Source organism: Zonotrichia leucophrys, chromosome 4, assembly GCF_028769735.1.
Source record: "Zonotrichia leucophrys gambelii isolate GWCS_2022_RI chromosome 4, RI_Zleu_2.0, whole genome shotgun sequence".
In the NCBI taxonomy this organism is placed as follows: Eukaryota; Metazoa; Chordata; class Aves; order Passeriformes; family Passerellidae; genus Zonotrichia; species Zonotrichia leucophrys.
Window position 1 is genome coordinate 27,973,574 of NC_088173.1, and position 57,803 is coordinate 28,031,376.

The 57,803-nt window shown below is 39.0% G+C and overlaps 1 protein-coding gene across 4 annotated transcripts; it reads left to right on the forward strand.

Annotated features, from left to right (window-relative positions):
* The first annotated feature begins 13,043 nt into the window (after positions 1 to 13,043).
* Positions 13,044 to 49,377, forward strand: SGMS2 (sphingomyelin synthase 2). 4 transcript variants are annotated; one of them, XM_064710930.1, is made up of 6 exons: positions 13,044 to 13,160; positions 38,865 to 39,499; positions 40,234 to 40,351; positions 42,058 to 42,211; positions 45,775 to 45,941; positions 46,914 to 49,377. In XM_064710930.1, exons 2-6 carry the CDS (start codon positions 39,045 to 39,047, stop codon positions 47,115 to 47,117), a joined length of 1,098 nt encoding a protein of 365 aa, XP_064567000.1. In that variant the 5' UTR covers positions 13,044 to 13,160; positions 38,865 to 39,044; the 3' UTR covers positions 47,118 to 49,377. The 4 variants fall into 4 exon arrangements, with proteins under 4 accessions (XP_064567000.1, XP_064567001.1, XP_064566999.1 ...); XM_064710931.1 differs by lacking the exon at positions 13,044 to 13,160 and adding an exon at positions 16,818 to 16,889; XM_064710929.1 differs by lacking the exon at positions 13,044 to 13,160 and adding an exon at positions 16,949 to 17,377.
* Positions 49,378 to 57,803: the final 8,426 nt, after the last annotated feature.

Below are 57,803 nucleotides of genomic sequence, written 5' to 3' on the forward strand. Positions count from 1 at the left end.
AATAAGATATTTTTTGGAATGTAATTCTCCTCCAAATACTGATCCTGCCTAAAAGCTTCTCAACTTGGTAACTGGTGCAGCCAAAACATTATTTGTGTGCGTACTGAACCACTTTAAAAACAGTCAAGAGAAATATTTTGTGTTGAAGAACACCAATGACAGCAGTCCAGATCGTAAGAGTCCCCTCTCAATACCAAAACTGAGTGGGTGCTACAGACTGTGAGGAAAAAATAAGGCTCAATTCAAAGTGAGAGACTGTTTGCTACTGTTCACTAATTTTAGTGCCAGATTATTTTAAATTGAAGCTCCACCTCATTGCCTCTTTCAGGACAAAGAAAATAAACTGCTTTTGACATGTTCTTCAGAAAACCCAGATCTGTCTGATAGGGTAAGTTTCATCTCATTTAACTTTGCTTGGGAAGATATCAGAACTAAGCTAGTTGCTTGCTCTTCTGCTATAGTTATAAGGAAGAGAATAGAAAATATTTATCTAAGCTGGTTTTAAATGGCATGTGTTAATTTCAGTCTTTTTACATTGGGTAGAGAAAGCCTTACAGTAAATACCAACATTTTCAAAAGCCAGACCAGGCAAGATGAATTTCATAGTCAGCAACTTGGCTGCATCTCTTTCATATGAAGAGTAACAAGTTTGGAACGCAGCTTTAATCCTTCAAGAGTAAACTGCATGAATGTCTGTCTGTATATATATAAATATTTAACAATAAATAACAAATATTTAATATATACATGTTTAGGAATTTATAGTGAAGAATATGTAGAACCAGGCAATACAAGGGAAGTTTGCAATAGGGCATTTAAGTCAAATTATAAACCATAACAATTTGAACAAGGTTTTTTCTGTTTTTATCTTGATAAATATGATCTATCTACAGGCAAGTTACATAGGAGTTGATGAAGTAACTGAAAAATGGGGGGCTTTGTATTGTAGTAATTAACATTAGTTTTATTAATCTCTTCCCTCCTTGCAGGTCTTTCCAGACATGCTTCACTAAAATGGAGGGTGAGTAAAACCAGCTGGGTTTGGTACAGCGTAGTGAACAGATAGCAAGCACTCAATGTCCAGCATCTCATCCATTCAACAGTTCATCAGTGCAGCTTTAACTGTAGTAACATGAACTGTATTATGTTAAAGCAGTAAGAGGGGGTTATGTTAGATCTGGAGCAATACATACCAGGAAAGTAAAAAAAAAAAACCAAAACAAACCACCAACAAAAGGGAACAGCACAGACTATGCTTGCAGATTCTAAACACTAAAAGACTCTCTGTAGCACAAATTGAAATCCTGAGAAGTTAATGCTGTTAAGACATCTTGAGAAAGACCTTTAAATTCATCTGGTTTTACAGCTTTACCATTGTCACAGAATAATAGTGTTTTACATGCAAGATTTTGTGATATATTTAACTTAATTCTAATCCAATGTTTTACATGCTGTAGAAAGTGAACAGAAAAAATTGCATATTGGTAACTAAGGTCACAAACCTTGTAGAGATATGGAGAGATAGCTGCAGAGTTTTAAAGTGAAACTCAAACTAGCTTCAAAGGAACTAGCTCAGCTACTGGAAACAGCGTAGCCATGGCAGCAAGCAGTTCATGTCAGCTGTAAAAGCTGCCTGTAAAGGTAGGTAAATATTTGGACAACTTGCTGGCACAGAGTTCTTGTGCTACAGCAGCTACATTACTTCAGCTATTTTATGTGCCACTCAGGATGACCTCAGCCTAAGGAGATGGCATAGTTATACCTGCTGGCAACTCAATGTCTTGCACAATGGGCTTGGAAGCACTCATGAAAAGAAAAACAAATTTAAAACTCTACTAGTTCTTTATGAGTATCTGTGTAAAAATCTCTTGGTCAAGAGAAATTAATAGATGCTTATTCCTAATCTCGAGCTGTCAGTGGCTTTTCCCTCCCCAGTACTCAAATATCCGCCATTACAGAGTAAGTGATAACAATTATCAGTGTATTCAAATAATATTACCACTTCTTGTATGTATATGTTTCCCATAAACTATTTTATATATTCATCTCATCATTCACATGAGCACTCCACAAACTTGGTTTTGTTTCTGCACTGTTAAATGAGGAGCCCAAGAAGACTGTTGACTTTGGCCAGTACTGTTTCAGAGTGCCCACTGAAAGCCAGATTCCATTTCTTTAAAAAATTGCAAGCATGAATAATTTCTTCAAGTTGTTCAATAGTACAGCCCCTGTTCAGGGGAATAGATGTGATAAGATACCTTTCAATATATGGTGTACCCTTCAATGAAGAGTGTTAATCTCAAGGCTTTAGGACTGGTTATTTATTATCCACATTGGTTTTGTTTCCTGCCCTGAAAGAACATAACAGGCTAGTTCTTCTGAGATAAAGGGATAGACCATTAAGGTGCCTTCTGAGGCCTCTCATCTAAACTTACTTTGCACCACTTCCTTTATATTCAGTGGCTGAGGGTGGTTTTTACCCTCAGTATCTGATACCTTCAGTATCACCCTCAGTGACTGAGATGCTACTAGCAACCGAATGATTGTTAGAAATCACTATAGCTAAGCCAGCTGACCTCACAATTCTACTGCCCTTAAAATAGATTTCACTAAAGGTATTTTTCTAGAGTTGAATTTGGTTTAGACATGAATAATTTAAAGAGGTCTTTTACAAGACACCACAAAAGATCAATTCAGATATAAACATACCCACTGCTGTATATGCCAGCTACTGCAAAATGCCCTAAGTGTTCCTTTTGCAGAACAAACTCCAAACATATATACCAATTCAATACAGATTGTTTTCTTTAAATCATACAAGCTATCCATTAATGAAATAGTTAATAGTGATTTCTTTTTTATTTTCTTCTAGTTAGAGTTAAATACAAGAAGAAAAGATTAAGTTGCTATACAGTGCTCTGCATAGGGGACAATAATGGCTATTCATTTTTCAGGGTTTATTTCTATTTTAAGTTTCTATAAATATGCTAATAGTTAAAAACTGTATTTTCATAATGAGATAGCAAGATTTTTCATACATACTTTGTCATATTTATGCTTTTATGTACTTATGCACAAGAGAAAATTGGACATGAGGAAATGCGGTTATTTAGACAGCCTAAACTTATTTGGCTCAAATGGCTTATTTGGTTACAAACAGGCAGCAAAGTGCATAGGAAGACCTTTGTCTGTGAATACTCATGTTCTACAAAGTACATAGATTAGTCTTTATACTGTTATGATTAGACTTCTAAAATTAATATTGATAGGAAAGATGATAGATGGCTCTGTCTAGAATTATTTGGATCTGAAATTCTACCTATGAGATTTAGGTTTCATAACTGAAGCAACTCACCTAAACAGAATCCAGGAGAATCTAGAATACAGTGATGCCCTAGTATTTAACCTGAAAATTTAATTGACATTAATATCTAACTGGAATCTAACTTACTGAGCTTTAAAAATGGGCAGAAACAAGTGTAAGTGGTTAGTTGCAGCTAACAGCAACATCTTAAGATAGATTATATTTACCATACACATTCATGTTTTTTACTGTGAAATCTCACAACCATTTTCTAGAACATGTATATGCAGTTTACCACCTATCACTACAAAATAATATCATAGTAAAGATTTGCCTTGTTCTAAAAATAGTGTGAAATATACATTTTTAACATGTTTTAAAGTTCAGAGAAAATAAATATATGACTAGCCCGGTTTTGACAATGGGTTGGATTGCATGACCTCTAGAGATGCCTTCTAACCTCTGCTACAATTTAAAGAGAACTGTGTGGCCTAAATTACCTTATGTTTCAATCACAGGGAAAGGTAGGAACACCTTAGACCAGAAAATTTATAAGAGAAAATGTATATTCCATACAAATTTATGTTTTTGTTTCCATGTGTACTATTTTAAAACCGGGTTTCCAGACTGACTGATTTAAAATATATTCTCTGATGTGTCTGTAGCTGAGCTGCTCTGTATTAATTCTAAAAAAAGCATTTCTCATGGAAAGCTTGACCCAGAGTTAATTTTAGAGGTGCTAGCAAATGCTGCTGTTATAAAGCCTCTTTTCCTGTTTATGGTAAGAATGATCTCCTCTTTTTCTCGTACTTATAATCTTGCCAAAAACAGAGGTCATTGGCAAGGTGAATCTCTGTTTTTTCAGTGCTGCTGTCAATGTAATTTTAGGAAATATCCCCAACTGCTGTACAAGTTTTCAGATGGAAAGAAATATTATTTTGATCCACATTTTTTTCCCATTGCTGGTATTGATGTTTGTACGTGGTATAAGGGATGTAAAGGTGGTTTTTAAATTTTTATTTGTTTATTTATAAACCATACAGGAGATACTGTTTAAAGTAGAGGTTCATGCATTTTCCCTTATAACAGTGAATTTCTGTAAACTGAGAAGGGGTTTTATAAAAACTGTAATAATTGCAACTAATACAAATGACTATCCATTAGGGTTTAGGATGATATGGCCCCTGTCTTAGCTGAACTAACATTAGCAGTGCTTAAAATACATGCAATATAATTGTATATTAAAAAAACAACCAACCTCTTTAGTATATACTTATGAAATAGCCTGGGAAGTAAAAAAAATGTATAAACTTTATCCTCCTAGTCAGAAATACAAGTACTTACAGTCCTTTTTTCCAGATCTTCACTTTTAGGTGACATTTCAAAAGTTATCAGATCAATGGGAAGAAAAAATTAGGGGATGGGTCACCCCCCCCCCCCAAATATGAATAGACTTATTTAACAGTTTCAAAATACAGTCACAACCCATCTAAATCTTTGATAGAGGAGGCTGGTCACAGTCCCTGGTAACTGGGCTGTCAAAACCCAGTGAAAATATATATAAACTATAATTAGAAGTAACTTGCCAGACATTGCAAAGCAGACATAGAAACAGAATTCCAGTCTTATATTTGAAAATCCTAAGACAAATACTAGATTTGCAGTGTTCCCTATCTTTTATGAAGATTGGGATTTTAGTGTTTGACAGGCTAAAAAAGTTTAGCATAACACTGTGGGCTTCTGTGGCCTTCTTTTCTGCTGTAATATTCTTGGAATAATATAACATAGTCATGTTAAAAGGATTACTCCAGCACTTTGTGATTCTGAAGTTTCTTCTTGTACTCCAAATACCAGAGGTGTGATCTGTCTCACAGTGCAAGCACACACACGGACACTCCCCCGGCTCAATATGTTTTAATTCTGAGCTTATTTCAAAATGTCAAGATTTATTTATTCTAGATGCACTAGATTTCCCACTGATAAAAAATAGTGTCATGTTTGCTTGTGGTATATAGATAATTGAGCTGCAGTCAGAAAACCTCATCCTCTTTCTGATATGCAGTTGAATGTTGGAGAAGTCAATACTGTACAATCCCATTTTTATCTAGTAACTAGGAAAATCATACATACTTTCCTTTCTACAAAAGCCTGGATGCCTAAAGATAAAAAACCTGAATATTTCATTGCTAATAAGAAATTATTAGAAAAATCAACTGAATATTCATTACATATCAATATTTGAGGAAAGATTGAAAACATTAAAATTATGTGAGACTTAGGTTAACACTTAAAGAAGACACCATTACAATATGTAAAAAAGAACCCCATATCTTCATTTTCTTACTGACTTAAGTGTTTAAGTTATTCAACAAAATCTTACATTTTTGTCACTCTGAGAGTTGTGTAAAGAAACGAAGGCAGGTCATACAAACTTTGAATGAAAGCGAGAATATACACCAAGCAACTCAGCCATTCAAAAACCTGCAGAGCACAGGGAAAGAATAGCAGAGGAGGATGATGAAAATAATAATGAACAGGGAAAATTATAGTAAATTTAGGCGGAGGAGAAGCAGTCACAATGTATATATATCCTTCAAGACTGAGCTTGTGCATTAATGACTGCCTTGGATTCTACCGTCAGACTTAAAGTTTTTTGTAATTGAACAGTCGGTGTGAAAATGAAGTATTTATAACTATTATTCTCATACTACAGCTTCTATTCTTGATTAAGAAAATTGAAGTAGTCATTTTAAACCCTGCAGAAGAAAAATTGTTGTTCTCAACCTTTTTGACATTGTCCCAAAATACAGGAGATATATGGGACTTTCTTCCATTTTATTTTGGAAACTCCCTCCTAGATCAACAAAGAGCTGGCAATTATGACCCACCACCTACTTGGTTGCTAAGGACTGAAATAAAATATGATTCTGTATTTCTTTTTTAAATGTTGGATTTCTCCTAAAAAAATTTAAGTACATAAGCATATTTCTGAATATTTTATAATATATAAATTTTGTGAGATTTCAAGAATATTATCAGTAACCTGCAGAACTTTATGGATTTGCATGGAATTTTTTATCCAGTACTTCCCTAAACAGTTTATTGATTTAGCAGACATTCAGTTAAAGTAGATAATAAGTTTGTCAGAAGAGAAGCCCTAGTGAAGGCCTAGAGCAGCCTTCCAATGCTCAGAAGAAAGTTACCAACCAAAAGTCTGATACCAGGCTCTACAGAGGGACAAGAAAAGAGAATGAGAAACAGCAATCAGAAATCAGGAAAGGGAGTTCCAGCTAGATACAAGGAAAATGGATTGGAGCAGGTTTCTCAGAGAGACTGTAGTCTCAGTGGTTTTCAAGACCCAACTGGACAAAGCTCTGGGCAGACAGGTCTGAACTGAGTGTTGATTCCCCTTTGAGGAGGAAGTTGAAAGGACAGAAAGCGAGATGTAACTCTGATAGTCTCAAGGATAATTTAGCTAAGTAAAACAAATGTATTTCCTTCAAGCCTCATTGGGCAGTCACAGTCAGCAGTATTTGCATTCATTCCTTCTGTGCCCTAGCCTTCCTGGCATTTTTTGAAGGATAGTAGCATAAAACCTTCACTGTCTACAGAAGTTATTGCCACAAATCCATTATAAGATGTAAAATGTAATTTACAAATGACCAGTAAATAATGCAAGTGTTTTAAGACAAATACACAGGAAACAAAAATTATCCCAGGAGCTGATGTCTGCATAAAGGACTGCATGAACATAAACCTGTAAGCATCAGCATGTGGACTGCTGTGATGTATAGGAAAAGAGTGGAATAGAAATGACTGACACTGGCCACTGGTGGGGTCCAGTTCTTCTGTTCCCAGGATGACCACTGTAAGTTAGATCATGACCTCTTAGCCAAGAGCTCTCTGGTTCAAAGCTGTTAATCCCCAGATTATTCCAGAGATATAAGGAATATAAGACACTTGTATTCCACTTTACATGCCAGATTTAATATTTTATGCTGCTGGAGATATCCTGTGCCTAATTTAAAAATCCATTTCCCTCTCTTTCTGTCTATAACCGGAGTCAGAATCACAAATAAGAATACATATATATATATATATATGTGTATATATATATATATATATATATATATATATATATATATATGTATATATATATATATAAGGGATCGTTTCTAGTTTGTCTTTCTACTTGTCTCCAAATGACAGCAAAATAATAACACCTTAAGATGTAAAGCAAGGCATTTCAAATTAAGTAGCAATGGGTTTTAAAAAGAGAATTTAAAAAAATCTCAGTACCTCTAAATACAGTGTTTAATCAACTTGTACAATCACTGCAGCATGAAATCTTCAGGAATCATTACACAGACTCCACTTAAAACTCTTGGGTGATGTGAAAATACATTTCCAGTGCTGTGGATTGTGCCATTCCCAGCTGACATGTGTCCCAGGCCCCAGCAGAAAAGGTAAAGAAACAGGTCCTGACTAGCTGGAGTCCCAGTGACCACAGTACTGTGTTTAGCCATGACTGCCTACTGTGGCATAGTTCTCTGTTGCAATATTTTTCTGGTATTCTCATTAGCCACTCCCTCAACATTTTTGTGAAGAAATGAACAAAGTTATAAAATAATATTTAGAAAATACAAGTATCAAGCAGAGTAGAAATAAGACATTTGGGTGAGAGTGCATACTGGATATTTGCAGAGCGGGTTTTTCTTGGTTTTGGTTTGTCGGTTTGTTGGTGTTTTTGCCTTAGAAGAGACCACAGGTACTGCAGGTTTTCCTGATGGGCTAGAAAAATGCTTGCTGGGAGTTATTTCTAAGAGGTGATCAACAAAGACTGCTTTTGGTTCAGGCAAACGTTCAAAAACTTCTTCTTTTCATTAATTACATTTGGTCAGTAACTGACTAGAGATGTTATTGTGAGGGCAGGGGCTGCCACCATTTTTTCATTGTTATTTAATCAGAAAGAAGTACTACTGTCCAGTCAGAGCATAATTCATGCTTTGCTTTTCTTCATACTCTGAAAGGAAGCTAAGGATCCTCATATTTCTGGTTTCAGTATAGTTCCTTCTTCAAAGCCTATTACGCTGTGGATTTTTAATGCTTTCATACTTTTTATGCCTATCCCTGAACTGGCACAATGCTAAATCAGCTTGGTGCATAATTAATCAGTATCAATTATATTCATACTAGGTACAAGATTCCCATCAACATCAGATTGCTGAATATACTTCCATTTCCAGCGTACTCGCTATTGCCTTTCCTAGTGTGTGCAAACTTGGAGACATCTATATTTACAACTCCTTATGATTTATTTATAAGTGCAGAACAAGAATATAGACTCTTAACAATGAAGACATCTCAGAGGTCTGCCATGTATAAACTTGAGCACCTAAAAGTCAAGACAGTGCTATTGTGTCTTCCATTGAGATCCTTCATGGAAAACAATCAGCCTCCTCATCTGTTCTGAGGTCTGCCCCTCTTCTCAAGCTAGGCACTTGAGAGGATGCTTCATCCTTTTTCTTATCAGATAGGAAGAACCCCTCTCCCTGTATTATAACTCACACCTGCATCCTCCTCCAAGTCAATTTAAAAACATGAATCAAAGGAAAAGACACTTTAGAACATGTTTTTACAACAGTAATGTACATTTGGCAGGAAATAACAATACCTGGATCCCTTGGCTTCATGCCTTCAGAAGCCATCTAATCATATCTGTCTGATGATACATAGAAACTGGCAGAAAGACTTAATGCTTTTCAGTCTAAGAAATCATCCATTAAACTACATTTTCTTGACCTTGGCCTTTGTGCTAAATCTCATGGCCACAACTTTCATAAGTGACACTAGGGCATTTTGCTTCCAAGTAAGAATAAGCACCAAATTACTTCTGAATACATTTCAAATACAGTGGAACAATAGTCTACATATCCTTTTTACAAAACTCATTTATCTTTTGGGTCCTGTGGAAAAGAAGACATGTTAACGTCTAACGTGCTAATACACAGCATGTCAAAAAAGCATGTCATATTTAAAATTCAGAATTGATATATGAGTCAGTTCTGTCTTTTCCTTCTTTACCATTGAGGTTCATGACTCATTCACTTACTTGAAGGATATCTGTCAGAATGTCTTTAGGCATTATTCAGAGTCAAACTTTATTCTACAGTCTACTGCAAAATAATAGCAAAATTTCTTTGACACTATTTTGTACACCTTCTGGTATTTTTCCTCAAGTTTCTTTAAACTCTTAGACAAATAGGCATGGGATTGTATTAAGGTCTTACATAATTAAGGAGGATCACAACTTATCCACAAGAAAAATGCGCCAAAAGCATCAATCTTTTGGTGTTAAGTGCATACTTCATTAAAATTTACTTGTTGGTTGCTGGTCTTTTTATTTAAAAGGAGAAAGTGCATCTCCTGTTATGCTAGGCAGGAAGTAAACAAAAGGAAATGTCCTCAAGTTGCACCAGAGGAGGTTTAGCTAAGATATTAGCAAAAGATTTTTCATGGAAAGGGTCATAAAGCATTGAAATAGACTTCCCAGGAAAGTAGTGGAGGCACCATCCCTGGAAGTGTTCCATAAATGTGTGGCTGTCATTCTTGAGGACATGGTTTAATGGTGAACAGGGATGGTTGGATTTTATGATCTCAGACGTCTTTTCCAACTTTAATGATTGTATTCTCCTTTGGAAGGGTAAGTTGATAAGCAGCTAGGACAGAAGAATGCTTTATGCCTTTCTGTCCTTTTCCCAGCTTTTACTGATTTTGCCCCTCTTGAAGCTTCTTGCATTGCCTGCTATCAGAGCCAGGACAGAAGATTAGACAGGAGGTTACCCTAGTACATTAGAGCTCCCCATGTGTTTCATACTGAATTTACATTCAGATGATAACAGCAGTCACTTTTTTATAAAGTAGGCCACCTGTCCATCATGCAATTGTGCCAGCTGCTTAGGTTTAAAAATAATTTTTGCGTAAAAAAAATTCCTCACACTAATAGAATCCTCAAATGTAAGATAATGATACAAAAATTATATTGTTCCCAAGCTTAAGTGGGGAGGGGTTAGTCTTAGCAGCTTTGTATTGCTCATTCATGTTCCAGTCTTACTTCCTTTTCCCTCGATTTTTTTCTCCTTTTCCAGGTGAATCAGATAAAATTCTCTGTCATAGAAAAAGCACACACATAGAGACAAATAGAGATCATCTGTTGATCTGTTCAGCCACTGTTCAGTTTATATTAAAATTAATGGGTTTCTGTTTTGCATTACTGGGGAAAAGCCCTATAAACTTTTTATTGAAGAGGATGTTGTCTAGTAGTCAGAGGTTTAGCCCAACTATTCTGTTTCAGAATATAGACCTGCTGCAAAAAAATCGCAATGGTGAGAAATTAAAAGAAAGTTATATGGGAAGATGGGATCAGAGGAGTTAGAGAGGAAAGCTATTCAGCAGCATGAAGACAAGATACAGCAGATAGGCTGAGTAGCAAAGAAAATGGGCTAATTCACCTGTCAGCTGACTTTGTGACAATTGTTACAGCGCAGCAGTCTTGTCTTATTTTTCATGCATTTAATTGCATATCCAGAAATCCTTATTATGTTACAGAAAAGCTTTAATAAGCTTTAGCTGCCTAGCATCATTCTTCTGATCTTCTAGTTGTTGCCAAAAGTGTTACCTTTTTTCTGAAGGAGACTGAGAGTATTTCCCATACTTCTGCTTGATGCAGCTTCATAGAATTGTAGAATGGTTTGGCTTGTAAGGGGATCTTGAAGATCGCTATGGGCAGGAACACTTTCAATTAGACCAGGTTGCTCAGAGCCCCATCCAGCCTGGTCTTGAACACCTCCAGGGATGGGGCATCCACAGCTTCCCTGGGCAGCCTGTTCCAGTGTTTCACCACCCTCACAGTAAAAATGATTTTTCCTAATATCTAAACTAAATGTAGTCTATTTCAATTTAAACCCATTCACCCTTGTCATTTCACTGCATGCACTTGTAAATAACCTTGCCTCATCTTTTTTGTAAGTTTCCTTCAAGTAATAGAAGGCAACAATTAGGTCACCCTCAAGCCTTCTCTTTTCCAGGCTGAAGAATCCCAGTTCTCTCAACCTTTCTTCAGTGGAGATGTGCTCCATTTCTCTGATGACTTGGTGGCCTTCTTTGGACTTGCTTCAACAGGTCCTTGTCCCTCCTGTGCTGGACACCCCAGAGCTGATGCAGTCCTGCAGGTGGGATCCCACCAGAGCAGAGCAGAGGGGCAGAATCCCCTCCCTGCCCTGCTGCCCACACTGCTCTGGATGCAGCCCAGGACAGGTTTGGCTCTCTGGGCTGTGAGTGCCCATGGCTGGGTCACGTCCATCCTGTCACCCACCAGCACCCCAAGCCCATCTCAGCAGGGCTGCTCTGATCTGCTCCTCCCCAGCCTGTGCTGGTACTGGGGGTTGCTCCAACCCAGGTGCAGCACCTTGCTCTTGGCCTTGTTATGCCTCATGAGATTCCCAGGGGCCCACTTCTGGAGCCTGTCTAGGTCCCTCTGGTTGGTATCCTGTCCTTCAGGTGTGTCAGCAGCATCACCAGCTTGGTATCATCTGCATCTAGTTTCCTAGAATCACCTTGCATACATATAGAGGTGATAAATTAGAATTTAATTTCATTGTTCCCCATCTCTCATTTCCCCCCTAGAGCTTCTGTCAAGTATTTCTGCCAAAGCCTTGCTTCATGAGAGAAAAGTATTTATTGTGTGCCACTGCTGTGTATAGAAAGCTCTCTGAAGCTGGAGACAGAGATTTTGGATGCACATATTTTTAGATAGAAGACCAATTTTTGGGTTCATTTTTTAAGAAAACTGGTTGAAAGACACTGAATCAAGATGTCTTTATTTTATGGCTTCTAAGGCATGTCTGATTTCATATAGTTTGAATACTTAAAGAATTACCAAAGTCAAACAAGAAAACACACACTCCCCCCACCCTTTCTGTCTCATTCCTAATTATATTAGGAAAAACTTTCTTCCCTGTGGGGGTGGTAAAGCACTGGAACCGGTTGTCCAGGGAAGTTGCGGATCCCTCATCCCTGGATGGGGCTTTGAGCAACCTGGTCTAGTGGAAGGTGTCTCTGCCCACAGCAGGGGTGTTGGACCTTGATATTCAAGGTCCCCTTCTGACCCAAAACCATTCTATGATTTTATGATTCTATGATCCCACAATATATCCAAAGGAAAAAAAAATAGGATAAATTTGAGGTACAGCTTTTTCTGCTTATGAAAGTGAAATAGTGACTGAAAAGTAAAAAGCTTGTTTTAACTTACTCCTTTGTTAAAAAAAAAATCTGTAGCCTAAATTTGGTTGTTTTTTTTTTTTCCTCATGAGCTTTAGCAGGGAGCATAATTCCACAGAGCTTCATTTTTTATTTCCCTGAAACTATCCAGGGATGTTCTCAGTAACACATAAGCTCTTGAAAAAATAGTTTTTAAAACATAATATCTCTGCCTAGCTGTTGGTTATGAAAACAGCTAATACAGCAATTTTTGAGGAATGTAAACTGTGTAAAGCACCAAGGTTAGGCAAACGGGAGACAATAATCACGGATTTGTAGGTCTCGGGAAGTCGAAAGAAAACGGCTGGAGGAAGCATCTGCTGTCCCCAGAGACGCCTCCAAGCTGGACCCCGCTGGCAGCGGAGCCGGCGGCGGCCGCTCCCTCCCGCGCCCGGCCGGCACCTGCGGGCGGGGGCTCCCGCTGCCATTGGCCTGGCGCCGCTTCCCGCCTCCTTTGAAAGCCGGGGAAGGGCGGGCGGCGGCCGTGCCTCGGCACTCGGGCAGCAGGGCCGGGCTGGGGCGGCGCGGGAGGCCGCAGGTGAGGCCGGGCAGGCGGCGGGAGCGCTGTCCCCGGGGTCCCTCGTGGGGGTGCGCGGCTCCTGTGAGCTCAGCGGGCCCCTTTGCTCGCGGGTGCTTCGTGCGAGGTGATAATGCCGGAGCGACGTTTGTGTGCTTAGTGTGGCAGCGCTTGGCTCGGCAGCTTACTGCTTTATAGTAACTAGTAGTCTTCTTTTTCTTTAAATTATTTTGGGGGGTTGACCTGTTAAGGTAGGCTTGCTATCTAAGCAGCTGAAGTTGTGCTTGATCCAGCTGTGGTGATTTATAAGCATGTTTCTTAAGGCTCCAGCCTCTCCAGTAGTAGGGCAGAACTGTGTACTTTGGAACTGGGGCTTATGAAGGAATGATGGAAAAACTTGTCTTGTGATTTCTATTGTGGCTTATCTTTTCATCCGCTTGTTCAGTTGCCAAAAAAGAGTGACATTAATGTGAATTTACAAGGTAAGCTTTCTTCTTCTTCTAAAGCCCTTGAAGATGAAAAAGAGTTAGTGAATGGATTAAAAATAATAATCTGGAGACCTAGAATTCATGTCATTGCTGAAATGCATCTAATTCAAAAACTCTGGAACTTATTTTTGTTAGGGGGTGTTTAAGGATTTAGGAAGTGTATACTGATGAAGAATCTCTTCATGGTATAATCCACTTACATTGGGCTTTTGTGTGTTTTACTCTTTCTTAATGGAGTGGGAACAATAAATCATTCTGGAGTTCCTCTATCTGTTTTAAGGTAGAAGTATGAACTAGCACCTTCACAGATATAATAGGGCTGCCATGAGAACCCGGGTACAGAATATAATGTTAGACCTGACTAGAAGTAGTTGGCAAGATTACCCTGATTTATATGCTACTTGAAGAAAAGGCAAGGAAGAACGGTTAGTGACTATAATTATGGCAGTGTATGGCATACTTCAATATTAAATATGTTTGTTTTCATCTGCCCTTGACACACCTGCAATAAAGGCTGCAAATGTATGTGAGCACCTAAGAACATATGTACTTATCAGTTAATTAGTTCTGAAACTACTTAGGTGGAGCACAGGTGCACAATTTTTGCCTATCAGTTTCTGCACAGAATTCTGCTATGGCTTGGCTGCATACACAAAAAAAGCTTTTTTTTTTTTTTTTTTTTTTTTGTAGTAATACTGTTTATTCTGTCTATTAACTGTGAAGTCAGCTTGAACTAGAAATTTCTGTATGGTTCTTGGTTTCCCCCACCACAAACCCAATCTTGCAGCTTCAGTTCTCCCATGGTAGGACTAAGCAGGATTCTGATTTCTACTTCTGAAAACTGGCCGAATGTCTCTTTGGAAATAGTCAGAATTTTAATGCACAAGCTGGCTGTGTTCTTTTATAGAATTACTGTTTCCAATAATATCCCTGCTGATCTCATGAAAGGGGGAAAAAGTAAACAGTAATGAAAAAGATGCTGGGTTTGTTCCAAGTGAATGGAACAGTAATTTTTTTCCTCAAAGCTCTGTTTCTGTATTCTCTCCCTCTCATCTGCCTCCCTGGGAGGTGAAGGGGAATGTGACTTGTATGTGAGTCTCCCCATGGAATTCTGTCTGTGTGTGCAAGGTTTCTTTTTCCTCAAAATGAGTTTTCATTTTGTAAGTCTTGTTATCTCTCACTTAATTCCTGTCTAAAAACAATCTTCTGAATTCAATTTAGTTTAAAGTAAAGGTCAGGAGATGTGCTGCTAATTTCCTCTGGCAAGTTTTGTGACTTCACAAATTTGCTGCTTGCTTTTGAAGGTTTGTTGTTATGCAGGACTTGCAAACAGTTTTTACCAGATTAGTTCAAGACCCTCTCCTGGAAGCTGCTCCTCACAGGTCCACCCCTGAGCGCTACACTTCAGCCTCTCATCTGCATGGATGGGCTTGTGGGGTTGGGTGTGAAGTGTAGCCTTGAACAGAGTAAGAAAATGTACTGCTACTTTTTACTTACTCAAATGCAGTGATTCAGAGAATATTATTATAGAGTAATGCTGGTGTTTCAGCTTACTGATCTCTCTACATAATTTGGAAAAGTGCCAGTAAAATTTCCGGTCTTTGCTTTTAACCTTTCTTCAGTGGTTCTTTTTTAATTATGGAAAACTAGAGGAGGCCTCTTTGCTTTGCCTGTAGATAGTTGTTTTTTTTTTTTTTCACTTGTGTTGCTGTTTCTACTCTTGATCTGTTGCTCTGTCTGTTATTATCCTCTCTGTATAACAGCTTGAAGTAAGATATGATTCTGCAAAGGCACGCATGTGATTGTGTCTGCAATAAGGCATATGTAGAGATCTCTGTAATCAGTTGGAAACAAATTCCCTGGCTATGGTACCTTTTTCTTTTTTTTCTTTAGATTTTATTTTAAAGGAAGCATTACCTACTTAGGAGAATTGGAGGGGGGTGTGGTGTGAGGGGAGATTACAGCAGCAGTAAAGAGAGCTGTGAGGTTCCAGCAGACCTCTTTGGTTCAGCACTACAGGTGTGTATGTGTATTCACCTAGCAACAGGAACAGCAGTAGCCTTGCTGAATTGTTTATCTGGTATAAGAGACTGTTTGCATTAAGGCTGCAGGAGATAAAACTTGGAAATCCTGGCACTCTGTCTGTAGAAGCGCCCTGGCTGTCACTGTTGGACCAGGGCAGTTTCCCTGTCCCACAGAAATCTGAGAGTGCGGAAAATTTTTCCACTCTGTGCTAGAATAAAGCAGATTCTCTCTTCCCTTCCCCCAAGCTTTTGTGGAAAAAAACAAAGTGTGAGCAACCCAAGCAGAATAGCCAATAGCTGGGTGAAGGGGGCTTTCCAGGGGTGTGACGAACAGAGGGTCAGGTGCCTTCCTCGAAGCCGGGCTTGTGTGCCGGGTGTGTGCCGCGCTCTGTCATGTGCCCGCTCGGCGCGCAGCCGGGTGGCTGGGGCAGGACAGGTGTGTATCGGCCGCAGCGAGTTTCGGTGAGGATGAGTTGACACCTTCTTCCCCTCCCTTCCTCCCCCGCCAATCACATGCTTCTTACACTGGAAAACTCCCAACAAAATCTGGCTGCTACGTAGTAATGGAGGAACTCTTTGGAAAACAAAAGCGGGGGGGGGGGGGAAATACCCCTCCACCCACCGCAAAAAAAAAAAAAAAAAAAAAAGGGCAAAAAAAAAAAAGCCAAACAAAACCACAAGGAAAGCTGAGTCCAGAGGCGGGGGTGAAACACTTGACAAGCAGGGGGTTTCAGTGCCAGTCATCTCTCACGTGAGCAGGTTTGGGGAAGTCAAATCCCCCGGCAGAACCGGGAAGCCCGTGGCTGCGGAGGGCGGCGGCGCTCGCCTGTGGCCTGGCTGCGGAGCGGCCCCGGCACCTGTGCCCGCGGGGGCGGGCGGTGCCCTTCCCGTAGCCGGCGTTTCAGGGCGGGCGGGGCAGGTGTCGGCGCCCCCTTTTGCGGGCTGACGCGGCCCTCGCCCGGCGGCAGCGGCTCGCGGGGGAGCCGTGCGGGGCGGGAGGAGCGGAGCGGGCGGGCAGGGCCGGGATGGGCCCGCTCGGGGCTGCCGCGGGCCCGGCTGAGGCGCACGCCGGGGCGGTGCGGGCGCGCGGCCCCGCCGGGAGGGGGCGGCGCGCGCGCGCAGAGGCGCGCGTCGGGGGGGCCGCGCGGGCGGGCGGGGCCGGCACCTTGCGCGGCGGGCGGGGGCTCCGGGAGGGCCGGGCGGGCCGCCCCGGACAGCGGCGGCCGCGGCAGCGCCGGGTGAGTCACTGCTTGGAAATGGAGTGGGCGGGCGTGCGCGTAGCAGAATGAATGATGTCAGGGAGTACCGCGGCGAGCATGAGGCTCGCGGCAAACGCGGCGGCGGCCTCAGCCCCGAACGAGCGCTGCCCCCGGCGCCCCCCGGCCCGGAGCCGCCCTCCAGCGGGAGAGCCCTTCCAGCTGCGGCACTGCTGAGGCAGGGAACCTCCGCGAGAAGTGTCGCCTCCGCCGCCGCCCTTAGAGCCGGTCCCTTTCGCCAGGAGCGAGAAGAGGCTGAGGCTGGGAGAGGAGCAAATTGCAGGGGAAGGTAGAGATTGTGGCAAACTTTCTAGCTGCTTCTGCGTGCTGCTGCCTCACTGGTGGGAGTGTCTGCCCGTAAGGAGCTGCAGAGCCCAAACCCAGGAGCCCTGAGGCTCCAAAAACGACTCCAGCCGCCTTTGGAGGACGATCTGCCAGCAGTGCAAGATTTTGCATATACGGCTGAGTAGGTAAGTTGGGAGCGGCGTAGGTGGCTTGAGAGCGTGGCGTACCACAGGTGCCCGCTTGGAGACCCTCTTTCACAGGAGACCTGCGGCTGTCGGCCGGATAGACACTGCGAAGAGCAGTCCCACGCTTGTCGGCTCCCGTTTCTAGCGGCCCCTCTAGCTTGGGAGGACACCTGCTGTTTTGATTTCTCTTGCCAACGTGGAACTTACCTAGTTTGAAAGTAATATTCTGTGGTTTTGGTGTGGGCAGTTGCGTACATACCTCTTAGAGCAGTACCACATACCTAGCTGCTCAGGAGGGGGCTTCAAAACGTGGGATTTCAGCTCAGGAAGATAAAGTATTATTATAAGGCTGTTGTAAAGGTCTTTTGTTGTAGGTTTGGGGTTTTTTTTTCTTATTGTGTGTCTGCTTTGTTCAAGCCACTCTTAAACTTCCTGAACTGCTGCTAAACTAAACTTTTGACTTAGTGGCAGGTTGCATTTCTTTTAATGTTGTGTGGTTTCTGGTGTCAATTTATCTCTAAATTCTTGTGAAAAGTAGTTAATCCATAGTCTTCTGGCAAAGTAAAAAAACTAGGATACAATGTAGAATATCTCTTGTTCAGTTTAGTCCATTTCTAAGCATTTTATTTTGTTTCATTTGGACACGTAGGAAATCAAACATCTGTCCTCAAACCACTTGACAGCTTTTAATTTATGCCCAGTTAATTATACAAGTGAATAGTTCCGTAGAAGCAGTAGCATAAACTGAGCTGGTGCGTGGTTCTTCATCTGAGACACCAGGCCTTACAGGAGTTTTGGCAGGCTTCACTTTAAACCACATTTATTAAATACTTTGTCCAAAATCAATTTGCTTTTTAAAATTATATTTAATGCAGTTACTTAGATGTATTATTATTTGACAAGGCAGGTTTTTTGAAGCTCTATAGCCTAAATATTTTCTCGCTGTGAAACTAATAACTTTTATTCCTTATTTTGCCCTAACTTAAATAATCTAGGGCTTAATTTACTAGAAAGATCAATGTGCTTGCTTCCATATTTCTTTCCTTTTAGGTTGCTAGTTCAAAATTAGACAGAGATTCACATTCTACAGAAAAACATATGCTTGTCTCTGTCCTTCACAAAAATATTCCAGTGTACCCTGGATCATATGTTAGTCTTAGAGAGCATTGGAGAAATCAAGTGGTGATTGGGAGAAACTTTAGGTGAAAATCTAAGGGGACAACAATAGTAAGGTGATAAAGGCCCCTAATGAAGTAGATTTCTGTGCTGTCCTTGAAGTGAACTTGCACAATGGAGAAATGACAACTTGAAGAGAGCAAAGATAGATTATTTTTTTTTAAGTCACCAGTTGGTAATCTCAATATAGAATGCTTTTACTCCTGTATTTTAAATATTGAGCCATGGATGGCGTGTTGATAAGTATCTCCTTTTCTGCATTGTAAAAGTGTGCTGTAGTTGTAATACTGTAAGACAGAAATTAATTCAGAACTGAATGTTTCAAGAAGACATCAGAAGTGTTCTATCAGGGATACTGTATAGTGAAAAACTGAAGATTTCCTTATCAATGCAAAAAACTCAGCCCACACACATACTTCCCTGTCTCTGGAAGAGCTGAATAAGAGACTTAATTTTAGGTATTTTTAATTCTAAAGCCTGGAGTTATTTATTTACAGTGTATGAGTATAGCATGTTAATGGTATGAAGACTGAAAAGTAGTGGATTTATTTTTTTAAGGATTAACAAAATAAATATTGAAACAAGTGATGGATTTAAAATAAATAAGTAACCTTTTTAAAGGAGCAGAAAACGCAGAAGAAGATTTTTGAAGAAATGGCTCATTACTCTTAAATCTCCTGGAACAGAAGTGGTCTTTGAAGATAGAGGTATTTGTAATGAAATGGCCTGCCTTTTCTGTTTGGATTATTTTTTCCCTAATTTTGGTGGGCTGTTGGCCTATGCTAGTTTTTGATGCTGTTTGTGGCGAGTGGACAATACAGATGCTGTGACATATTATTTAGTATGGCTGTGGTATTGCACTGGTCTGCACAGATGCTGCGAAGATTAATGTAACACTAGGTCCACTGTCTTCAGAGATCTCTCCCTGCTGGGAGAATTGTTTGTACCATGGACACCACTGTCCCCAAAGATGCTGTGCACACTAAGAATGCCAGGCATCCAGGCACCACTGTCCCAGCAGATGCTGAAGACCTTAAGAGCTGCTAATGGGAAAGTTTTATGTAACACAGATAGCTCTGTGTTATGTTTGTAACAGAAAGTCTATTCTGGATTTCTTTACTCTCCTGAAACCCAGCTGTTCTAGTGAGGCTCCAGGGCGTTGGTAACCACAAGCATCTCCTGTGTGAGGATGCTTGCTGAAGTTACCACTAACAGCTACCACTGCTTCTCTTCCCCAGAACAGATCTTGTGGGGATATGGGTGATAAAGAGAACAAAGTACTTCTTACCAATATAACTGGTTTTGGAAGTCTGTGGCTGTTGCTAGGAATTTTAATAAGACCAAAATATGAAGTAAAAGTAACTCGGCTTTAGGGAAACATGGTACTTACCCTCTAGCTAACATACATGCAGTATCTGTAAAATAAGGGGACTATTGTGCTTTGAGATCATGCTTGTGGTTGCTGAGTAAAACTTTCTGCTTACTGTCTGTCAGGTGGATCCTGCTTGCAATCTGATGGCATTTAAAAATGTTGGAGTTGAGTCTGTTGTATAGAAGAAATGGTTTGTCAGTGTCTGAGGCTGTTGAGGTGATCATTGCAAATAGAATGGTTCTTAATGAAACAGTGTTTGGGTTTAGATAATCAGAAAATAATGAGCATTGGTAATCAGGAGACCTTCACTGCATTCATTCTGACAAGAGAATTTTATAGCAAAAAAGCATATATTACTTTTTTTTTTTCAGAAAAAATAGTTTCTCCAATATGTAACTCCAGAATGGCAGAATGTCCTGTTTATTTGTAGGTACCCGAACAAAAAAAATCAGATGTCACTTACCCTCCCCAATTGACAGAGGTTAACTTTCAACTGCCATGTATAAATTTTAAGAGCATTTCACTTATTATTGATAAAATCTGTATACAAAAATGAAGTTGCTGATATTAGTCGATCTGTGAGGGTTCTGAAGTCGGATCTTGACAGTCACACATTGCAATGTCTTGCTGTTCCTAGCTTTTCTCCTGGCTTTTAGAGTTCATCTCTTTCTTCTCTGTTCAGTAGACTTTTGTTCCATTTTCTTCATAGTGATTTCCTCAGGCTGAGGAAATCCTAGTTACTAGGATCCTGTGGCATGCAGTGAGCTTTGCACTAAACACTGCAGTGTTGTGTCTGTGGTTACTGATGCAAATTAGGATTAGGGTTGTGCACCTGTTCTTCCTTGGGGAAATGCCGAGCCTCTTGGGCACAGCACTGAATGTTTTCAAAAGTTGCATCATCTTAATTTGGTTGATTTAAGCTGAACTGGCACAGAGCATTTAGGAATATGGCTAATTTTAAGAATGGTTAAATTTAAAATAAATTCCCCCTGGATTATTTTTGATTTAGAAGTAATCTGAAATCTTAAATGGAATTAAGAGAATTGGGTTCAGTTTTTCAGATAAGATGTAAGCATATCGTGACTGAAACTGGGAAGGAAGTTTAAAGTACAAATAATGATTAACTGAATCTTCAGTTACAGTAAGGTTACTTTGATGGTGAGATTGATATCACAAAAGGAATCAACGGAAGTGAGCAATAAACCCCAGGAAGCTACTGATATTTAGGGTGTTTTTTCTAACCCCCCATCTGGGAATTACAAACTGCCTGCAGCAGTTTATGATCACAGGTTTTCAAGGGTCCCCAGGCAATTGATTGTGTTCTTTGTGAAATGTTTCAGAGACAGGTTTGCATGTTAGTTGTCATAAGCCAGTATGGCCCCTGTAGAGTTCTGTAACCTCCTGCTTTTGGGAAAGGCCTTTTTGCCTAGAATGCCTGTTGCTGTCTTAGGCCTGTGTCAGTCTTGCTGTTACAGTAAGCTTAAATATTTAGAGTGAAGTTTTAAGTGCTAATATGGACTAAATACATATAAATAAAAAAGCCCAATATTAGTACATTTGTCTAAATTAGTATATTATTTCTGTCTTTATGTGAGTTCTGATAGCAAGGTGTCACTAAGAGCTATCGAAACTAACGAGTTTGTGTCTGTAGTGTCTAACTTAGAGAAGGATGGGTTTTTTGTTTTGCTTGATCATACATCCATGATCATAGTTCATGCCTCTAATAATAGAACTTGAATTTGATTGGGTTTTTTTGGTTGGTTGGTTTTGAGTGTGTGTGTTTTGGTTTTTTTTTTTAAATCTAAGTTAACTATAAAATAAACAGGAGTCTTTAATCCTGTCAGAGTGCAGAAATCTGTCCAGCCTCTAAGAACAGGCCTATTGGATCTTGTAAGACCTAAGCACAAGGTAATGTTTTCCATTTCTTGAAGTATTATTAGAAGTATTTTGGCATATGCCACCTCCCTAAAAGAATCTTTAATATAACTCTTGTGTCTTTAAAAGTCCTTTATTAAGAGGTCACCTGCTCTCACTACTTGGCTATTTTTTTTATGTTGAAATATGTTTGCATTTTCTAATCTTTCTCTTTTCAGAGTGTGTATTCTGCTTAGCCTCCTAAGATCTTAAACTGTTGTGTGATGAATGCTGAAAGACTTCTCACAGTTAGTTTCAGCCATGTGAAAGGTACATAACAGTGACAAAATGTTTACTTATGCACACACCCAAGTTCCTGCTTATGTTCACCCTAGTGCTGGCCAGTTGGTTAATGGAGCAGAGCTAAGTAAGGAGACAGGGTCTCCAGACTTTTTTTATCCAGTTTCAGCTGTGTTATGCTTATGTCCTGTCCAAGAAACTGAATTCAACTCTATATGCTTCATTTAATATTCCAGACTACTGCTAAATCAGAAACAATGAGGCAGTCTCCTTATTTAGGTGACATAATTTGCTGGAGAGAAGCAGCAGTAGAGAAGGTCATGCCTCATAGTCATTAATTCTGTCTTTCATCTGGAGGGCATGATATAATCCTGTAGCTTGTTGATAGTTATAGTATGCTTCCACAGTAATTACAGTTTATTTGATTATTTTTAAAATTTTTTTTACTTCCCCACATCAGCCTTGTGAATGGGAAGCTGCACTTGCTGTCTGCAGATGCTTTATGCCAAATACTGCTTCCCATGTCTTGGTCTGAGACTGAACACAGGCTGTATTGGAGCAAAGTGTTCCCATCACTGCAGTTGCTTAAAAAGGACATCTTAAAAGCTGTAATGCTGTGTTACTGTCTTAACAGTGCTAAAGCAACCATTAATGTAGAATTCTGTTTCATCTTATGACAGTTATTCTGCTTCAAATTTATGTACTACAGTTTCAGTAAAAAAATCAAAAGCATTTAAACTGAAATTCTGAAAGCCCTGTTTTGTTTTGGTGGGATTTTTTTTCTGTAAAACTGAGAGATATTAATTCTTATGACTCTCATTTGGATTAATTCATTGGTGCTGTTTTTTTCTGGTAACTTCACTTTTTCAGGAGTGTATAGAAACTGGATATGTTGTAGCATAAAAAGTTAACTCATGTTACTTTTAGTTCCTGTTTATTAGGAGCCTAACAGAAGTCCTACCAAAGTTTGTGGTTTTTCCTGTTTTCATAATACTGTACTAATCTGTAAGGATGCCAGGTATGAGTTCCTTACAATGCCAGTCTGAGAACCATGAGCTTGTCTTCATTTGATTTTACTCAGATTTTATGTTAGTTTGAGTGTCACTTGACAAGAGTTCATTCTTGTCTTCTGGCATACCATCTTGGTCTTTTAGAGGCCAAAATTTGGCTCTAATTTATAAGTAAAAAAAAATTAGTACACTTGCTGAAGCTGTGTTACTGAAATGCAGATGCTGTTTTTCACAGAATTGCTTGCAAGTTACTTTGAAAGCATGTCTATCCTTTGCATGCAGCTATAGGGAATGATCTTGAAATTTTGGGGAAAAAAAATCAACTCCACTTGATGTGGAAAATGTGCCAGAAGGCTAAAGCTAGTCCTCCAAAGTGAAACTGTTTATTTCCATTCTGTGAGAAAGCACGTTGGCTGAAGTTGTTTGAATCCTATTATTGGCTATTAAAAGTGCTCATGCACTAACATAGAAAAACAACACTCCAGTGTTTTTGTTTTCCTAGAAAAATTTAACTTTCATGGTGGATTTCAGTCTTGTGAGGAAGGGCTGTGGCATCCTGTTTGGCACTGAAGCAAGAAGTATTAAAAGCATTGTTCCTTCCAAGGTGCCGCAGTGAACTTAGAAGTTAAATTGGGAGTTAATATTAAGGCAACTTATTGAGGAGTTTAGTGTTATGAGTTTGAACTTCTGTCCACTGCAGTGATTGTATCCTGAGTTTCAGATTATTCAAAATTCATCTTTTTAGTGATAACTATGACTTGGAAACTGAATACTACACATGCTGCACAGCTGAATGGCAAGTGCTTTCCAATGAGAAAGGTTTTCTTGTTGGCCTTTGTTTTGTGTTCTGCAGTAACCATAGTCATGAGCTTCCTCCATGCAGGTCTTAAAAAATGGCTCAGCTATTTCCATGTGTGCAAACAAGCATAAGTGTTAAGATAGGTAACATTTCTTCATTCTTCTGTTTGGAACAAACTATGTAATGTAGGGTGGAATAATGTGTCTCTCTCTGGTAAAGTCAGTAACTTGTACTGACTTTTGAAGGTTAAGATGGATGAAATTAATCTCAGCTGACTATCAACATTGCAAGACATAATACCTCAAATAGCAAAGCTTAAGTTGTTAGGCTAAATAAGTATACTTCTTGCTCTTAAAGTATTTTTCTTTGAGGTGAAGTGCTTGGGGTTTTTTAAAGTGTAATTTTACAGACTGCAGGCAGCTTAGGCTTTTTTGTGTGCATTACTCCTAGTCACTAGACAATCTGAACTAGGTAAGGTGCATGGCTTAGCTTTACTGTGCAGAATGTTCCCATAAAGTTTCTTATTTGGTTTTTTTTCCTTAATTTGTAGTAAGATGAAGTTTATATTAAAGTCTTAAACATCATAGAGGTTGACTAAACTAATTACCTTTTCTATATTTGAAGAGCTCAGAACTGAATGACAGAACTTAAAATGGGATACTATTCCCTTTCCAAAGCCTGGAGCGCAGAGGAGAGGGTAGAAAGGCAGAAGCTCTCTGTTCTTCTATTCTGCAGCAAGGGCAAACACTAGAACTATGTTCTCCTACCTTGCTGTAACTCTTTTGAGTGTGCACACATGTGCCTTCTTCCTATTCTCCCTCTGCATCCCACGGTGGTAGAATCAGGAGCAAATCTTTTAGCTCTGCCAGCCTTTCTAGAACGTGTGACAGAGGCAACACAGTTTAGTCACAATTTGACTGTAATGTGTGTAACATGCTGATAAAGTTCATTCTTATCAAAGTCTCTATTGCAGTTACAAGGACAGCTACAGGAAGAATATTGTACTTTGGCTTCCATAATTTGCTTGAAGAACCATTATCTTGATTCATCTTCCGTAACACTATTATGAAGATGCTTCTGATTTTAATGGTTTGTATTGCTCAGAAGGTTTTAGACTGATGTTACATAGCTTATAATTTGGTCATGCATTGTTGAGAATGTAGCATGAAAAATGTCCTGGTGTTTGTGGTGATATTCTATAGTGTTTCCAGTTAGAATCAGAGAAAAAGGCTTTCTCATTTCATCCAAAGGCTTGTAAACTGCAGGATGGTGTTTTTAGTGTTGTGCATTTGTCATAGTGCATGAATGGAGAAAAAGACAAATCTTAGTGGACAGAAAATGTATTGCTATTTAGGATGATGTTTTTGTCTTGTCACTATTATGACTGTTTTACAACACTGTTTGCACACCTCTCATCTCCTCTTTTCATGAGTCCTGTTGGTCTTGGAGAGCTCAAAGGTCTGAGAGGAGCTTTGTGTCTGTTTACCTCTTAACCAGGCAGCACCCACCCAGTGATTGCCCATGAGATACGTTTGCAGATAACCAAGCTGTAAGTCAGATAGATTTTCATGCTGGTACATGTCAAAGAACAGGTAGCTTTTTACCTAAGTTACAGCTCTAGGAGCCTGTGCTGTGTGTGAGCCCCTTGTCTTGAGATTTTCTGTCTCCTGTATATGTTAAGAAAGTGGTTTGTGTAGTTAGACTGAATAGTACCTGTTCCAGTTGGTGTTTGTTGGAAGTTTTTGTTTGCTTGTTGCTTTGTGTTTGTTTTTTCAATTGCCTGCTGTGAAGTCTGCACATTAGCTCAAATGTTGAGGGTTAGTGGCAAGTCACTTCTTCCTGGAAAGTGCCTCAGTATGTGTTTGTGAATATTCAGTGTTCTGGTGTCTGAATATGCTTAAGGAATTTTACTGCAAGTTTTTATCCTGGACAATTCAGGTGATTGCCCTGACTGCCTCCCTATGGAATAAGAGATCAGTTTGTGTTCTTGCCCCATAGAAACACAACTGAACAAGTGTCAGTTCTGTCTAAGTCTGTTTTATAAATATTACTGTCAGACATGAGGAAGCTTTGGGAAGCCATGAACTTTCTCTGAACAATCCTTTTTAGATTTAAATCCAACTCATGCTGTTGGATTTAAACTTCAATACTTAACTTGTTTGAGTGTATTCTGTAAGCTCTTCCAGGAATATAAGGAGAAATGTAGGCTATGCAGATGCCTTAATTCTAGAGATGTGGCACTTTTCTGCATCAGACCCACACATCTGAGTATTCTATACTTAGGGCAGCTCACAATGTGCTTTATGTGAAAAGGCAATTAGATTTGTTCAGAATTATTTTTTGGGCTGATTTGTTTACAGTCTTTGCTGGACTGTAACACTGCTGTGTTTAAAACCTGTTTCTTTTCTGTTCTTTGTCTTGCATGAGATATGGAGCTCATTTGGAAGGTTTCAGGGAGGAATAATATACCTGCTGTAGGGCATAGATTCTCTTCTGAAGATCTGTGAAATTCTGACTCAATTTTTGTCTTGTGCTAGAACAGCATTTTGCATTCCTTGTGTTAAAAGACTCTTTTGAAACAGGGTTTTTTAAACTTTTTTAGTGTTAAAGTACTAGGAAGGAGAGAAAATGGATCTGCTCCTGGATTTCAGATTCATTTCTACTGTTCTTTACCAATAAAACTTACCAATGCATGGGTAACCTGTGATCCACTATTGTTTATACAGGTGTGCAATATGGATAACTGCACTTCTTGTGGTTCAATAAAATTAACATTGTCCTGTCATATAAGTTAAACATGCATGGCCTAGACTTGTTGCATGAACTTAACTAATTAATTCTGCTGCACTGGCAGTGGAACAGATTAACATGGGCTGGAATATGCTAGTATCCCAGCCTGACTTCTGCTTCCAAATAAATAAAATGTCTTCCTGGGTGGTAGCTTTTATGGCCAGTCCTGAACCATCCCCATCTTTGTATGTTGTCTTGATAAAGCAGTGTTAAGAAATTCCATGAGCTGGGATTGGTATGGAATGTTTCAGGCCATCTTGGTCTGCCCCAGCTGTCATGAACGTCTTAGCACGCCTCTTGAGTTATGGTTGTAAGCTAATATAATGTGGAATTTTGATTTCTTCCTAATTGGCTTGCATGAGTCTAGAAGGCTGTTGCCTTTGCTCTGCAGACCTGTAATTGCTCCTGTGGGGGTGTTTCTTGTTATACAATGTCTGTCATGCAGGGTGTGGCATTCACCTGTTTAATATTGCCATGTGCAAGTTTTGTGCTTCAATTGTGCACCTTTGAAATGGTGAAGTTACTCAGCTTTTAAAGTAGTGCTCAAGTGCAGCTGATGTGGGGACCTTCTAGGTTAAATCCCTGTGAGACTTCCCTTTCTTCTCTTTGCTGTATGTCTAGAATAGATTTGAATTTAGGTGTTCTTGGTGCCACTGATGCTTGGATGTGCCCTCCTCCTCCTGGCAAGATGATACTCCCCCAGAGGAGAGTAGTTGACAGCAAAGACACCTGCAGTGGCTCCAGCTGCAAAGTGTAGCATCCTGCAACAGGTGATTTTAGCAGAGGCTGTGCTGTGCAAGCCCTTGTCCTGGCCTGCATAGCCAGGTAAGTACCTTAAAAATGGCCTGGCTTGCTGTAGTGCTCTGTTAATGAAAGCTCTTGAAATCCAAGCCACTGTTGGGTCTTGAATTCAAGCTACGCTCTCGACAACAATTTTCTCGGATTATGCCCATTTGTCCTAAATTTAGAGCCAGAATGTGATCTGTCCTTGCTGATAGATGCAGATCTTTTGATATATTTGGTATTTTTGAGGAAAACTTATGCAGGAACACAGCAGAAATAGCAGTATGTAATAAGATAGTGTCCTCCTTCATGGAAAAAGACAGTTGGTAGACCAGAATAATTATTTTTACTGTGCCCTAATTTTGCCAAGTTCTTCATTCTCTTCTTTTAAAACTGCTTGGCACTATTTCCAGTTGAACACTTAGTTCTGTCCTTAGACTTTTGCAACTGATCACGTGGTATTAGTTGATTCACCACTTATTTACTGTACACCATGGCTACTTAGCACACATTCACATCACTGGTCTCAGGGAGTCTAGAGATGAGACTGACTTTGTCCCAAACAGTTTTGTCAGCTGCAGTTCTGACTGAGGAACAGTTTATAGAATCTTTGGCCCTCCATGTTTCAGATAGTCTACATGGCACATCTTTGGCCTCCCTTCTTCTTCCCAAATCATTGAGTATCTAGATGTCTGCTGGACATTGGGATAAGAATGTCATAAAATGCTTTTTGGATAATTTCTATAGAATACTTTCTATTTTAAAGTAAGCTTTAGGGCCTCCCATAAAAATGTGACCAAAAATAAGGATGTATGTTTGTAAATCACTTTTTTCAAATATCCTTCTTGAAACATCTTTTTTGATGACTCATTCTTTACTTCTTCTGCCCTAAAATTTTTCATGGACGGTAAGACAAAGATCAGAAGTGGTCCTGGTTTCCAGCCTGTGGGGTTTTTTTCCTGTGGAAATAATCTCTTGACTCAAAATTTTAAGTTACAGTAATGTTACTTAAATGAAGAAATGGAAAATAATGTTCAGTGCAGCACATTGTGCTGCTGGTATGAATGCCATTTAGCAGGCAATTTGATTGGCCAGCTTGTATTTCCACTTCACATTCAGCCTGGATTGATTTGAGTGATCATTTGCTTGCCTGTGCTTCAAAAGAGAGCAGGTTCAGTGATGACCAGAAGCCTTCCTTGAGTACAGCACATAGTTGAAGGTGTGGAAGCTGCTACTTGAGGTACATGATGATACAGTGTAATGTACATCATCCTGTGTAGATTGAGAGTCACCTCAGTACCTTCACACCAGGTTTTACCAACTGGGAGGATAAGATCAATGTAATTTCAGCCATTAATTTAATTTGTTCCTTTTTAGTTATGCTGTGTGTGCATGATGTGCAAGATGTAGGTGTTACAAAGCAGTTGTGTGATGTTACAATGAAAGACTGTAATGGTAGCTTTTTAGGAGCAATGATGACTTTTCAGCTGAAGATGCTATTCAGCTGTTTTCTTGCAGAAATAGTTTTAATCTTATATTTTTAATAAGTGGGAATTTGAACATCACCAACTTCCTCATTTCAGTCCTTTCTAAGTTGGTTCTTTTTAAAAGCTCTTAAAAAGCAAAAAGAATTCTCAAACTATTAGGCAAGAAGGGGAAGACAAATAAATGAAAGTACTGATGGGAATGGTGAAAACCTTTATGCTGAGTCTCATGAGCTGCTTGGCATGAAGGAATTTTGTTATTGCCCTGGTATTCAATGCAGGGTTGTTCTTACCGAAGGCTGCAGTTCAGCAGGGAATAATGAAGAGAGGTTGAAATTATTTTGGAGATGTTTAGTTAGGTTCTTAAATAGTAGCTCTGTGAGGGACAGTAAAAACATATTAAAAGGATTCTTGGCCTCTTTTTATGACCTCTAGGGTGGGGCTGAAATGGAGATAGCAAAATATATGAGAAGGGTATTACAGAAAGGTTTTAGATTATAGTTGTCATTATTTTCCACTGCTGCCCCACTGTTAACATCCTCTCAGAAAATTTATTCAACAATGATATCCTGTATTGTGGGGAGATAGGATAATCACTTCTCCTGCCTGGCAAGCTAAGGAAATGAGTGTCCTGTTCATCAGTCTGTGTCAGAAACAAAAATGAAGAAGGAAGTGTTGAAGTGCGTAGTACTTAAGTGTTTAGTATTTAAAGCTAAACACTGTCTTTTCTTAATTAAATAATATAAAAAGGAAATATTTTTTCTTGCCAGCATAATGTGGAAAGTATTTTCTTCTATTAATAGAAAGCTTTGAGCTAATGGAATACTTGTTGAAGTTTAAAGAAAACCATGGCACTGCACTGGAAGCTTAGGCTCTGATGCCTTTTTTAACTGTATAGTGCTTCAAGTTGGTGCATAGAACTTCAATGAGAAACCCAGTTACCTATGGAAAGCTTAATATAATTTTGGTTATTGCAAACTGGAAGCTTGAAGAGCTATTATGAAAGGGTTCTTTGCTGCTTTTCTAATCCCCTAAGTAAACATGTCTGGATTGCTCTTGGTAATGGCTGAAATTTGTCAGTACTCTTGACTTGGTGTTAGGATTAAATTTACCAGGTTTTAGTTCTGAAAGTGTCCACAGAAGCTGGGGAGGGGGGCGATGTTGGCAGGGTACTGTTAAGGAAGCATGTAGTGTATGAGCTAGATGTAGATTTGGATGTCTGAGCCTGTAAACAAACAGCTTGAATGAGGGATCTGTGTATTCCCATCTCTGGTTGACAGGGGTTGCTGATTGTGATGCACAAGCCTTAGGCTGCTTGGTGGTAGGCGTGGCAGGAAGGTAAAGGGGAAGACCAAAATAGGAGCTACATCATGTTTCTTGGGGAGTTTTAGTCACTCAGTTAAGAGGGATGATGCTCACAGTAAACAAATACTCCTAAAGTTTTCCAGGCAACTACATCAACAGAGTTGAGCAAGCTGAAAACTTTGGAGTTCTTAGGGAGAAGAGAGGGGAAGCAAGTCATTGATTCTTTTCTGACCGGTTTTAACACTGTGCATGTGCTAGTCTTCTGTTGTTGGCACAGAGGGTAAAACATTGGTCAGAATGCCATCAGACAAGGGTGTGTGTGGGTGTGTAGATATGGGTGTGCTGCTGCTTGAGTCTCTGAACACAGCAAGTGTTGCTGCTATGTACAGAGTCACAGTTTGTAATGTGCCACATGAACTGAGGGATAGCTGAGCCAGCTTGTAGTGTGATACTAATTAGTTTTAAATATGCCCTGTCCTAAGAACTCATGTGGGGTGAGGATTACAGTCCTATGCTTTGCAAGGACTATTGTCTGTTTCAGGCTTTTAAAAAGGTGAATTATGAGATAGAGGACTCTGTGTATACCTCAGTGCTAAAAGCTTTTCTCTGGATTGTGCCACTTTTCTGTGTATTACTGCTGATATTGTAAAATGCTGTGCAGATTTAAGCAATTACTGTCCTCTCACTTTAAACTTCTAAGGAGGAGGGTTCTTGTTGCTGCAGAAAGTACACTAGAATGTTCTCAGAAATGTGACCTCTTACTTGCATGTGGGAAAGGCTGTGGATGTTGTTTGGTTGGACTTCAGCAGGGCCTCTGGCACTGTCTCCCACAGCACACTCTGGAAAAGCTGCAGCCCCTGGCTTGGACAGGAGCACTCTTTGCTGGGTTCAGAACTGGCTGGATGGCCAGGCCAGAGAGTGGTGGGGAATGGTGCTGCATCCAGCGGGGGGCCTGTCACCAGTGGTGTCCTTCAGGGGTCTGTGCTTAGGCCAGCTCTGTTCAGTATCTTCACTGATGACATGGATGAAGGGATTGAGTCTTTAATTAGTAAATTTGGGTCTGACACTAAGCTGGGAGTGTGTGTTGATCTGTTGGAAGGTAGGAGGGCTCTGCAGAGAGACCTGGAAAGTTGGATGGATGGGTGGAATCCAGTGGGATGAAGTTTAACATGTCCAAGTGCTGAGTCCTGCATTTTGGCCACAACAACCCCCTGCAGCATTATAGGCTGGGGACGGTGTGGCTGGACAGTGCCAGGCAGAAAGGGACCTGGGGGTGCTGGTTGGCACCAGCTGGACATGAGCCAGCAGTGTCCTGGTGGCCAGGGAGGCCAAGGGCATCCTGGGCTGAGTCAGGGACAGTGTGGCCAGCAGGAGCAGGGAGTTCACTCTGCCCCTGTGCTGGGCACTGCTGAGGCCGCACCTCGAGTGCTGTGTCCGGTTCTGGCCCCTCAGTTTGGGAAGGACATTGAGATTCTGGAGCACGTCCAGAGGAGGCAAGGAGGCTGGAGAGGGGCTTGGAGCACAGACCCTGTGAGGAACGACTGAAGGAGCTGGGGGTGTTTAGCCTGGAGAAAAGGAGACTCAGAGGTGACCTTGTCACTCTCTGCAGCTCCCTGAGAGGTGGCTGTGTCAGGTGGGGTTGGTCTCTTTCTCCAGGCAGCGCTGACAGAACGAGAGGACACAGCCTTAAGCTGTGCCAAGGGAAATATAGGTTGGATATTAGGAGAAAGTTTTCACAGAAAGAGTGGTAAAGTACTGGAGTGGCCTGGGGGAATGGTGGAGTCACCATCCCTGCATGTGTTTAACAAGAGACCTGATGTGGCATTCAGTGCCGTGGTTTAGTTGAGGTTTTAGGGCATGGGATCATCTTGAAGGTGTGATTTTGGTGTTGGCACAGCTGCTTTTTGGAAGTAGCATAGGGGGAAAATTTGACAGGCAATATCTTCTTAATAATTACTCAGATATTTTCAGGGTATATCACAGATCAATTTACTGTTATGTAACTTCCTCTTCTAGCTGCATGATGGCTGATAAGCTGTCACACAGTCACTTTAAAGCACACATTAGTCATTGTGACTCCTCACTGCCCTGTACTGAAAGTGGTGACTAATCTCTGGGTCTGACTTTCCATTATGAAGTGCAACCTTTACCCTTGGTAACTAGGTGGAGGACTTGACAAAATAGTCTAAAGCATTCCTGCCTCCTGTGCTGGGTCCCCCTTACCTCACAGCCAGTGTCTGCAACTTTTGAGTCAGCTTGGAAAGATTTGAGGCATTTGTTGTGCTGCTAGGCTCTTAATAAATCTTTAGACTTTGCTATCTCTTTGAGAAGAATCTTGCTTTGGGTAGTGGCTCTTAAGCAGTGTCTGTGAAGCTCTAGCAGAATGAAAGACGCCAGCGTGCACATAAAAGCCTGATCCAGAGGCTTATTTTGGCACTCATTTTTGGCATTTTGTCTGATGAAACTGAGGTAGAACAGTGACTTCCATACTTTGTACAGTGTTTATAATAGGCTTTTGTAATGAATAGAAGAAAGTTACGAGCCAAACATTTTTTTTTGCAATGTTACAAAATATGCAGTGGTAGAGAACCTTTTTGCCTTTATTCAAAAGCAGCTGATTCAGAGCTTAAATATCACTTCAGGTTAGCAGACCTGAAATACTGAAACAGTCTCATTTTAGAGAGTATGGGTTAAGCAGGAAGAAGACTTAATCTTTTTTTTTCTGCTATAAAAAAGTTGTGAGGGAGTCTTTAGGCTTTAACGTTGGAATAACATTAATACTACTTTCAGCTCTGTTGAAAGGGGATTTAGCAGTGTGCATTGACAGTGAAGGCAGACAACATTGTCCTGAGCTGTATTTAATAGGAACATAGTCATTATTTATAGGAAATGATTATTCCTCTCTGCTCAGTACTACTTGGCTGTCTAGAATACTGTACATGGTTTTTGGTGCTTTACCCTGGCAAAACATGAGATGGCAACAAGGCCAGCAGGGGGACCGTGAGGGTAGGGTGGTCAGGAGGCTGGAGCACAGGCCTGGGAAGGGAGGTGGGGGGAGCCTGGGTTGCTTCAGCCTGAAGAGGAGCAGTCTCAGAGGTACCTGACTGCAGCCCCCCCATACCTGCAAGGATGCCATCAGGAACATGGGGGGCCAGGCTCTTCACAGCACTGGGGAGACACAAAGGCTGGGACTTCTAATAAGTAGATACAAAACCAGTAGACTTAACAATTAAAAAACAGCAAAACAGCAAAAATAAGTCCAGCTTTCGCTGTGAGAACAGCCGTGCAGTGAAACAAGCTGTGTGGGGAGGTTGTGCTTCTTTGTAGGCATGAAAAGTACAGCTGGATTGAAACCCTGAGTCACTGCTGATCCTGGCCAGAGGCCCAGGGACCTCCTGAGGTTTCTTCTAACCTGAATGATTCTGTTTGTTCTGCTGGTTCTACAGATGTATGACTGACCATTCTCAAAACACTTGTTTTAGGGAAGACTGTTAACCTGCAAATAAAACCAACTTTGTCATGTACATATGGTTTATTTCTAGAATGAGTTACAGTAGCACTAAAAGATAAGTATTGGACAGCTATTGTGATCTTGTTTCTTGAAAGATAAGGGTAATACTAATCACAAGGAAAATCTAGCCATGTCATGGTGTCACCTTTAAAGGACATCAGACTCTTAGTTACCAAATACAATCCTTCAGAGTCTGGGGACCAAACAGTTCAAGAGTTTGAAGATCCCTTCAAGCAGTTAAGGCAAACCTACTCAGCAGTGTTCAAAATTATAAAAGAGCTTAAAGATACTTTTTTTTTCCTTGCTTGTTCAGTTTCTGAGGACAGGTTGGAGGGGGCTTTAAGGACTTGCTCTAGTGGAAGGTGTCCCTGCTCATAGCAGGAGAGTTGGAACTAGATGACCTTTAAGGTCATTTTTAACCCAAACCATTCTGTGGTGCTACAAAATGGGGGTTTTTTGGGTGCTTTTTGGGACATACTGTTTCAGAACCTGGCGCTGCTGTAGAACACACTGGATAATGAATTACTAGGAAAATGAAACCTAACATACTTGTTACTATTAAGAGGTATGAAGAAACAGAATTCCACAGGACTGGTAAACCTTGGTTTGTACAAATGGATAACTTGTAACTTTGAAGCTTTCTCTCCTCTCTTTAGTGTAGGGATTTAGTCCTTAAATATGTCTTCTGTTGGTATATTAGTAATCCTAAATGAGGGACTTACAAATCCCCCTCTCAGGGTACAGGGAGTAACTGCTCTGTTTCTACTGCTGCAAATAACTGCATATGATGTAAATAGTTAATTATTTTTTAATAAAAAAGCTAACATTTCTGCAAGTGATAATGTGATGATAATGAACGGTACTTTTGTAATCCAGCTTTGTTTTACTTGCAATTCTTTAGCATCACAGCAGTTGTCTTCTGGAGGTTTTGGGTGGTGTTGGGCTTGTTTTTTCTTCCTTCCAGCAGCCTGCATGCTGTGAGATGTACATATAGCCTGGAGGAATGGATAGTGAGGTCTGGAATGCTTTCAAAAATCAAAATTAAGGAGAAACCCCTAAAAGGAAGTTTTTATTCATTGCTGTGTAGATGACAGTGGTAACCTGGCTTTTTAAAATTCTAGTTCCATAGGTAGTCCTAAAAATTTAACTGATGAAAATACAAGCTAGCAAAAAAATTGTCTGCCAGTAACTGTGTGATACAGATAAGTTACTTCAAATCGAACTTTGTTTGCACACCCCTTTTCTTCAGTTACCAAATACAGCTGTATCAAATATTTGATTGATTACCAACCTTAACAAAAAGCTTTAAAATAGTACTATCAGAAGTCTTTTCCATTTTGTATATGAAAGTATAGCTTCTCTTAATGTCAGAATAGATCAGTCTCACAGTTTTGGATATTCTTGTTCAAGTAGTGTTTAAACAGCAGGTTAAGAACTGCTTATTTGAAAACCCTATGCAAATTGTGACTATTCAGTCCTTCATAAATTATAGAAATTAAAATATTTTGAGAAATGTGCAAGTTCCAATACTGGATGAGAAATACCGTTTGGGAGCTAACTTTATGTGAAAATGACCTTTAGATGAAAATTGGATGACTAAGAAGCTAAATAAAACTCTGTTATTCTTAAGTTCTAGCATAAAGAGCCAAACGCAGACATGCTTTCTGGTGCTTGTCTCAAAGCTGTGCCCCCCATCAACTATTTTCTTTCAAATGACAGTCAAATGGGGATGCAGAGAGCTAAGGGCTGCTGTTTGCATGGGAGCAGGTAGGAGCTCATGATAAAATGATAAAATTTCTTCCTACTTTAAAAAAAACTTCTTCCTTTAGCATCTTGTTAATTCTAAAGATTTTCTTTGAAATATGTTGTTCCTTGAGGCAGTTATGATTTTTGCTGTAAAGCTGCTGCTTAAGAAACTCTTCTTCTTTATAAGGTAACATTCATTTTTAGAAGGTATAGAAGTGGTTCCAAAAGGAAAACTTTCCTAAAACTTGGAGGTATCCCTTATAGGAATTTTATTTATCCTTTTGGGTTACTTGGCCAGTTATTTGTGAGTTTGAGACTTCCCCAGTAGTTGCTCCCTATTTTAGAGCAATTTAGTATGCTTTTCAGACCTAGGTGTTGGCAGGATGGCCAGGTGTAAGCATTGCTGCCTGCTTGCTGAAGGCCTTCTCCTAGGCAGTTTGTGGGCATCTTCTGGTTTTGATATTGGGAAGTTTTGGATTTGGCAAAAAAAATCAAATGGATATTTTATCAAAAGGATCATAAGGACAACATGAAGCTAAAAGGAACCACTTTGGGTGGTGAATTATATTTGAACTGGGGACAGGAACTTGGCAGAAGAGCCTGTGCATTTCTGGGGAGTTCCTTTTACAGCCAGTAGCAGAGGATGATTAGGCTGGTGGTGCTCTGTATCTGTCACTTCTCTGGCCAGTCAGATTGGCAGCAAGGGACTGAGAGACTTCTGTCTTTTTCATCAATAGAGTTGCTAATTTCTTTTAGAATATGGAAGAAAGAGATTGAAAAGGTACTATAAAGGGTAGCACTGACCTTCTTACACATCACTCATCTGATGATATATAGCACCTTTAATTATCAATGTAAACAAACTTTTGGCTGCAGTATGCACTCTGCTTGAAATAATCTTGATGAGCCATCAGAAGTGGTAGATCAATATGCCTTACAATCCATTTAAAAGTACCAGGAAGGAACACAACTTTCTCCTGCAAGCTGTAGCTATAATTGTTTTGCTTAATAAGTTAATATGAGAACATGAGCACTACTTGACTTTTTAAGTTCTTATGTTATTGTTCATCTGTAAGCTGAACAATACAGATACTCTTTCTACTCTCAGATCTTTGATCTACTTTCAGATACTCTTTGATCTTTAAGGCTTGGATCGCATTAAACATCTGAAAGTAAAATCTTTCACTTATGGCACTAGGCACTCTAGGTTAGGTATTTGTGGAGAACAGAAGGAAATAACTAAGGTAGCTTGCTCTCAATTAATGCATAATTCTAATAATGTTTCAACTGCACAGGATGTAAAGCTTGCCAGGTTTTGCTGAGTGCTGCCTCAGTGGCTGCTATATGTGACATAATGGTGAGAAGTGGGGTCTTGACTTAATAGATGCATGTTAGGTACATGCGTTCCAAAACATAAGCAATTGGGTTCAGTTTTTCTCTACTGTCACTAATGTGTTCTGTCATATGCTTAACTTTAGTGGTAGACAGAAGGAATAGAAGTGTGTGTGTTAAGAAAAAGACTTGTGAAAGCTTAAATACTATTCTGGTGTAGTTTTGAGTAAGTCTGTTGCTTTTTTAGATGCTCTAAATAGGTATTTTTAGTTGTACGAAGCATCAGAAGTTGTCTGGCTGATCTTTTCATGGAGATAGAGATCACAATATGACTGGTAAGAGGGAGAAAAAGCCTCAAAAATCACCACTTGTTTTCTTGGGTGTCTATTGTTTGTATGTGTTGTGTATGGATAGTTATACACTTGTTGATCAGGAATTTAGGGAAGGTCAGCCAATGACAGTGGATTTCAGAAAATCTGCTAGGGCATAAATTTAGAAATGCTTCTCAGCTATTTCTGTCTTCAGTTTTATTTGTATGAACCTCATATTTGGGATCTGAACTTTTACTTCTCGTTTTCAGTGGTTGGAGCAGCAGCCAGGAAATCAGTGAGATTTAGGTGCTGACAATGTTAAATGTCTTCTCTGTTTGGTGGGATGAGGCTGGAAGGACCAAAACACCATCACTTGACTTTCCAGGCTCTTTTTGGTTTAGATTGTCCTGTAAGCAGGTGGCATGTTCTTAAGCAGGTCCTGTGGTGTATGGTTAGGGAGACTGGCAGGTCCAGCTGCCATCATGGTGAATTAATTGCACACAAAGCATGGCAAACTGGCAGCCTGCAGTTGGCATGCAGACACTTGAGGGGGTAGCAGTGCTGAACTTCTCTTGCAGGAACCACTAAAATAGGAAAGAATCACAATTTACTGGTAGATGGGGAGCAATTTGTACATGGTAATACTATTTTTGTCGTAGGAACTGAACAGAGTAAGAAAAATAGGTACATCACAGCTATGGTGAGTAAGTGATTTCACAGAACTTTAGAGATGGGGAAATGGCCTTTATTTTTACTAGTGAGATGTCTGTTTGCTAGAGATGAACTTCATTCTTTGCTCCTTGTAGAAAAACTTGTTATAAAACATGTGAGCTTACCTGTTTAGGTTGCAAAACTTTTATGAATTAGCAAATGCAGCCTGAAATAAATCCTGAGTAATAATGACTTTCTATTTGTTGCTGTTTAAAAACCTTCTAAATAGATTTGTTTTTAAAGTAGCTAAAGGACAAACACAGGTTCATTTGTCATCTGCTGTTTGTGTGGTGTACCATAACTAAGAATCGGATCCAGGGATATATTTCTCAGTTATCTGAAATTTCAGACATTTAGTGGATATTACAATGGCTATATAAATGTATTTTTGACTTGATGGAATACTCATTTAGATCTAATGAAATTTAATGGAGCTATCAATTGAGTAGATTTTCTAGATGAATCTAAATTAATTTATGCCCTACAAAATTGAATTCTATAGTACCCTAGTACCCTTCTGGCTTTTTTTCCCCATCACCTGAACCGACAAGATTTGTCTGATCTATGTGGACAACCCATATTAAGATCTGTAGCAACTGTATGGTCAAAATCAGGATATTTTGTATGGAATATCTCTAAGCAGTAAAATCCAATGTTGCTGTGAATATGGAGCAAATTTGGATGTTGCTCCAAATAAGAATTAATTCTGATAACTGATAAAGCAAGTGATGTCATGATCATTAAGGTCTGTGGGTCTTGTCCTTTTAAAAAAAATCCAAGCCTAAGTTGTTACTAGTTCTTAAACTGATATGAGAGATTTATCAAGTAGGAGTTGGCTTGAATTATTTCAGTAATTTGCCTTTTGACTGTGTTTCTAAGTAGACTTGGATGGAATTGAAATACTTAAAAATGCCTGTTCTGAGAATATTTTGTTCACTGTCACATTACTAGTTATGAAGACTCTCAGTATCTGTTTTGGGTTTGGTTTTTTTTTTTTTTGCAGATTATTCAGCTCTAGAAGAAAGATTTGTCTTCACAAATCCCTTTGAAAGCACAATGGATGCATTTTAGAGTTCTACAGAAGTCATCTAGGAACAAGAACATTGGACTTTGAGGAATAACAGAGTTCAGAGAGCCCAGAAATTGGTCACTAATAAAGCCTCTTTGGCCATACAGCTTGGAAATGAATACCATTGAGACAGCAAAGCTTGAAGAGCACATGGAGGGTCAGCCAAATGAGACTTCCAATGGCTACTCACAACCTACTCTCTCAGTCAGTGAAGAGAACAAAAATGGCACTAGCAAACCAAAGGGCTTGTCTAATGGCTTGCGAAAAACAGCAAAGAAGTATCCTGATTACATCCAGATTGCTATGCCTGCTGAATCTAGGAACAAATTCCCTCTGGAATGGTGGAAAACAGGCATTGCCTTTGTCTATGCGCTCTTCAACTTGATTTTAACAACTGTCATGATCACTGTGGTCCATGAGAGAGTACCTCCAAAGGAGCTAAGCCCTCCCTTGCCTGACAAATTTTTTGATTACATTGATCGTGTGAAATGGGCTTTTTCTGTATCAGAAATAAATGGAATGATACTACTTGGATTATGGATATTCCAGTGGTTATTTCTTAGATACAAGTAAGTTAGCAATATTTTTTTTTTCTCTGCTGTAGGTTTACATTGCTCATTTTGGGTAGAAGAAATCATACAGTGAAATCCTTCACAATATTGTGGAATAGGGCTGGCAGGAAAATAACAAAGGGATAGCTTGTTTACAAAATGTTGTAGTGTGTCTATGCCAGATATGAAAATACAGGTTTTCTGATTATTGAATAATGTCTTTGAATTCTGAATTTCTGACATCTGTGTTATACTAGTCAAGTTAATTCTGAGACTGGGCTTTTCAAAGTGTGTTTGCTGACCTGGGGATGTTTAAACTGCGGAAATCATGATGGTGTAAGAAAATCTTATTCAAATCTGAGGAAGAGCCCACTGTCCTCTTCAGCTAAATAGAAGTTTTCTCCTGTGTCTTCCCTAAACTACATATATTTAAGTTGAGAATGGGGTTATAGTATGGGACTAAAAAGAAAATGCCATTGAGTTCAGGAAAACTGCCTGGCCACACCTGTAACTTGGACTGAGTCCATCTTAAATTGGTGAGAGTTTCACTCTATAAAGGAGCTAACAAGACTGAAAGCTGAAGAGGGGTGTTTTAATGCTTGATTCACTGAAGTGTGTGGTGAAGTGTGGGGTGAAGCTGCTCTTTCATTCTAAGAATTCAGCTCTCTAATGTAGCTAAAGCTCCATAACTGTTGAATATCCTGCATATAAAGTTTGTACTCAATCTGTTCCCCCCCTTTCCTTACTTTCAGATCAATAGTGGGACGCAGGTTCTTTTTTATAATGGGAACTTTGTATCTATACCGCTGTATTACCATGTACGTTACCACCTTACCTGTGCCTGGAATGCATTTTCAGTGTGCACCAAAGGTAAGAGTCTTTGCCTTTTGCTTCTTGCCTTAGTCTGCATCAGTCCTGATGGCTCCTTAGATCAAACAGAAGATAATCTTTCAGGTATTACTAAACAACACAAATTACTTTCAGTTGATGTCTTCAGAAACATAGGTAGTGATAAACCAAAACTTGTGTGATAACAGAGCCTCAAATTGTTGGAGTTGGCTGCTCCCTTTCAGAACATCTTAGGTTGAAATAGTGTTGCTACTAAATAATCAACTTGCTTCTGAGGCTCAAGCTAATCTCTCAATACTGTAGCAATATTTTTTCTTATATGGTAGGATACCCCAGGTCAACACTGTAATTCATAGCCTGATATGCAAGCTTTTGTTGCTGTATCCCTGTAAAACCCCACACTGTTCCGTGCTTTGTCTAGTTTCTCACACTACTTGGTCAAGAGCTATTGCAATACCTGAAGTCAGCTGCCTGTCTTGGTTTCCAACCTGCAGAATGTATAGGAATGTGACTTAAATTCAGCTGCATAAATGAACTGATACATACAGAAACATGAATGTACTAATAGTTTTACAAAAATATTATAAGAATTTAATGACGCTGGAATTAAATGGTGACATAAAGGAGTTGTTACTCCCACTTTAGGTTACTAATAAAAAGTTGTAGACTTAAAATTCCTTGGAACAAACTATTGTATTAGCTGTACTGAAAAAATGTATTGCCAGTTTAAGTGGGGGAATAAATTTGTCACCTCTTGTATAAGATTTCTAGTCTTGAGTTACAGCATCGTGGCTGTTGTCTTGTACATTGAGACAGCTTGGGGATATAGTGGATGAAATAATTCTCTTGCAAATCAGTGTTTTTTTGAAAATGCTTTATTTAACTGCCACTATTGTAAAGATTTAATGGTTTTGTTCTAGCAGCTTGGGGAATGGCTATGTAATAGACTCTATTGAGGAGTGAGAAGAGGTAATCAAAGGAAAATGCAAATGTCTCTGCTGAAAGTGCATTTTGCTAGCATGAAACCAGGATTAATTACTTGAACTCTGGAAAAACAGTTGATGATAATTTTTCTGGATTTTAATATGTGAATAGTTTTCTGATTATGGAAAACAGTTATCCATTTTCTTGGGGTTTTTTTCTAGAATAATTTAAAACAGCTAGATAAAACTGCCTAGTATCTATAAGAAATCAAAAGCTGGTCCTAATACGTGCTTTAAAAATGTACATCCTCCAAATATGAGTTAAGTCCTGAATGACTTTGTAATTTAATCTAAAATGGAGCAAGTTTGAGGGTTTTACTTGGTAGTAACACTGGTCAACTCTGGACAGAATAACAGAATTTGTATGAAGGTTGTACCAGTTTTTAATGAGTTTCATTGATTATGTCAACTGCTGTGATGAGAGATCTGACCTTATAAATTTTTAATGTTTACCTTCTCAGTATATTCTGCATCTCATTCTCATACAATGCATATTTTAAAATAGCCTGGAAAAGTATAGATGAAATATAGACCGACTATAAATCAAAAATATAGACCAAATGCTAGTGTTACCAAACTGATCTTTATCACCTGTCAACTGGGAAATGCATGCTTATTTAAGAATATGTGAAAGAAACCTGAAGAAAATTAAGCTAATTTGTCCTTTTATCCCTGTCTCCCTGACTCCATATATGTTTGCGCAAGAAGTTTGAGTCACTTACGATACTTCTTTCTGTGTTCTAGTTGAATGGAGACTCTCAGGCAAAGGTTCAGAGAATCCTGCGACTGATTTCTGGTGGTGGTCTGTCCATAACTGGATCCCACATCCTGTGTGGAGACTTCCTGTTTAGTGGACACACTGTAGTATTAACGCTGGTCTATCTGTTCATCAAAGAGTGTAAGTGTTTGTATTTCACTGCACTTTCTTGTTCATGTTCATTGTACCAGGAAAATGAATGACAAAAGTACGTGTGAAACTACTGCCCTCCAAAGGTTACTCATCAGTTGTACACAGCCTATATTTGTATGGGTTTGAAACACAAATTGAGTGGAAATGGAGCTGTGGCTGTATTAAAATCATAAAATGGTTAAGGTTGGAAGGGACCACTGTAGGTTATCTAGCCCAGCCTTTCTGCTCAAGCAGATTTCCGTAGAGCACATTGCACAGGATTGTGTCCAGACAGTTCTTGAATATTTCCAGTAAGGGAGACTTGACATCGATGAGGTTTCCTCTCACACTTCTCCAGTCTGAGCAGGCCTGTTGTCCTCTGTTGTTCCTCATAAGAGAGGTGCTCCAGCTTCCCAATCATCCTCATAGCCCTCCACTGGACTTGTTCCACATCTGTCTTGTACTAGGGAGCCTGGAACTCCAGATGTGCCTCACTGGGCTGTGTTGAGGGTCAGGACTACCCCCATCAACCTGCTGGCAATGATCTTACTAATACACCCCAGGCTACTCTGCCCTTTTTGGCCATGAGGTTGCTGCTCATGGGCAGCTTGGTCACCAGGACCCCCAGGTACTTCTCAGCAGAGCTGCTTTCCAGCAGGTTGGCCCCACCCTGTAGTGGTGCACCAGGTTCTTCTGTCCCAAGTGCAGGACCTGAACTTGCCCTTGCTGAGTTTCAAAAGATTCTGCCCATGCCCATCCCTCTACTGTGTGAGATCTGAAGGGCAGCACAGCACCACTGCTCTGAGCTTTGTATTCTCAGCCAGTTTGCTGAGGATGAACTCTATCCCTTTATCTAAGTTGTTGATGAGTCATTTAAACAATACTGGGCCCAGTATGAACCTTTGGGTTGATGTAGACTCTGCCACTGATTAAAAACCATCCAAGCCCTGCCATTCAGCCCGTTCCATCCACCCTCACTAATTGTTCAGCCTTGCCTGTGAAGCTATCATGGGAGACAGTGTCAGAAGTCTTGCTTGAAGTTCACATAGACAACATCCAGCTGTCTCCTGGAATCTATCCAGCCAGTTGTCAAGATTTTAAAGGCTATCAGGCTGGTTAAGCATGACTTCCCTATGGTGAATCCATGCTAACTACTCCTGACCACATGCTTAGTGATGGCCTCAAGGGTGAGCTGTTCCAGCACTTTCCTAGGGATTGTGGTAAGGCTGACTAAAAGTGTTATGGGCTTTAATTAAGGGCTAAATATGGCTAAACATGTCACCTCTATCTTTATGTAAGTGTTTATTGCTTGATTAAAACAAGATAACTTTTCATCATTTGTTGACAGATGATTTAAATTTTGGATAAAGCATGCTGTAGTAATTGTGCACACTAGCTCTGTGCAGGTTAGCTGCAGGGGGTTGTAGGCTTGAGCACAGCATCATTGCACAGTTACACTGCATCTAGAAGCAAAGTTACTTTTCTCAGGTGTGCTATACATTAGTTACTGCAAGTAAAAAGTTAATTCATGATCTTTGGTTGTCTTGTGCTCAAGTCTCCTACTTAATGTTTCTTGTAGTTGATAAAAATTTGGCAGAAGATGCAGTTATGGTTTCTCCCTGAGCTTTACATTGCTCTGGGCAATGGGAGGAAAATTCTTCTGTGCTGAGAAGATGCCCTGAGAGCATCTATTGAAGTGTTAGAGAACTTAGCACTGACTTCTAAATCTAATATATGGTAAGCAGTGCTATCCTGGGAGTTTGGCCACCCATGAATGTGTAGTGGGGAGTTTCCTTCTCAGTTCACATGTTTGGAGTTGGAGTCTTCCCTCCTATTGTTGTATTCTGATTGAAACAAAAACAAGACTAAGCAGCATTAGTTTGATGCCTCCCTTGTATTAAAATGTTGAGGGAACAAGGTGCTGCATTCTGCCTTAAACAAAAAACACACTATAAAAGGGCCTTTTGAATGTGATAGACTCCAAATCACAGATTTGAGATGTTCTTTGAACAGTGGTTTAAGATGCTGACGATTCTTAGACCTAAGAATCATCATTGTTTTCCTTGTTTTTTCTGTTATGGTATATTTTAATGCTACTCACATACTCAATTGTACCAGAAAAGATGAAGGCAACCCAATATTTTCTGGGCTAGTTTCTCCTACATTGTAAGGGATTGGTGCAATTTTATCATGCAAGTTTTTGTAATAAGCTCTTTGACTGCTGCCTAATTGTTAGGCATATATTTCACTGAAATTGTGCTCTATAAGTGAGAAATGCATAGCTTTCCTTTTTTCACCTCCCAGATAACAATCAAAATGTCATCTGAACCAGGGCATAAACCCTATAATTGCTCTGAATTAGAGGCTGCTTGTGGTGGTCTTTTTTGCTCTTCCACTAACATGTCTTTGGTGTAAGATGCATTCTGAGGTTTTTGTCTGGCTTAGTGGAATTTTTGCTCTGTTCTTCTCTTCCTTCTGTACTCTGCCATTTTTTCACTTATTCTCTGCACACCACATTTTTCACCAGAATAGTTGTTCGTAGTTTTAGCCTTGGTATGTCTGACTTTCTCAATGCTGTTTTCATCAACTTCTTGAGATTGCTTGGCTTTTCATCTTAAAAAGAAATAAAATCAGTAGATGGAGATCTGTCTGCAGGGTTTTGGGGAGAGTTAAGAGAATTTTTTTGACGCTTGCAGTTATTGTTTTGCACAGGCCTCTCAGTGCCTACTGGGTAGGCTTGTTGAGATCAGTAACTTTTCTGCTGGTATTGAGTGAAAGTAAAGGCTGACTATTGCCCCACAAGGCAGGAGGTGCCAAAACCTCCCACTGTGAGTGAAATGAAGCCAGTTTGCCTGTCTGAAGTTATGAATGATCATTGTGACACTCAGGGCATTTTTTCAATAGGCAAAGAAGTACAGGAGAACTTTTCCACTGATGTGGCTGAAATACATTTTGAATAGCTTTGCTCCTATTTGTTAAATCTTTCATTTAAGGGTATAAATTCACATACTCTTCTATACAGTGTATTTTGTTTCATAGAACTGAGGCTTCATGCAAATTAATTAAAACCTAATAATTAAAATGAGTGTCTTTCTGTTTAATTTGTGATCTCTGCTCAGGTTGTATCAGTTCTAGAGACTTGATTTTACTCAAATATAGACTGTGAAAAGAAAAGATTAATTACAATGAAGTTAAATAAGCAAAGTGTAGGTTTTACCTCAATTTTGTCTCTTCCTCTGCACCCTAAATCCTAGAAACTATTTAACTGGAAAACTTAATTTGACTAGAAAATGGGTGGCAGTCTTGTCTAGCTAACCCATCTTGTGCTCACTTTAAAAAGTGAGATAGGTGCAGTAAGTTTGTGTAATTCATTATGTAGATTCATACCAATCAAAACAGGGGATCTGTACCAGTGTGATAGCAGGGGATCTGTACCAGTGTGATATGAGTTGTGTTTTCAAATTTAGCAGCCTTAAATGAATTTTCTTATCTTTTCCCCTTGCTTTTGTGGACTGTTAGAATAACAGATGACTTGTTGCTGTGTTTTTCCCCATCGCCTCCCTGTCTCACAGATTCACCACGTAATTTCTGGTGGTATCACTTGATCTGCTGGCTGATGAGTGCTGCTGGCATCATTTGTATCCTGGTTGCTCATGAACACTACACCGTAGATGTCATCATTGCCTACTATATCACCACACGGCTCTTCTGGTGGTACCACTCCATGGCTAATGAAAAGGTGAGTGGCCTTCACAATCCATGTGTAGCCTGCATTTGTTACAATTGCCTGAAGGGTAAATCTTCTTAAATATTCTTAATCTCAGAATAAAAAGATGTTCCATATTGAAGTTTAATCAGAATGGGCAATGAGTTTCACTTCATTGTTATTTAAGTAAATAATATTAATTTGTCTTAAAAATATTTTTTGAGGTTTTAATACTGTAATTGATGTATAGAATACCCCTTCTTTGTCTCAGCTTATGAATAAACAGTAGCTGAGTAATAAAATTTCTGCATAACTGAAATTATCTAGATAGTCTCAAGCTGCATCAAGGGAAATATATGTTGGATATTAGGAAGAAGTTTTTCGCACAAAGGGTGATAAAGTACTGGAATGGTCTGCCAGAAGAAGAGGTGGAGTCCCCATCCCTGGATGTGTTTAACAAGAGACTGGATGTAGCACTCAGTGCCATGGTTTAGTTGAGGTGCTAGGGAACAGGTTGGACTCGATCATCCTGAAGGTCTTTTTGAACCTTGTGATTCTGTGATTCCTACAATTCTAATGACAATTCTTGTGTAAATGTCGTTAAAGGTACACAGTTCAGAAGGTTGTTGCTGCTGTTGTTTCAACAACACTTTCAAGCAGAAGCATAGCTCTTAAGCCCATTTAGTCTAATTCTCAACTATTACTCATCAGTGGAAACGTGTCATGCCTGAAAGCACTCATACTGAAAAGTCTCGAGTGCTTTGTTACCCCAAATTTTCCACTGCAACAAAGCATCCCTTTGTGGTCAAGATGCTCAGTTTGTAGTATGCATTTGGACTCTAATGTCTGTCTCAATTCTGTGTTTTTAGGCTAAATACTCAGAGTCTTTGCAGAAATGCATGCACATGCATTGCATTTTTGCTGTTGTCTTGACTCAGTGTAATAGATTTTAAGCTTTTAAACTGACAGTTGCCTTTTCCTTTTTGCATGCTTGTGCCAATACAGACTTTAAAGGTGTCTTCGCAGACGAATTTTCTCTCTCGAGCATGGTGGTATCCAATATTTTATTTCTTCGAGAGGAATGTGCAAGGCTCTGTTCCTTGCAGTTTTTCCTGGCCAATATCTTGGCCTCCCAGCTGCTTCAAATCTTCATGCAAAAAGTATTCACGGGTTCAGAAGACAGGAGAGGACAATGAAAAATCTACCTGAAGAAAAGAAGGAAAGCATCTGCTCTGGTTTTTTCATTTTTGATTTTTTTTTTTTACCAAAACATTAATGCTGTAACCAAAGTTCTTAAGAAGACTGTAACTGAAGAAGTGGACCAAGCTTCTGTGCAATTGATGAAAAGACAATTGTAGACACATATATTGCATTTCAGATGTTTTCTTCTCATCTGGCTGTACAGACCTATTCTACTCTTCAGTGCTGATGAAAAGCACCACTGATGGGATTTTTTTTTTAATTAAAGGAAAAAATGGAGCAGGATTGTGCTTTATTAATGAGATAGAGGTGCCAAAGACCACAGTAACACTTCCATTACTATCACTCATCTCTCACTCATCCACAGAAGCACCCAAAAGTCTCCTCTTCAGAGCTCTGCAGTGCATAAGGGCAAAAACATGCTAACATGTAAATGCACGATATTGGCATACTGAGGTGTATAAAAAAATAACACAATTGTGGGAAGTGGTTTGTTGCATTATTCTTGTACTGAAGTTCAGGCCTTTGTGTGACTGGTACAGCTGGAAGCAAGTCTGGCTTTTTTACACACTGTGGGTATGAATATCTTAGGACCCTAAAATACTACTTACCACTGTTAACTCCCATGTATTCTACTATATACCAATTTTTACATTTTTATTAGTAATTTTATATTTAAATAGTTGTTACCTGATGAATTTGCAAATTAGAAACAGCTGCTAGCTCAAGGAGCCTAAAATTTTATTTTTAGTAAGAGACAGTTTCAACATCTGAATCTTGAATTACAACTGGCCTTGTGTATATAGCTCTACAGTGCCTGTCAGTGTATATAGATGCAGATATACACAAAAGCACATACCTTAAACAAAATTACTTACTGGGAAGAGTAATCCTAGAGTTCTTGGTGCAGGCAGAAGTTGTACAGCTCTCACCTGCTTGAGGAATGCAAGGCCAGGTCCAAAATGGGGCTACATTTAAAATAAACATTTTAATTTTAGTAGCAATCTCTTGCTGAAGCTATGTAGCAGGTTTGCTTGGGAGCCATAGTTCTCCAGTGAATTTCTGTCTTTTACCTCTTGACACATGTTTCTGTGACTTACTTTAAAAAAACAACCAAACAAAAAAGTGCTAAGATAAAATATCTACAACAGCAGCATTTCTTCAATTACAACATAACATAATTTCATATTAAATGACACTGTGGTAGGCCTCAAAAATAATTACCTTTTTTTCCCAGGGCTGCAGTCCAGCTAAAATGGCTATCTAAACAAGTTGGCTGAGAATGGGGGAAACTACCATGGGGTGAACATGTAACAAAACCACAGATTAACAGCTGCCTGTTTCTTGTTGGTTTGTTGTTTTGTATTGTTGTGAAAGCAAAGTAGAAAATTAGCACACCATGTTTAGCCATTTATATTCTGTATTAATTTCTGCAGTTAACTCAATATTATTTTCAGATACTCACTAAAACCTAATGAAAAGATAAAACTGCATTGTGTTGAGGTGATACTAATATAAATGAAATGCTGCATATTTTAAGAATGTCTTGAACTGAGTGACAAGTGTGAACACAATTTAAATAATGACAACTTTTTAAAAAGTCCAGAGTTAGTTATAAAATGAAATACAGAGTATTCAAATATAATAATTTTCAGTTAAGGGGATCTTTTCTCTGAGTTGTATATGAGAATATTTTTGTGCATTTCAAATATTTTTGTGCATTATCAAAATAATACAATAAAAAGTGTTCCTTTCAATACATCTTTGGAAAAACTTAGTTAAGAAAGAAATTCTGCTGTGGTTTGGTTGTGTTATTTAAAATGAGTTTAGCAGCCTCTGATAATGTGCCCCTCAAGTTGTGTGTATATGGGCATACCTGTGCTTTCATTTGCTTGCTTCTAGCAGACCTTGAACAGCTCCAAAGCCAGTATCAAAAAACTTTTGAAAATCCTTTTTCTCTGTGATACAAATGAATCTGTTCAACACCAGTCAGTAGATCTCCCAAGATACTTGTTATATTGGTACTACTTCATAGGTCATCATTTTTAAAGCTAAAAGCTAAGCTTTGTGATACCTTAAATATGGTCATGTTAATCCACTTGTAGTAATGCTATCTTTTAGGAGTTATGAAAGGATTTCTTTGGTAGTCACTGTGCCTTGAAAATAGCATGATGAAGAGCATTACCTAAGGAGCTTAGAGTGGTTTTCATCTGTTGGCTGAAAAATAAATACTTTGACAGTGGGTTTTCTGTAATAGATCTGCAAAGTAGGCTTTCTTCATGCAGGATGAGGTGTTTGGGGTTTTCTACACTTATTCCTGTTTCAGAAGGAAAAAAATGTGAAAGTGATGAAATAGAACTAAGTAAAGACTCTGCTTTTGTTGGGCTGCATGAGCTTTTATTCTACTGCTAAATTTGATAGAGACTTCTATTTTAGTACAACAGGGAAGTTTAAGTAGCAGCTCTAGCTCAAAATACTTGGTTCCTGTTCTGGCTCAGTCCTCCCTTAAGTACTTAATATTTATCCATTGTATGAAAGCTCTCAAAGGGATATTTGTGTGTTTAATCATCAGAAAGCCCCAGTTTTCTATCCTCTCAATAGCTTTTAAGTGCTTTTACAAACTTGGATGGCATAGCTGTATTTGATGACTCTTTAGACCTATATGTAAGGTGATAAAATGGGGTAAGTAATGATATATTCTAGTTCTTACTGTTATAGTAATTTATCCAATATAAACCACAACTGCTGTGTAAAAAATTACTAATTGTAACATCTTGGTGATCATTATATACAAATACCACAAAGCTTAAAGTATAGTTTCATCATTAGACGCAAGAGATTGCAGTAGGTAAAAAGGAGAAACTTGGACTTCCCTTGCAAAGTAGGTAGGATGGGACCTACCATCAAGTGGTTGTTGTATTATTTGGTCTGTATGTGCCCAATACTTTGCAGTGTGTCACTAATTATTTTTTTCTAGTTACAGTAGTATTTCTCAGACGTCACTTGAGCTGCCCCTTTCCTGTGACTATAACATGCTCCTCTCGACTGAAGAGCATTTACATGTTGAACTTTACAGACACTTGGTAAAAAAACCCCACTACATTTGTGCATATCAGTATGATTTAAATGCTGATGGGCTTTCTTAAAATGCCTAACGTAAATTTAAATCTGGATTTTAAATGTTAACTTGAGCATTTAAAGAAATGTGCTGCTAAGTGGTCGTGCTACAGATGCTTACTCCTAATGCCAGAAATTGTTAACATCTACTTGAAAGCCCTGTAAATGGACACATTTTCGGTACGTGCTTAGCGCTCCCGTGTGGACGCAAATGGTACTCTTAGTTATCCTTCACTGCTCTTTTCTTGGAAAGATCGCCGCAGGTGGCGTAGTAGCAAAAATAGCTGTGCTAAACATTGCTATGAACCCTAGTGCGGGATTTGCTGCCCTCCTTAAAAAAATCTGGTTGGGAGAGAAGGAAACGAAAGAAAGTCTATGTTAAAATACACTACCTTCGTGTGATAGAGAAATAAAGCTCAGCAACAGAGACAGAACTGGGAAGTCTTAAAAGAGATGAGAGACCATTCTCTTAATTGGATTATTGCAAATCTGCTTACTAGGGTCTTAAAACAGAATCTGTTCAATCTCTGGCTTTCTCTTATCAGTAGTATCTCGCTAGACAGTTTATCCTAAGTTGTTTGGTACTAACCCAAATTCTTTTTCTCATTTTGTTAGATGGGGTGTTCTAGAGAGAGATCTATTGGCTTCAGTGCAAGATGAAGTCTTTCCCATTAACTTTAAATGAATTTTCTTGTGGCTCTATGTTACTTTTTATGTGTGCTTGCAGGATTTTTTTCTTTGTTAGTGGGGTTTTGGTTTTTTTGTGGTTTTGATTTTGTTGGTTTGGTTTTTTTTTTTTTAATGCGTATACCTTGAATCTTAAAGATTCATGGACTTGTTTTGAAAATGGGTCCAAGCTGCCATACGAACTGGAACCATTTTGCCTTACTGGCAGATGTAATAGTTGTAAAGCTCCATTGTCATCTTGATATTTTCACAATATACATGTTTTGGACTTACCTAGAACACTTTATATGGGAACACAAAATTAGATGTTTTGAGATTGGTTTTACAATGCCTGGAACAGAACACTTCAATACAGAAGTGTTCAATGTCTTAAATTCAGTTACTGAGAATAGGGATCTTAAAAGTAAATACTCCTATTAGGCATCATTCAAGTGGGTATTGCTGCTTAAGTACACATGAGAAAAATATCCTAGCATGCCATTCAAGTAACTCTGCTTAGAAGGAAGCCTTCATGTGCCACTCTGTGATGCTTCTTAGAATCCAGAGACAAATGCTGTGAAACAAAGGCATTTGTTGTAGTATTTATAAGGAAAAGCAAAGAAGATGAAAACGCTGAAGTAGATGGTGATCATATATTGCTTTTTTGCATGGAATTGAGTTTAAACAACACCTAACTTGTTAGAAGTGTAGATTTAATTTGTGTAATAGTTCTGAAAAAAAAACCCTATAAGGAAGTAGCAATATTGAGCACATCATTCTATGGTACAGCTGTGTGTCTGTGCTGGCTCTCATCCGTAACTTACAACCTAAAAACAAAACCTAACCCAGTGATAAATGCTTGGAGATTAAAGTACTTAAATATTATTAGCAGTCTTTCATAAGTTGTTCCTACAAGCTGTCACTAATAGCTTCTAAAACAAGAACAAAGTGCTGCAATGCTTAAAACATACTGAAGCTTTTTTCTAGTTGGCTTCAGTTTCCATGGATTTAACCATAAGATTAAATCTTATTGACCTAGAAATCAGCACATCAGAATGTCAGGCTGGATACAGATAGCTCATGTATTTCAAGGAAACTTTCCAGTTTTGAACTCCTCTTTCCTAACTAAACACTCAATGCCTGAATGATTTTTAAAGATGAAGTAACAATACTGTGTAGTCTCTAATGTGTATATGAAATACTGGTGTTGCGGATTCCTTCTTTCTACTGTAAGTCAGTGATTAAAAACCCACAAAGGTTTGAATTATTTTCAGTGAAATTTTTTTAATTGCAAAGGACTTGGTGTTGAGCAAACAGCTAGCTGCTTTTTTTTCTGTGGCACTTGGCTGTGTATTAACCTTTAAGATGCAAACTAGAAAGGAGGAGAAGGCAGACCACTTCTTATTGGGAGGAGCAGTGTGTTTCCTTTTTGAATTAAAATTATATTGGCTGCATGTTACATGCAGTCTTATCTGTACTACAGTTGAAAAAAGATGCTGTATTATACTGTTATAGTTAGTGTTTGCACTTTTTAAAATGATTCTGTAGTGGTTGACCCAGTCCTTTTGCTGGCTGAGGAGTGAGTGTTTTCGTCTTTTATTTGCTGTCTGTATGGTGAAATGTAACTGGTTTTAGTTCTGGTAAATATTAATGAAAAAATTGCAGATGCCTTGGATACAGTGCCTAAGGTGTTTTAAGGTGTCTGTGCATGGGTTTCTTCTAGGAGAAATATTCTTCTTTCAAGCTGTGCCTAAAAAATAATAATGTTTGCTCTTGCCTTTTCTCTCAACAAAATATGATCTTTAGGAGGTTAGCATTTGTGACACTGCAAAGAATTACTGCAGAAGACTCTTCTTTGTGCCAAATGAGTTCCATTTTTCAAAGTATCTTTGAACTATGTTTGAAGATGACTTTTGGTTTTGTTTTTTTTTTTTTTTTTTTTGTTTTTTTTTGTTTTTTTTTTTTTTTTTTTTTTTTTTTTGTTTATTTTTTTTAATTAAGAGAAAAAGTGGTCAGAAATGAGTCTGAAATAGAAGCATCTCAAGCAGTTGGGGTCAGGCACCATGCAGGCACATGGGTGTGGAAGGGGTTTCTCTGGGATAAGCAATGCTAGGTTCAGTACACAGCGGCTTCTCTAAGAAGGCAAACCAGGCTGTACTTGTACAGTACAGATGGCTGGGAGCATCTCTCTTTTTGAGCTTCTTTTGGACTGACAGTGAGTGCAGTGCTAAAGGTGACAATAGGTAAAAAAAGTGAAGGTCACTTACAAATCAAAACTATAAATGGGGCTGAAAAGGCAGATCTCTGTAAAACCACTTATCAGAGAGCTGCATTCCAATTCAATGGAGCATACAATTGGGTGTTACTTCAGGTGTGTGAGTTGCATTTAAGATGAGTGGGACTGTTTGCTTTCTACTTTTTTTTTTAATTAAAGGTGGCAGGTGTGCTGAGAATACCAAGAGGAAATTTATCTCCCTGCTTACTTTTACCTCTGCCATTGAAGTGTTTGTGCGTGAACCTTAAACAATATTACTGAACTCCAACCCCTCTTTACATTTGGAGTAACTTAGCAGTGCTTTGTTACTTCTGTAAAAACTGGGTTTGCATTCCACTTGTTTCAGTTTGTTGCCATTCAAAATGCTGCTTGTGCTGAAGCCTCCTGTCTAACTACATCTGCTTCTACTGATTGTATTTTCTAAATAGCTCAATACAGATGAGTAGAATTTACATTTGAGAAGGCTTCAGAATTAATCCTAAAGCCAAAGGCATTCTTGTCAGACACATCTTTGCGCAATTTGTACTTGATAATAATTTCAGGTTTTGAAACCTAACATGCTAGGACATAGTTTTTTTCCCTCAGGAATCAATTCTTGCTTCTTAAATGTTTAGCACATTTGTTTGTGCTTACTTTCATGATTCAGGAGAGCATGTGTGAGATGTGAAAAAGGTTCTGCTAGTTTTTGAGGTCAGGGTTGTACCAAGGAACCTGAAAGTAAAAGCAGAAACAATGGTTTGATGCTTGTGGTTCTCATGCTTTCCATGTGACTTAGAAAACTCTCACGACTTCCCTAAAAACAGCACAGGACCTCACATTGGCTGCAACATGGTTTCATCCTTGTCAGCTGACAGCTTTTCTTGCAGGACTTCTCCTAGGCTGGATCCTAGGTATCCATAGCTCTTTATGCCAATTGGAGCTGTGTATCCAACCTTGGAAAAACTAGGCAAGAAAAGCCATTGGCTGCTGAGGAGCCCTCCAAGGTAGTATGGGAATGCTGTGTGTGTGCATGATAAGAATCTGATAAGGTGGCATTGTTTTGTAGCTTCAGGGTCCAGTTCTGCAAACCCCATGCAGCAGACTACTGCAATAACAAACTGAGAAACCTTTGGTGCTCTAGTTTCTACTGATCTTTGCAAATTGGGTGTCATTTTCATAGAAATTCTTCACAATTAGCAAGAGTTGGCTTTTATGTTGTCAAACTTTCAGGATGACACTTTATAACTGATACTTTGTCAGGTAACTGAGTGTTATGGTTTGCTGTGTATGTGCAAGAGGTACTAGAGCTAGAGTTGTGGTTTGTGCTGCAATCTGTTCACTGTGTTAAAACAACCCAAACCAAAAACAACTATTGCACTAGCTGTACTTTTAAAAAAAGCAATAATGGGAGCATCTTGTAGCTTTTCCCTCCAGAGGTGCTGTCTGTCATGGTCACTTCACTGTCTGTCACTTTACCAATTGGGAATTCGGTAAAACATGTTGAAGAAATTGTCCTATGTGTTTTACTTATTTACTTGGCATGTACAAGTTGAATTTTTTTATTGTCAGCCTGTGTACTAATGAATACAGGTGGACTATTTACATAACCACCCACATATTTAAAAATCTAAAACTTTATATCTATTTATGGTGCTAATAATCTCAAATATTATAAAGAGCTGTTATTCTCTTATTAAACATGAACACTAAGGAAAGCTGCTGTGACACCTTTCAATAAAATAAAATTTCTCTATATTTTAAGCCTGTTCCAAATGCTTTTTATATAAATACAACACTTTTCTATTTCTGTTTTATATAAAAATGGCAAAAAATAGTACTTTAATGCAGGAAAACATTAGGAGTGTATATTGTTCTAAATTACATGTCAAATTCTAAATTTTCATACATTTAAGATAGCTAATCTTCTGAAACTGTCTAAAATATAAGAATTTCACTAGGCAGGATTAAGGGACAGGCTGGCAGTTTAAATAAAATAATTCTCTGGCTTCATCATCACTGTTGAAGCCTTGGAGACAGAGGGAGAGGATGTGAAGAGGACAAAGCTTTATTAGGAGGTCACTGATTATATAGTGTAGATGTATATTTCACTAAAACTTAAAAAAAACCCCAAACAACTTGTGATGGATATGACCATGTAGCTGTCTAAAGAACAGAAGTGAAACAACATAATTTTCAAGGCAGTTCACAGTAGGACATTATAAAAACATGTGAAAGAACCTTAATCTAGATTGTTTTTAGGTAGTGAAACAGCAAAGTAATTTTCTAGCTTTGTTTGAAAGCTTCACAAGCAACTTTTTCTTAAGATGAAAAAGTATCTTGTGCCTTCTGTTGCGGAAGTTATTGTTGCCTTCCCCCCCACCTTTGTTTGTGATTTTATTGTATATAATGGACAGCACACTTCCAGATCTTTCCAAGAGGCATTTTTAGGCAGCAGTACCTACACTTCCTATCCCCAGAGAATACAGAGCCTTTAGTTCTTGTTCAAGGCCCTTACTTGTGAGCTTACAGTTGTAAAGTATCTGCCTGTGACAGGTGTGGAAATCCTGCTGGGGTCAGCTCTTAGAGGAGCATGATGCCCTTAATACATGTGGACATGTGAACATGCAGAGTGGGTGCCATGCCAGGTGGCACTGCAGCACACCCCTCTACTCTGAAAGGGTGGTACCCCACGCTGCTATGCTTCAAATACTAGAATAAATTCTCTTTTATCACGTCCACCTAGTACTTCAAGAAGTAAAGGGGCTTCTCTGAGATCTATTTGATGGAACTTCTCTATCAGTGCAAAGAATATTCCATGTCTAGAGTAACTTAATTTAAAGCAGAAACAAGCCCACCACCTGGGATAAAACCAGGGCTGGGTGGGGTTTTTGTTGTGTGAAGGTGGGTAGTCTAGTAACAATAGTCTGGATTGTCTTCCTACTTGTGTCCATGCCTGCTTTTATAGTAGGACCCTTGGAAAAGCCAAAGATTGAACAAAGTCATCCATAATAATCCTAAGCCACGTTGCAATATAATTTTCCTATTGTAATTACTAGATGTTTCAGAGAAAAATTACTGTATTTTTTTAATTTACAAAAAAAAGTGCAATATTTACAGAATATTAAGAGGCAAATGGATGCATGTTTCAATGCCCTGCAAAAACAAAACCTTTATGAGCATGTGACATGCACTTCACCAACGTGGGGTTTTTTTAGCTTTAGCTGCTGTGTTACAGAAACATGTTTCAGTGCATTAGTGTAACTCAGAACTTTCAAATACTTTCAATGTGCTTTTGACAAGGAGAGTGTTTTTTATGAATAAAGTGCCTGTGGAAGTAAAAATCTAAAAGTTGCATGCAAGCTCAAATAAAGCATGTAAAACCACAGCCCGTACTTGAAGAGAATGGGTGCTAAGTCAGCAGCTGCAGAGAACAGCTGGTCAACAGTCCTAAGCCTTGATAGGACTCAAAGATTAAGTTTGAGCAAAGAATATTATGTTGCTTTTGAGAGTTTACTGTGTTAATTAAACTTCCAGTGCTTCTGCTTGGGCCTTAACTCTCTTGGTTATCTTTAAGGAGAAATTAGTTCCTTTGAACTATTCTGTTTTTAATGCTTTTTTCATGATAGTCTTTACTCTGCTGGGGATGTTTGTTTGCTTGTTATGTGGAGCTATTTTTTGACCTGTTAGAAGTGGAGTCACCAAATGCTTTGATTACTCAGTTAGGGTTAAAAGAGTTTGAAAAATGGTGTTTCCTTAAGTGCAGAATTAAAGGGGGTGTGTTTTTTATTACACTGATGCTAGGACTGAACAGGAAGGACTTCCATGGAAAGTACTGTAGTGCTAAAGCTTGTATATGTAGTTATTGGAGTATGCAGAATATTAGTAAAGTGCTTGGATATGTTTTGCTGTTAATTTCATGTTTTTACAAGAGGCTATTTGGTTCTAATTTAAATTGGAGAAACTGATTTTAATGTGCAACAGCTATTATTTTAACTTGAAATATCTACTGGTATGTTAGAGGAAAAGTAATATTTTATCACTTAACATTTTGAAATTAATCACATTTTCAATCAAAATTAATGTGCAATTTAATCTCTGGACATCCTAGAATTGGCTATATGCCACTGAAACCAAACTTTCAGCTGCATACATAGGGAAGGAAAGCATTTTTTAAATCTAGTTCAGCTTCTTGACTACACTGAGAAGGAAGTGGGGCTAGATTACTCTTGTACAAAGAAAACAGACAAAAACAGTCGTGTTTCAGCTGTGCTGAATACCTTAGCTTCTTATTTTTACACTACAAAATTTAAACTTTTCTGGAGACTCAGATATAAAAAAATCTTTAGTTCAGCTAAATTTTCATCTGTTTTTATATATTTTTTCTAATAGATACATTTTATTTGTATACATTGTAATTAGCTGCTGAAATTCTGCCAAATATGGAGAAAATAAAAGCTGAATTCTATTCTGCCAGTCTAAATCTGTTCTTAGTTTTTATCTTTTGTTCACTCTATGGCTGGTAAAATGTCCACTTGCTGTTTAGATTAAAGAGACAGTTGCCTTAATTGCTCAGAGGAAAACTGACCTTGACTATTTAAAGCTTTATGTATTTCTGAAATTGCTGTAACTTCTGTATAATTGCAATAAAACCTTTTTAA

What these genes read in the sequence shown, in the direction of transcription:
- SGMS2 (XM_064710930.1), top strand. Translation starts at nt 39,045, where the DNA reads ATGAATACCATTGAGACAGCAAAGCTTGAAGAGCACATGGAGGGTCAG. An exon ending in ATTTTCAGTGTGCACCAAAG is followed by an intron (nt 40,352 to 42,057) that starts GTAAGAGTCTTT and finishes TCTGTGTTCTAG; the next exon opens with TTGAATGGAGACTCTCAGGC. An exon ending in ACTCCATGGCTAATGAAAAG is followed by an intron (nt 45,942 to 46,913) that starts GTGAGTGGCCTT and finishes GTGCCAATACAG; the next exon opens with ACTTTAAAGGTGTCTTCGCA.